The sequence below is a fragment of the Rhinolophus sinicus genome, chromosome 15 (assembly GCF_057876585.1).
Source record: "Rhinolophus sinicus isolate RSI-liver-muscle chromosome 15, RSI-T2T, whole genome shotgun sequence".
NCBI classification, from domain to species: domain Eukaryota; kingdom Metazoa; phylum Chordata; class Mammalia; order Chiroptera; family Rhinolophidae; genus Rhinolophus; species Rhinolophus sinicus.
In genome coordinates, this window is record NC_142515.1 from 134,217,134 (window position 1) to 134,289,222 (window position 72,089).

General features: G+C 42.6%; 1 protein-coding gene and 1 long non-coding RNA gene across 7 annotated transcripts; one reads left to right on the forward strand and one right to left on the reverse strand.

The window, feature by feature from the left end:
* Positions 1 to 17,945: 17,945 nt before the first annotated feature.
* On the reverse strand, positions 17,946 to 45,009 carry FAM241A (family with sequence similarity 241 member A). Of its 2 annotated transcripts, none has more exons than XM_019717186.3 (2): positions 20,807 to 22,385; positions 17,946 to 20,171 (listed from the first exon to the last, which is right to left on the reverse strand). In XM_019717186.3, the coding sequence occupies exons 1-2, from the start codon at positions 20,915 to 20,917 to the stop codon at positions 19,926 to 19,928; spliced, it is 357 nt and encodes a 118-aa protein (XP_019572745.2). In that variant the 5' UTR covers positions 20,918 to 22,385; the 3' UTR covers positions 17,946 to 19,925. The 2 variants fall into 2 exon arrangements, with proteins under 2 accessions (XP_019572745.2, XP_074194752.1); XM_074338651.2 differs by lacking the exon at positions 20,807 to 22,385 and adding an exon at positions 44,728 to 45,009 and having other exon boundaries at positions 18,087 to 20,171.
* A 25-nt stretch (positions 45,010 to 45,034) lies between these two features.
* On the forward strand, positions 45,035 to 47,889 carry LOC141572773 (uncharacterized). Of its 5 annotated transcripts, none has more exons than XR_012498276.2 (3): positions 45,035 to 45,139; positions 46,451 to 46,527; positions 47,522 to 47,889. It is a non-coding gene; the product is annotated as an uncharacterized LOC141572773 (long non-coding RNA). The 5 variants fall into 5 exon arrangements; XR_012498274.2 differs by having other exon boundaries at positions 45,040 to 45,129; XR_012498273.2 differs by having other exon boundaries at positions 45,102 to 45,194.
* Positions 47,890 to 72,089: the final 24,200 nt, after the last annotated feature.

Below are 72,089 nucleotides of genomic sequence, written 5' to 3' on the forward strand. Positions count from 1 at the left end.
CAAAGTAAAAAAGCTTAATTTAAAAAAATAGAACAGTACGCACTAGATGGACATGTGTCTAAAAACATTTATTGAAAGTAAATCTGGTCTCAGTGAAGGATATGAATGATCCTCAGAATCAATACAAATGATTAAAACATTAAAAAATTGATTCCACTAATCAAAACAATGCAAATTAAAACACAATGAGAAGTCATTGTTTACTTGTCAAATAGAAAAAAATTTTAAATTCAAATGTTCAGTCTTTGCAAGAGTACAGTGAAACAGAATTCTGAATATCTGGGGATAATGAAACTCTGAAAAATCTTTTGGAAATATTTATCGAGAATTAGAAACAAACAAAATGCTCAACAATCGAAGAATGGTTAAATTCGCTGGTATGTTCTTACAGTATTATGTAACCTTCAGAAATGCTTTTTTGAAAAAACTTGAATAACATGGCAAAATGCTGCTGAATAATGTGTGAAAAAATCAGAATAGAAAATATGTATTATGTATTCCAAATGATGTTTAAAACAGAACATATACATTGTTACATACACGTATATTCATAGGGGAATATAAAAGCTAGATGGTAAATATCAAAATATTAGCAGTTATCTCAAGATTGTGGATTTGGGGAGGTTTTATAATATATTTCTCTGTTTTCTCAATTTTTCTACAATGATCATTTAATAATTCTATAATCAAAAAAAGGTATTTTTTAATCTGGTGTATCAGCAGAAAGAATTAATTGAGAGCCAATTCAATTAAGTTTGATAACAAATGGAGACATTTAGAAAGTGATGAGAACTTGAATGTGGGTAGATTATAATAGAGTTGAGATACTTAATTTTTTTTCCTAGAAATGTGTTAAATATATTACTGCACGTGTAACACGGCATACTGTTTTACAGAAAATGTGTTACCAAGCTGAGATGAGAGGTTATTGGAACTTACCATGCAGTTTTCACCAAATTTGACATCAAGAATCTTATCTTTTTTGTAATGTAGCTTTAAATGTTTTTAACTATTTAGTTGAGTGATCATCTATTAGTTAAGCAGAATTAGCAGGGAGAAAACCCATAACTGGAAGGGAGGTTTGAACTCCATAATTTTACTGATGAGAAAGAAGACTCCTGTCATGTACTACGTAACAACAGGGATGGGTTCTGAGAAATTTGAGGTTTGGCAGTTTCATCATTGTGTGAACATCATAGTGTAATTACACAGACTTGAATGGTGTAGCCTATTACACACCTAGCTTGTGTCACCTGGCAAAAATAACTCCAGAAAATCCACCAAAAGAGTGGTTTATTCAGGAAAAGAAAAATAAACAAAAACCTCCAACTCAGGGCTGCAGCCAGCTGCCCACCGTGAGATAACCCTGGTTCCAAGATGGCTATTCTATTTATTAGCATCCCTCCCCCAGTACTTACCACAAAGTCCAACAGGAAGTCAGGGCTAGAGAGTTAACAAGGGGCCCAGCTCTGTCCATATCCTCCCAGCTCTATGGTTAAGCATTTTCTAAGATGCCAGTTCACATTTATCACCTATTGCTCCTAGGCTACAAGCCTGTAAAGTTTATTACTATACGGAATACTGTAGGCAATTGTAACACAATGGTATGTATTTGTGTATCTAAACAGAGAAAAAGTACAATAAAAACATGGTATAAAATATAAAAAATGGTACCGCTGTACAGGGTACTGACTGTGAATGGAGATTGTAGGACTGGAGGTTGCTTTGTGTGAGTCAGTGAGTGGTGAGTGGATGTGAAGGCCTAGGAGATGATTAGACACGACTGTAGGCTTTAGACACACTGTCCACTTAGGTAACACTACATTCATAAACAAGATTAAGTCAAGCACAAGAGAAAATGATGCAGTAACAGATGCGGTAAATGAGAGATGCTGCCAGTGTAACATGGCACACTGTTGTACAGCCAACGTTTTGTAGAAATGTAAAAAGTACACCCTAAAGTAATGATAGTATAGTGTCAACGTAAGAAATGTGCAAACCTGTAGAGAATTTTGGTAAGAGTTTATTTAACCCAAACTGATGACATAAGAGTTTATTTGAGCCAAACTGATGACATCAAGATCTCAAATGCTGCAGAGAACAACAGTTTTGCAGTTTCTTTTACGGATTTGAAATTAAGGAGGCGGTGTAATGAAGACTGGAGAAAGCAAGGCAGGAATAGATTACAGGATAGTCAACAAGAATATGTGCTCCCTTCATGGTCAACACCCCCTTCCAAGGGTATTACTCTGGCATTTCAAAGATGTGTTAACCTGGATACACAACAAGAACAACGACAGGGCTGGCTTTCAAACTGTCACAAAAGAATTTGTAGGGCAGGACTAACCACCAAAACCTGCCCAAGTAGGAATTTATGATCTTATCACCCTTTGTGGCCACTTTCCACAGAACCCCTTTTTTCCATCCACATAGTAAATACATCATCCAGTAACGTAGTCTTTTATCATCATCATCAGGCATTCTACACTGTACATAATTGTAGGTGCTGCACTTTTTTTATATGACTGGCAGCTCAGTGTATTTATACCAGCATTGCCACAAACACGTGAGGAATGCGCTAGGACTTTACGACAGCTTCAGTGTCACTAGACAATAGGAAATTTTCGGCTCCATTGTCAGCTTAGGGGATCACTGTCGTATATGCAGTCTGTACTCTTCAGTTGTGCAGCGTGACAACATTGTAGACAGTAATTACAAATAGCAAAAGTAATGTTTTTATTCTTTATTGGTAAAATTACGGAACACTTTCTAATGGCATTTGGGGTAACACTCTACATTGTAAATAGTTCAGAGAGTGATTTTTATTAATCGCTTCCTTACAATTCTGGGGAGTTTATCCTTTATAGGAATTACATTTTCATATGTTCAGCCTATTAACAAGTTCAGTGGGTACTTGTTGTATTTTGTGATGGATAATTTTTCAGCTGCTTTGCCAAAAGTAATGGGTTTTTTTTCTTGAAGCATGGTCAATGACAGATAAGGAATGTGACATCATTCAAAAGATACAATTTTACAGGGTTTGAGGTATTTAGAATTTTTTCATTATTTAGAATGATTTGAAATATGCTGTAATATTTTCTGTGGTAATATTTTAGCACATAATTTCTTGCATGATATAAAATGACAGCTGTTTGAGGGGCAAGTGAGGATAATACAAAAAAGTCCAGAAATTTACGGAAACGTGGCCCTCGACCTGTGGACAAAGGTGAGGCCTACAGACACTTGAATGGAGCGGCAGGGTGAGCAGCAGGTGGGTCCACAAGACAGCTGTGCCGTTGGCAGAGGGCTGTGTGACGTGAGGGTCTAGGTATCCGGCCGTGCCGGGCACGTTCTGGGCACCTTCCCGTGACTGACACCTAAGGAGGGATTGGCAATGGGGGACATTGGGGTTCTGTGAAGAAAAAGAAGCCAGCGAGAGAGGTGTCAGAAATAGGTGCTCTTCATAAGGGCGGGAGGATTTGACAAAATTTCTCATCGCGGGGGTCCTTTCTTCCAGGACCGAGGCTACACAAGTATCTGCGATAGCTGGCAATAAAAAAACCCCAAGCTCCATTTGACAAGAAAATTAACATCTGTGCAATGAGTGAAGTTAATAACATCGGCAAACAAGACAGCTGCATGCAGAGCTCATGGGATGGAAATGCAGTAGGCGCGGCTTGTGGGTTAGTTATTAGGCCAAAGTCCTCAGCACTCGAAAATTCTTCGCTGTCAGAGGGGAAATCCTTCACTAGCAACACAGTTTATCAAATCTCTACATGTTTCAATCTTCAGGGAATTGTTGAAAAACTTTTTATTATGGAAAATTTCAAACATAGACATGCGTAGAAAAAGAAAAAGAATATGCGTCTCCACCTGCCCATCACTGTTAAGACAATTATCCATATCCACACTTTGTCAGTCTTGTTTCATCGGTCTCTCCACACAACCCTCATCACGAAAAAACAAAAACAAACAACAACAAAACACGTTGCTCCCACGCCAGCCGTGAGAAAAGGCCAGGCAATCTACAGAAATCCACCCTCATTGAGCCTGTCAGAGAACCGAGGTGTCAAGGCAAACAGATGGATTCTAAAGGGTGACAAGTCCCTCGGAGGAGAAATGGCACGCGCCATCTGGTTAACCTTCGGATGAGCGCAGGAGGGGAAGGTCGCTGCCATAACAGCAGGAAAAAGAAAACAGCTAAAGCTGTAGCAACCGCGTAATGGCTATTTAGGATCCCGGTCCGCAAGAGTCCTCACTTACTTGTCTGTTCTTTCCCACCGTCCGTCCTCTACCTGCAAGATTGGGTGCAGCGGGGAGGTCTGAGCCCATGCCCCTTTGTGGCACACAGACATGGAAATACGTCTAATTTCTAGACTTTTCTCACTGCAAAGCCAAAGCCATAAACCTCTGGGGGAGGGACAGGAAACCATTCTACTCCGAAAGGGCTTCTGCCTCAGTGGGAGCGTGAGAGGCAGAAACCTCCAGCAGCTGGAGGACGGAGGAAGCCCTGGTGCTGCGGAGGCGCGGGCAGAAGCGAAGGCCTGGAGACTCAGAGAGACGACGCGGGACCCCTGCACGCCGAGCGTCAGGGACAGCAGCGAGCGAGGCGCCGGGGTCGCGCAGAGAGCTGCAGCCCGAGGCTCCTGAGCCGGGACGGGTGGAAACACGCGGAAGCCCACAGGGCGTCCTGGCGTAGGCGGCCTGCCTAAGGCCGAGAGAGCACGAGGAGGAGTGAGAACCCTTTCCTTCCCTCCGGGAGCCGCCCACCAAGTGCAAGCAATGACAGTCTGGTGCTGCGGGAAAAGGAAACGAGTATCAAGGTGTAGACGTAAATTCAGTCATATAAATAAGTACATCACACATAAATGTTTCAATAACCCACTTGATGGTATTTCTAGACTGAGTATAAAAACAGACGCAACTATATTTTGCCTAAAAGAAGCCCACTTTCAATTTGAAGACATAGACCAAGTAAAAGGAAAACAGGGGGCAGCCGTGTGGCCCAGTTGGTTAGAGCCCAGCTCTGGGCAACTGGACTGCTGGTTTGATTCCCACATGGGCCAGCGAGCTGTGCCCTCAACAACTAGAATGAAGTCAATGAGCTGCCACTCAGCTCTGAGGGTGCCAGATGGCTGGGTTGGATGGAGCGCGTCCTCTCAACCACAAGGTTGCAAGTTCCACTCCTGCAATGGATGGTGGGCTGCGCCCCCTGCAACTGGACCTGGAGCTGAGCTGTGCCCTCCACAACTAAGATTGAAAGGAGGACAGCTTGACTTGGAAAAGTCCAGGAAGTACACATACTGTTCCCCAATAAAGTCCTGTTCCCCTTCCTCAATAAAATCTTAGAAAACAAAAACAAAACCACACACATCCCAAAAAGCAGGTGGCACAAAGGTAAACCACACAGTAGCTAATTAATAGTAAATTATCAAAGGAAGTAGACTTTAGAAGAAGAAATTTTACCAGGGATAAAGAGAAACATTGCATAATGATGAAGCAATTGATGCATGAAAAAGATATAAATTTGTACCCAACTAATAACAGAACTTGAAAAATGCTGAAGTAAAAACTGATAGAACTGAAAGAAGTAGACAAATCCACAAACTGAACTGGAACTTCAACATTTCTATCTCAGTAATTGATAGAAACATTAGACCAAAAGTCAGTAAGGATGTACAATTAACTTGACCTAACTGATATTTATAGAGTGCTACAATAAATAACAGCAAAATATGTATTATTTTTAAGTACAGATAGACTATTCACCAAAGTAGACTGTATATATAAATCTTAACAAAGTTAGAATTATTGAAATAATACAATGTATGTTCTTTGACCACAAAAGAATTAAACTAGGAATTAGAAGTGGAAAGGTATCTGAAAAGGTCCTGAAGTATTTGAAAATGACACAGTGCAATTCTAAATACAGCTCTCATGGGTCAAAGGAGAAATCACAAAGTAAAACTGAAAAATACTTTGAGTTGACTAAAGGTAAAAATACAACATATTAAAATTTGTGGGATATCTAAAGTAGCTATTAGAGTGAAATGTATAGCATTAAATGTGTTTGTCGAAAATGAAAATTCTCAAATCAGTGATCTCAGTTTTTACCTTAAGAAACTAGAAAAGAGAAGCTTAATAAGCAGAGGGAAGAACATAATAAGAACAGAATCAGTTAAATAGAAAAGAGAGATATAGAGAAAGTCAGTGAAATAAAAATATGGTTCCTTGAAAAGATTAGTAAAATTGATAAAGAAAAAAAGCAAGACACAAATTACAAATGTATGAAATAAAATAAATACAGGCTATCAGTGCAGATCTCACAGACATTGAAAGGGAAAGAGGCAAATCTGAACAACTGTATGCTAAGAAGTTTGACAGCATAAATGAAATGGAAAAATTTCTTGAAACAATCAAACTACCAAAGTTTACACAAGAAGAGATAGATAAACTGAATCGTCCTGTATCTACTAAAGAAAATGAATTTGTAGTTAAAAGACCAGAATTGCTCTGAATCCAAGATCAGACAAACATATTTCATGAAAATCTAATTTAAATCCAATTACACAAACATAGACCCAAATATCTTCAGCAAAATGATAGCGAATTAAATCCAGTAATATAGAAAAAGGATAACACTTCACAACCAACTTGGACTATCCCAGGAATGTTAGTTTGGCTCATGTTTAATAATTATCATTGCAATTCACCAAGCTAATAGATTAAACAGGAAAATCTATATGATCCTCTCAGTAGATGTAGAAAAAAGTATTTGACAAAACATAACATCCATGCATTATAAAAATTTTCAGCAAAGTAGGACTAGAAGGGAATTCTCTCAACCTGACAAAGGGATTCCATAAAATACCTACAGCTATCATCATACTTAACGATAAAGGAGTAAATCCTTTCTTGCTAAGATCAAGAACCAGGTAAAAGATGCCAGCTCTCAAATTTCTATTTAGCTGGAAGTCCTAGACAGTGAAATGAGGCAAGAAAAAGAAATGATAGGTATGCCGGTTGGAAAAGGCAATACTTGTATTTATTCAAAAGTGGCATAATCATCTACATAGAAAATCCTAATGTATCTCCAAAAAATATACTAATGCCAACAAGTGAATGTAGCAAAATTTCAGGATACAAGGTCAATATACAAAAATCAATCATATTTCTATGTATACTAACAGCAAGCAATTGAAAATGTAAATATGCTATTTGCCAAAAAAACAAAAGCCATATAATAACTTATGGATAAACACAAATCTACTGTATAATTTTCTCTTTTCATCTTCTATCCCCAAACTCATTCCCTCTCTTCCAGAGACTAGATTAGTGCATGTGATTATACCTTTCCAATATACCCTCCTGATACTTACTGAGAGATACGCGTATCACTGAAAAAATACACAGTGGTTTCTGTATATGTTTAACACTTTTAGTATAATTAGTATAGTGCTATGCCACCCACCAATCCTGGCATCCCATGATCCGGCCTAGAGCATACCAGTGAGTCCTGACAATTCAAAACTTGCAAAAAAACAACAAAACAAACCAAAACAAGACACAAACTCAAGAAGTTCAGGAAACAACTGACAATTGCTATGTCGGAGGAAATATACAAATATTTGCTATTTTCTATTATGCCCCTGGAAGGTATTTGTTTTATGTTTTTCTTAGAATTGGAGCTATTTTGAAAAATGCCTACTTTAGTACCATATTGAGAAGTGACTGAAACACAATTTTGGCTCTGTTTTTTTTTTTTTGTAACGGATAGCTTGGGTTCAGTTCTCAGGATTGCCCATGAGCGAACATGCTTTAGAACATTCCTGTTATGTTATATATTAGCAGAGGTGCCACGTGCAGGCAAAAAATAAAATAAATTCAATGGGCCTTTTTCTTTTTGAATGGGATTGAACTCTTTATCAGCACCCGTTTTTCTTCTTTGAACGTGATCTGGCACCTTCTGTCTCCCACTGACCTATTAGTTTTTCCTGCTTTCCCTTTGTTGTCAGTGTTTCTGATTCTCAAATCTTTCTCTCATTCTTTTGAACAACATCATCCTCTCCATCTCCTTTATTCAAACAATCCTTTGTCACAGAAAAAAACGCATGTGACAAGATTTCTGAGAGATAATGGTTGAACCAAGGAACTCTATTTTAGAATATTTATTATGTAAATAGCCTGTTTTTGTCACATGCAAAATATTATTTATCTTAGATGTTAGTCTCCGAAGATTAGGAATATGCTTATGTAACAGATTTTTTTCTTCTATCTTCCATGAATTATTTTTTAAGTATTAGATTCAGCTTTAACTTTTTCACCGAGTTAATTGATTTCAAGTTTGTTCTCCATAATGTGTCAAAAATCTACAGAAAATAGTTATAGTATTTACATTTTTAAGTAAATAGTTACACTGCTACATTTTATTAAAATAAATGATTAAAGTATTAAAATTTCCTATTTTTATTCACTCTTGAAAAACACAAAAATATAGAAAAATGTACATCTGCTTTCCTAAACTTTCTTTGTGGAATACTGAGCTCGTGGGGTAAAGTCGAACACCACAGTCAGTGGCATGGAAATATCATTCGACTATAGACGAACATCGCAGCAAAAACGTTAAATACCAATTTAGAGTGAATTCACACATAACGTCATGGTCTTCTTTTACCTTTTTTCAATGTCTGGGTTTTTCTGAGATTGGATTGCCAACATTAATTCTTCCTCAAAGTTTCTTTGTACCCGAGGCTATTTTTCTTTTGGTCTACAATTAAATCATTGCTAACTGTGATTCAATTTCAGGCTCCACTGACTGGATTTAAATATTCGTGTGTCAGTTGCTTTTATTTATTCTTGAAAGGAAGTTAACTTCCAATATGGATAAAAACATTCATGTAGGATGCAAGAGAATTGTACTTTTAAATATTTAAGTAAAGTGTTAGCAGTATGACTTAGTCCCTCTATGGTATACTATGCTGTATAAAAAAATAATCCCTCCGTTTTGGTGGCTTAGAACAATGAATGATTACTTTTCATCCACAACACAGTCCAGTGATCATTGGGGCATCTTCTACCTGTGGACCTACCAACCAGAACGTGAGGTTCAAGAACGCAAGGCAGGGAAAGACAGAGCTCGAAAAGGGCAATTCAGTGCTTCACCATCCCACCATGAATGTGAAAGCTGTCAGTACCACTTACATTTTATTGGCCAGAACTTGTTATACATCCCCAACCTCACTGTAGGGAAGACTATGAAACATACAGAAGCATGTGGGTATTCAATGAGAATGAGTACTCTCCGTCACATTGCTTTTATTGTTACTCCTTTTGTTACTGAGGGTAGTGATATATCAAATGGAGGAAAAAAGTCCGTACAAAATAATTAGAATCCAGAAAATAAAAACCTCAGGACAGAAAGCAAATGCTAGGTGATGTTACAAACTGCTTCCAGTACAAGTGTCATCCCTGTGCAGATGTGTGGCTAATGTGTGGGTGAGCAATTTTTACTTTGATCTTTGTTTTGAAAAATATTGAGAAATAATAAAAACTTCTACAAATTTGCATTTAATCTTTTTTTTTTTTTTTTGCAGTTTTTTAATAACTTCTGCACAAGTTTCTAGGATAGAAAAGGAGGAAAGCAGGGACAGGAATTGGTGGGTGGATGATGGCTAATCACTTGCCAGATGGGCCAATTCCTCCCTTTAGCTGCTGCACCTCACCCCGGGCTCTCCTCATCACGGCAAAGCTCAGCAGAGCTGTCACAGAAGGAGGAATTAATACTTAAGAAATAAGAATTTTGGATCTGCTGTAAACCTGATTAGTTAATTACAACAGGCATTATTGCCGACTTGAGAGGACCCAAGGGGACTTCAGAAGGGACTTGCACGTTCTTGGTTTGGGTTGTTGTAATGCAGGGACTCAGCTCCCGTCCCCCACACAAGAACGCAGGACATGGTGAAGCCAAAAAGGAACACTCACGGAGCCATAGGTAGGGGAATCATACCACTATATTCTCGCTGGCGGCTGGGTTGTAGACACAGGAAGCCAACATCCACCAGCACTCCGACAAGGGGTCTTCCTGCACCCCAGTGTTGCTGGCAGTTAGGCGAGACACAGAAGTAGAATTCACACAATGCACAATCCACCACTGGCTTTTCTGCCTGCCAACCAACCAACCAACGCAGCCACAGCAGTTATATCAGTGTCCAATTGGCTAACTGGTTACAGCTGATGGCCAACCAGTCACAGCCAATGCCACCACCCCAGCCAGCACCTCTCCACGTGAGGCCCAAAGCCTGGAAAGTGCTCTCTGGGACTCTGTCGCCACATGTTCTCAGGGATTTCAGAATTTAAACTTTCATTAGTGATCCCAGGTATGCAAACCATTGAACAATAAACTGTGTAAAAATCAAGTTCACAGTAGTTGCCAGTGATAAACGTTCTGAATTCAGGCTTCAGCGCTGCGCCTCACCTTTCCTTGCTTTAAGCTCAGTTCCCAGCAGTCAGTGATGACGTCACCTGTGGAGCACTCTGAGCCCCCACAGAGCCGTGTGAAGAATACAGCTCAGCATCTGAGCCTTATCCTCTGTCGTCCATGCATGGCCAAGTTTTCCCATCTGTGTTCAGGCGCCACCACTCATGCAATTTTTATAGCACCAAGTGAAAATAGTTTGGAAATTTCCATCGTGAAGTCCAACACCTCATGGAAAATTTTGCAAAGCGTTTTATTTAGACAGAAACTCAGTTTATTAACATTCTTAGTATGTATTTTTGCAGCACCTGTTCTATGTAATTAACTCGGTTATCTTTAAAAAAACAACATGTTTCTGTCAGGCAGGGAACAGGTAGAAGGTTGAGAAATTTCATGGACTGATGCATAAATTAGCATAAACTAAAAACAATGCCCTTTGACAGTGTCCTCGGCGGACACGGGAGCGTTCTTGCTTCAACAGCGTTTGGACAGCACAGACCCAGGGACGCCCCTTCTTCCAGCCTCCGACTACCCTCGACCTCTTTCCTCCTCTTCCAGTCGCAACCTTTCGAACCGTCTCGGCCCTCCTCGTCCTCTGAGACAGGCCAGCACCGTTTTGGGAGCTTAACTCCTTATTGCCAGCAACCATGAGCTCCCTCGTTCATCAGCATCGCTCCACCGAGGTGGAGGCCCCGTCAGCCGCCTGGTCCCCCCCACACCTGCGGGCCTCTGTCTGGGCTCCTATTTCCACCGACCGTGTGGCCCAGAGCCGGCGAGGAGACGCGCATGAAGATGCAAAACCAGCGTGGCGACCTTACTCTCTTCCGGGCCCTGCAGAGCCGGCGGAGACCAGTGGGGTAAAACTCAGGGCGCCGTGGAAGCCTCCATGGCCCCCGCGAGCAGTCCCTGAACCAGGTCCTCCGGGCTGCGTGCCCTGGGCTCTGCCCGCCAGATCCCGGGCTCTGTGCCCTAACGGACAGCCATGTCCTGGACGACGAGGCCAAACTTATCAAGGAGATGGGCGACCCCTTGTGAGCTCCGTGGGCTGGCCCCCCAGGCGGGGCTGCGCGAGCACCTCCTCCAAAGGCTCCCCCCCAAGCTCCACCAGGAGTCTCGGAGCCAGAGACCTGGGAGGGGTCCCTGTGCGCCCCTGGCGTTGGGCTTCTGCCTGAGTCTCTCCCTGCAGCGCCCAGCCAGCCCTCTAAGCACCCCGCAGCACTGTCCCATGCCATGGGCTAAATGGACACAATAAAGCTTTTTGCAGCAAAAGGGAAAAAAATAACCTTTCATCATTACTGTACATGTACTGCAGAGTAGAAAATAAATTAAGCAAAAGTGATTAAATGAAAATATGCACACCACTCAGATCACCACTCTTAACAGCTTGCCATATATAGCTCCTGGAAAATGTATATAAAATGTATACTAAAATAAATAAGTATAATAAATATTCATAACAAATATATAGATTTAATATATAAATATAACCAAATTAGTTTAGATGTAATATTTAATCGAAGTCAAGATTTTTCTAAACCTTATCTGATCATGTCTTACGTCTTTGAGAGTTAAACTGACATTTACAATCCCGAAAACCAAGGCACAGCCCGATCCCCAGAGGGAAGGAGTCAAGAATAGATTGCAAGCGCAATTCTTTTTTCTCTGTCACCTGTTCAATGTGCGGATATTCTTCATAATTATCACTGGATGGTTGGAGAAGCCAACCTTCAAAAATGTCAGCGAGAATACTGGAGCTGCTTGGGCAGAAATGTTCTCATATTCCCATAAAAGGAGGTCTGTTGATGAGAAGCAGGAGTTGCTGTCAGAGAGGCTAGGAGGCCTCCTAGAGCCTTACTGTCCATAGAGCACCAGGAACCTGTTACAGCCTGAGAGGGCCTCTTGGTGATGGGCAGAGACATGGAGGATACCCCATGGCTAGACGTCAGTGCGAATGGGGCTCACCAGGCTGCAGGACCCACCCTGCACCTTGATGTCAACTCAGGAAGCCGTCCTGGAAAGATTCTGAAAGACATTTTCAGCCTAGGAATTCTCTTATGGGTAGACTGGATCTGAGGTGAAGATTGTTCTTTGGGGATCCATGGGAAGCAGAGGGTGTGGGTGCATCCTGTGCAGACCAGAGTACTCAGCAGTAGAAAGGCATGTCAGGACCCCTGAGCCAGCTCTGCCTGCCCACTACCAGGCAGACCCCACACCCAGCAGGAACCCTGAGAACTGGACAGGTATGTATGAAACCCAGAGACCCGTGAGTGTGAGCTCACTGCTTTGTGTCCGACATTCGGATCCCTGTTCTTGATCCCTCCCCTGGAAAATTATTCAACAGTAATCAAACGCTCACATGGAAAGGTACAGATCAGTAATTTTTCGAAAAAGTGTATTACTGTAAATTTTATATGACTGCCATAAAATAATGTATAAAAACAGGAGGGTTATAAAAGGAGCCATTGGAAACTGAAGCTGTCTGACAACACAAACTACTAAGCAGTCAGGCAGAATTTGTTAGTTTTTAGAAAATAAACTTTTAACTTTGGAATAGTTTTGTATTTATGGGAAAGTTGCAAAGATCGTACAATTCCTGTGTATCTGGCATGCAGTTTCCCTACATCTTATGTTTACATTTGTACTCAGTACATTTGTCAAACTAATGACCGGATACTGCCCCATTTTTATGAAACGTCCATGTTTTAAGCACAATTCCTTCGTTTTCCCTGAGGTCCTTTTCCTGTTCCAGAATCCTTTCTATGACACCACGTTACATTTAATCACGTCTCCTTAGCCTCCACTGGACTGAGACAGTTTCCCAGACTCACCTGGTTTTTGATGACCCTGACGGTTTTGAGGAGGACCAGTTAGCCATTTTGTAGAATGAGCCTCAATTTCGGTTTGTGAGATGTGTTTCCCATGACTAGCTGGAGTTCAGGTTTCTTGAGAGGAAGACCACAGATGTAGAGTAAGCGGGCCATCCCCTATCCGGGCCTGCCGGCCACCTTGCTCAGTGCTGCCGATGTGCAGCTTGTCACGTGGCTGAAACAGTGTTTATCAAGCTTGTGCACCGCAAGGTCGTCCCCTACCCCCACCCACGCAGCACTCTGGAAAGCCAAAGCCACACGCAGACGTGGGAGTCATGCTCCACCCTTCTGAGGGGCCCTCTCTACACAGCTATCTGCAATTCTCTGCCCAGGAGCTTTGTCTGTTCTCCCCCACTAATTTATTTCTGGAACCATCTATTTGTATCACGATGAACTCCAGCAGATGCTGTCCCACAGCGAGTTTTGTGTTTGCATTCTGAGCACATGTGCCAACTCTGCCCAGAGAAACCCGTCCAGTGTCTAAGCGACCCCTGAAGGTGCGGCGGCCTTGACCCCAGGGCTGGAATGGGAAGGGCGGTGGTCGCTGGGGACAGAGGAGCCGCGCAGTGGGCAGCGGAAACACGGATCCGAAGTCTGGGGTACCTGGGGACTCGCTGGGACACTCCTGCCAGTCGCCGGTGATGTGCGTGGCTGCTCGTGAACAGCGAGTGTTGGCAGCAGGTTTGCTCTGATTTTGCAGAGGAAGCAGTGGCAGGTGGCACCTGGAAATGGCATCAGTAAAGCGCCTGTAGCTTAAAACAAGTATTAAAGCATAGATCTTTTTGTGCCGAAATCTTTGCATCGCAAAAATAACGTCTGCTTTGTTAGGCGGAGGCTTCTGCAGGTCCGTTAGCGGGAAAAGTTGTGTGTCAGCGACACGGGTGTCAGCGACACGGCAAGGGAAGGGTAGCACAGAGGTCTGTCTGCATTACAGACGGGGGCAGCTGGGACCATCCTGTCGCCAAGCATGGAGCTCTTTAGAAATGGTTGTTACAACTTGACAAACGGAGAAATGCCGGAGGACAGGTATAGTTAGTTGATATCAGCTCAAAATGAACATCTTATAAAAATATCTGAAAGCAAAACTGACAGTGAAGGAAAATGTGGGAGAACCAGTTTTGAAATGTGCTGGGAGGTGGCACTAAAGATTCTCTGTGGCTTATCATTCAACATTCATATCCGTAAACACCTGAGTTGAGAAACTTTCACTTTTAGGTGGAGAGGAAATATGAAAGCCAAACCTGGCATGGAACAATGTAATTGAATACTTGCCAAAGTAAAGATTAGTTAAGATCATAGTCTGTTTTAGCATGTCCTTGCAGACTAAAAGGGTGTTTATGAAAATATTGATAATCTTCTGTTGAAAACTACATGTCAATCACCTTTACTGGCTAATCCCAACTACCTGTATGCACAGTGTCCCCATGGGAACTGGCACATACCAGCTTTTTCACGTGACAGCGCTAGTGTACGGTTGTATTTATTTGGGGGAAATATTTTTAGTGCATATTGAAACATAACATTACATAACATAAACCAACAGATTAGTCTGAAATTTCACTTTGGAGTAAAAGCCAGACACCGTCGGGGACTCTGTAAACATGACAGAATACTCTTGGCCTATACAATGGAGTAAACCAAAGAGTATTTTCAGAACTGAGCTCATTTTGTAAATTGTTCTAATCCAGAGCAGAATTGTGCAGCACTGGCGAGTGTGTTCCCACGCCTAGTTCTCCAGGACAAAGGAGTAACAGAGGCGCCGGTGTGGAGTTTCCGTGTTTGCTGACAGTGTGCTCCTCACCAGGGCAGCTCACATAGCACATTTCGTCTGCATTCAGCTGTTCAGGTCCTTCATACCTTGCTTTTATGATCATTTTGATTCATGAAGCACTAAGAGTTGAAATTAATAAGAGATTCACAAGGATTTCTATCGTGAGGCACTGGGGTCACAGCGTTATAATAGAATTTCCTGGTATTAGTCTTTCTTTTGGCAACAATAAAACAATCAGACCCTAATGGCTCTCACTGTATGAGCTTCCCACTGATTTACATTTCATAATGGCTGGCGCTTACTGAAAGCCCAGTGTGTAAGGTGCTACCAGAAGACGTGCATTTACATACTCAGTCCTAATGATCACCCCATCTTACAGGTGTGGGTCCTGGAGTTTAGAGGTGTGGGTGTGACTCAGATTGTGCAGGCAGGAAATGTGTCATAAGAGATTGTTTTATCTGCACATCTGTTTGTACACTGTTCTAATATTTTCCTGTGACCACAGGTAGAAATTATGCCCAAACAATGCTGTGGTTTCAGTGCGTGACGGGCTTGGGGTCATTGTTCTGCTTGACCTTACCCACTCCTAAGATTCCAGGGATAAAAACGGCAGTTAAAATTACTCTTAGGGGCCCTGACTATTCTGGGCCAAAGCTGGGCAAAGCTCTTCCCTGCAGAATTACATCATGCTGCCTGAAAGTGTGACGGGGGCCCATTCCCCAATACATAAATCAGGAGCAGTAGTGTGTTGGGGGTAGAGGGTGAGATTTCTTTATACATGAGTTCTGCACTTCCATTTGGATTCTCATTTTAAACATGTTCCAAAAATTTGACGATTCCAAATGCTTTGGGACTTGTGTAAGGTGGCAGAGTGCAGACTTACCTGCCTCTAGGTGTGAACCTGGCCAGCTGCGGAGAAACGCCCCAATGGCGGTTTGTCCCGCTGTCTGTGATGGTCTATCGGACTTGTTTGTTCACGAAGGGCCTTGTAAAACATACGAAGGAGTAAGGACTTTATCACAATGGAACCAGGAAGCCTCTGGAAAAAATTTGGCCAGGAAGGTCAGAGTCATGTTTAGAGACATTATTTTGAGCATGAAGTGGAAAAATGAAGGCCGAGAAACCATTAGGGTTCTGAGCTAACACCTGGGTGAGACGACTGCTGCAGCGGACTATGAAACTTAGGGAACTAGGAGTGCAGAGGGTGGAGAGAGGAGACACATTTTTAGGAAATATGCTGGACAGGACCTGGTGATTGGTTATGTGTGGGTATTGCAGGAGAGGACTGTCATTTGCTGAGACGGGAAACACAGAAGGAAGAGAGAAGGGTGCTGAGCCCTTTCCTTGGCCACACTGAATTGAAGGTACTAGGGATAAACAAGTCCAACTGTCCGCCAAGCAGGTGAAGGGCGGCCCTCGTATTCTGTCTGAGGCTCTGACAGGGCGGTGCAGACTGCAGAGTGGTTAGGAGGAAAGGTAACTGAAGCCACGGGGGTGCTCACACCAGCCAGCACTGCTGTGCAGAGCGATGAGACAACAGGCTTTTGGAAGGAACGCCAAGGAACCCCAACAGTTACAGGCTGGGTAGAGAAATGGGAGTTACAAAGTAGCCCAAGTCCAGCAATAACCCTGAAGCCACATTTGTGCCCTAGCCAATGTTCTGCTTGGCCACCTCGGTTACCAGAAGTACTAACAGGTATCAAAGGCTGACTTTCCCCTCTTTCACCTTGTAAAGCCATGAACTGGCAATGCAAACATTTTAAATAGCTGAAATCAAGCAACATTTGTAAAATAACTTCAAGTATAACTCATAAGCCAAACAAACAGCCCGCGATCGCTTTGACTATGCTGAGCTTTCACTTTACAGTGTCCCTAACTCACGCTGGAATTCGCCCTCTGTCAGTTCTGCCACTGGATCTCCTCCTCATCTAGATAAACAGACTGGTGGCCCAGTGACAGCGCAGAGGATTTTCTCGGATCAAAACACGTGATTAAGTAGAGATGTTGGTCAGAAAACAACCATGTCCGTGATGTCCACATGGAAAAGACGCACGTACAGGAGGGTGGAAGGGACTTGCCTCGGTGTCTTCCGTTCACATCTGTAGGAGCAGCAGTGGGGCTGTGGTCTCCAGGGCTAGCAGGTGGCGTGGTGATACACATCCAACAACTGGCTTGCCAGGGAAAAGGAGCCCTTGTTTGTTGTCTGCCCACTTGTACGGTGTAGATACTCCACCCAGACAATTTCCAGCTACCGAACTGACGTCGCTGGAGGCACAGGAGGGACAGCCTGCGCATGCGCACAGCGGACTGAGAATGCTGGCTGGCGGCCAGGCACGGGAAACCCTGCGGATGTGACAGCTTAAGATCTGAGAGGACTGCATTCTACAAAATGCTGGTTTCACTGTAAGGAAAATTGATTTATTCATCTAGTCAGTTTATTCATTTTGCATGACCTTTTTCCTTTCAATTAGGGCTGGAGGTATGAGTGATGTATACATTAAGTCTAATAACAGTGTTGTAACTTTTACGTTTTTATTCATAAGCAATAAGTTTCTAAAGTTGGCTTGTATCTATGATTGAAATGATTGAGAATCATTTTCAATGTAATTCCTTATAATATAAACCCAAAAAATTACCAGTTTCTTTTCATTTCAGGATATCAGTATAATCTGCATTCTAATATATTTCATGAAAGAAAATATTTCCATCAAATAAGCAAAGTTATTTTTCCTATCAAAGCACACAATGTGATGGTATACTGCTCTAACCAATAATATATAAAGAAACAGCAAATATCGCATTTCTGTAACTTAATATCTACCCTATTAGCTACATATATATGTGTGTGTGTGTGTATGTATGTGTGTATATATATATATATATATATATATATATATATATATATATATATATATATATAAATTAAAACTTACTTTTAAAATATTTTTAACATTAGGCACTGGTGGAACCAGAATTGTTATTATGCACACTATATATTTTGTTTTACATTCTAAAGGAAAATTAAAATTCCCAGTAGCATTAGACAGGAATGTACATTTACATATTTAATACAGATATACAAAATTTCAGGACTTGTATTAAAAAAACTCACAATTCTACTGTGCACAAATGAAGATAGCTTTTCAAAGAACTTGCACTTATGCTGAGTTCATAAAGGTTACTATAAACATACTGCAAACCCAATGTAACACAATGATCTAGTAGCCTTTTTTTTTTTTTTTTTTTTAAGTAAAACTGTAAAAGGTCTGCATTTAAACAAATGCACAATACTTTTTAGTGCCCTCTGGCATTTTGTTCAGGTTTAACTGATTTTAGAAATCTAAGTTGAACATTTAAAAAAAATCAATTTTCTCCTGCCGAATGGAAGACACTGAGAACTTATAGAATAAAATTTTAAAACAGGATTGAGTAAAACCTTGACAAAGTGGAATAGTAAACATTTTTTACTTGCTTTAGTTATTGCCCTGCCAAAGATGAAAATGCCCCATTTGCCTCTGATTTAACCTGAATTTTTAGATAATTATCTTAACTACCTCCCCTTTGTCTATAGAGAAAGTTGCTAAGAGAAAAATGTGAAGATTTTAGTTTCACTAACAATATTCAAAATGTCAGTAGTCCACTTTCCATTTTCAAAGTATACTTAAAGATGTGCTTATTTCCGTATAAAACTCCAAAGTGCTGCATTAAGATACACTAATAAAATGTCCATTATAGACTTGGCTTTGGCCTCACAGGAATGTTATCACAATAGTCTGCTAGGGTCCAAATTTAAGCAGTTGCTTTTCTACATCAATACTGTACTTTCCAGTCAGATATCAAAGAAAATGAGCTCACTTTTATCCTTAAAATAATATTAAAGTATTTCAGCTATAATACAAATTAATTTTGGGGTGAAAAATTATGCCAAGATAAGAAATAGATTTTTTAAATCTTAGAATAATTGCTATAAAAGAACTATAAAATATAAATTTCTGGAAAAAATATATTCTGAAAATGTCTCTCTAGGAAAAAATATGCAACTTGTTAGATACCAAAAAATATAGCACTGCCATGGGGTTCAGCCAACTATGGACCTGGCTTATGAGACTTTAAAAATTCACAAAAAGTAATTAGCACCAAAATTGCCTAAAACTCAAATGATACATTGAAGTGATTCCAGGCCCAAGTGTTATATCATTGAAAAGTTACATTTCATTTGTGAAGTTTCCCCATCAATAATAAATATATTCCTTTTGATCTCTCGAAGATGTACTAGCTGTACTGATTTTCATCCTAATATTTCCGTAGTGTATAGTAATTCTCATTTACGTTGGTTAGGGGTGATAGAAATCCAAACTATTTCCCAAATAATTTGTTGAGGGCAGGGAGCAATTCTCCAGTTAAAACTTCCTTTTAGCTCCCTGTTTCATCCATTTTCTTCTAAAATGTTTTATTGGACCTCTTTACAAGACCTATATTGCCTGATTTGAATTCTATATCCTGCTATCTTCTTTGCTTACTTTTTGGTGGTGTAACTTAAGATTTGGCATGGGAATAGGGGTGTTTAAAAGTGGGCACAGATCACAGTATAAATTAACAAGAGTTTTGAATAAGCTACAAAATGTATATTCAACCCTACTATAATCAAGAGTTGAGTGTAATTTTAAACAACATCCACTTACAAATTTAACTACAAAATAGCACACAATTTGAAACAAGGCAAACTTTTCAACTTTCGTGTAGTGAAATATGTAACTTCACTGATTACATGTATGGCTATCAAACGTCAAACAACAGCTCATTTGGCCACATTTCACTGTTGCACATAAATAATGACAAGGCAAAGAACAGCTACAAGTCCAAGGGCTTGCAGGCCAAGGAACCACAGCATAACCCAAAAGAAAACGACCACCACTGGTTCCACAATTCGTTCTCCAAAATACATCCTTGTAAAGCCCATGTCGATGAGGCTTCTGTTCACTTCACCAAAAAGTGTTCCCATCTTTTTGTAGTCGTCTCCCAGAGGCTCAGCAGTGTGGTTTTGTGATTCTTCAACATCCTTAAATCAAAGAAGCAAACATAAAATGAGAAATCGGTGAAGGTCTCTAAAAATAATGATTGTCTCATAGTTCTTTTTTTGCCCCCTTTTTCCACCTCCCCTCCCCCCCACTCCAGTTCAAGCTGTTGTTTCTCAGTCTAGTTGTGTAGGACACAGCTCCCTGGCCCATGCCGGTGTTATGAGCCTTGTGCTACCCCGGCTGAGGTAATTGGTCAGTCGCCGGTCACTGGTCAGCGGCTCACAGCAAGCAGCTCAGGGCAGCTCTCACAGGCCGCCGGCGGCTCACGATGGCAGCACACGGTAGCCTGAAGTAGCTCACGCCAACCTCCGGCTGCTCACGGCAGCCCAGCTCCAGGGAGAGCTGTTGTTCACAATCTTAGCTGTAGAGGGCGCAGCTCACTGGCCCATGTGGGAATCGAACACGCGATCTCAACAACAGGAGAAGCGTGGGTGACGCTCCAAACACCCTGGCCACAGGGCCGGCCTTATTTCCTCATTTTCATATTTTAATTTCTAAGTTATTTTTTCCTTCGCTGATGTGCTGTGATTGGCTCAATTTTATCTTTCTCAGCTTCCCATGCTTTTGTGTTCCATGATAACATACTACATTAAAAAAGTACAGCAAAAAATCTTACTCTGTGAAGCGTTTTCTTTTGGAGAGACCTGGAAGGGTCTGTGATTGAGTTGGTAAATCTTCCGGTGCTGCACCTTGTCTCCTCTCCAGGATCTAGCATTCTTGGTATCATTTCTGGACTCTCTTCTTGATTTCTTACTAAAGTTTTACTTTCTTTTTTACTCTTTCGAATCTAATCTGTACTCTTTTTTTTAAAATCTATGTGCTCATTATACTTTGGGGTTTTCTGTCATTATCAAAGCTTTTCAAGAATTTTTTCCAGTATTTTTGTGGTTTTAGTACAAAGAAAGTACCCTAATTTGTATGGTTCTCTCTGAAGATGTATTTTAAAATTCTTCTACAAACTGCCTGTGGGCTTTTCAGGGGAAGAAGTAGGTATTGCAACGCTTAGTCAAAAGAGGAAGTTAGTTAACTGCTCAGGGTCAGGTGGGGAAGCGGCAATGGCTCACACCTCATCCTGGGAAGGGCCGGGATACTGAGACTGGAAGTGGAAGACCCAGCAAGGACTGTTCTGTGCAAGCTGTAGCTGCTGCAGCCTGCTGCTTCTTTTTTTACATATGAACTATTTCAAGCACACACAAAATTAGAGAAAACAGAACCCATATATAACTCTCAACCAGATTCAATAATTACTGAAAATTTCCCACCTTACTGCAGTATTTCTTAATCTGGGGAAGCCAAATGAGAGGAAAAAAGTAAGATCACTAGAATAATGCCTAAAAGTGGCATATTTTCACAAATGAGGTTTGTGGAAACATCAAAGACATCCAGCAATGAACTGGATGGGGGTTCACAATCCTAAAGACACGTAAGAAAATATGAAAAAGAAAACAGGCAGCATTCTCATAGCTTACTCTCACCGCAGTGCTGGCTATTTCTAGGACATCCCCAAACACCAAGGTGCAAACAGTGGGTGCTGGTGAATGTGCCAACAACAGGCTTTGTGGGAGTGGGGTGAAGGTGGGGCCCTGATCCGTATCCTTACCCCACTGTGTAGTGTTTCCCAGTGTCTGTCGTGATAGTCCTCCCGCTGTGGCCAATTTCAAGCTCCTTACAAGAACCTTGTAAGGTTGCTGAGAATTTAACAGTTGGCTTGAGGTCTGGTAGGACCTGGCACCAGCACCCCATTGTAAGCACAGCAGTGAGATAAAGACCTGCATGGGCATCACATATGAGTTCAAAGTCTCCCATCAACTACTGCTTTTTGGTGAGGTTATTTTAGTTTACAGAATTGACAAGTTACTGCATTATATCAAAATTAGGAAATTAAAGAAATGTATTATGACTTGAGTTGTGGATGTGGTTCGACAGAATGAAAAACGTAATGCTACAAAACCACCACAAGTAACTGCATTTTGCTTTTTCTAGTCTGTCTCCTGCCGATATCAAAATTGCATCCAATTAAGTAATTTTAGGAGTTCTCATTCAAAATAAAATGTAAAGTGCCTGGATGATCTGTGAGGAAGTGGTACTCTTCCAAAACTCCCTGGCTCCACAACGGCACCACCATGGCACCACCACCAGCGTGGCAGATCTGAAGGCCAGAGACCAAGGCACCAGCAATTCCCCACCTCCCACCCAGCTTGTTGGGACGGTTTTTCCTGCAGGCCCCCCTAAGAGCTCAATCTCCCCCTTATTGGAGCTATCTCCGGCAAGCTCCCCCTAAGAGCTCTGTCCCCCTTCTCCTCCCATACCTTATCAGAGATGACTCCCGCAGGCACCATAGTCAGAGGCCTCCCTGTCAAAACAAAGTTGAGGGATCACAGCTGCTAGGGACGGATCTCCCTGGCACCCCAGACAGATTTCCCCCCCACCAACCCGGAGGCCTAAACATATAAAACAAAGCGCCTGACCCCAGTCAGTGCTCAGTTCTTTGGGAACAATCCCACTGGTCCCGCTAGTGTAATAAAGCTGTGTGCTCCCTGACCTCTGGTGTCGCTTGAGTTTTTCGGTCCTCACTGCTTTTCCGCAACAAGCTCACCACCCATCCTCTTCACTTCACCTTCTAATATTTCCTTAATGTGTAGACACGATTATTCCCTCTACCACTGCAACCCTAGGGCAGTCTACTGACATCTCTTGCCGTGACTATTCCGGTAGATTCCTAACCACTAGTGCACACATTCCTTAGCTTCCCACAAGCTATTTACCGCACTGCCACCAGGGATCCTTTCAAAGGGAAAACCCAATCACCCTATCTCTACCATGCTTTTAGGATCAAGGCCAAAATCTTTCACGTGCTTCGTCTGGCTTGTATCTGGGTCTCTGGCCTCATCCTGCCATCAGCCTCCCTCTGTCTTTCTCAGTTTCAACCACAGAGGTCTGTAGCTTCTGCCTGCCACACGTCTGCACCTGCTGTTTAGTCTGCCCTGTGCACTCTTTCCTCCCTGCTTTGCTTTTTAGCAACTGCTGTTAATAAAGCCTCAATCCAGTCTCCTAGCACCATACAATGCTCATTCAGGGCAAATATGAACGTTGATGAACGTCTCTCACTGCACTGAGCTATGGGCGTGAGCTGATATCTTCTGGCTGGCCTCTGATGTCCTCAGATGTCGGCACACAGCAGGGGCTGTCTTGGGAATAGCTAGCTGCACATAGAGTTTAATAAAGATTTGTCAAATAAATGGAGACAATGTATGATGTGTTTGGCAAGCATTAGACCAATATTTTGATAGCTTTTCTACCTTGCTCACTTCTTGCAAAACAAAAGATGGGTTTTATTCTCCAAAGGATTATTTATTTACAGTAATCTCAAAACATTGTATGGATTTTTATGGGATCAGCAGTATTTCTGTTGTGAATATTATGTTGTGGATATTTGGTTGCAGATGTCCATTCCCTCCTTCCTCTGAGAACCTTAATCCAGACCACTGTCCTTTGGCGAGACACACCACACCCACAGCACCAGAGACGACAGGTCTCAGAGCTGTCCCCTGCCCTGGACCAGAAACTGGCTTGGGAAGGGGCCTGTGATCGACTTAGGAACAATGACTTTTGTGGGTCTTCTGGGAAAACGTCTTCCTAGCTCTTCTGATACAACTTTCACAGTGATCCTCTTCTTCTATTTCTCCACGTCTAGTCTGTAAGGAAAGAGAACTTATCGTGCTTGTATTAGTTTTCTATTGCTGTCATAAGAAATCACTACACACTCAGTGGCTTAAAACCACACAAATTTATCATCTTGTGGTTTTGTAGGTCATGTCAGCAGGACAGCATCTCTCTCCAGCTGGAGGCCCTGGGGGACAATCTGTTTCCCTACGTTTTCCAGCTACGAGAGGCGCCCACATTCCTTGGCTCCTGGCCCCTTCCTCCATCTTCACAGCCAGAGACAGGGCATCCTCGGACCCTTCCTCTGCAGGTAACTTGTCCCTTTGACCACAGCAGAGAAAGGTTCTCTGCTTCTGAGGACCCATGTGATTAGGTCTCACCCACCTGGACACTCCAGGATCGTCTCCCCATCTCAAGGTCCCTAAATATAATCACATCTGCAAAATCCCTTTTGCCAGGTCAGGTGTCATATTCACAGGTTCTGGGATTAAGATGTGAGCATCTCTGTGTGTTCTCCCTCACATAATACTTTATTATAAAATTAATTCTTTATTCATTTCCTGTCTCTAGCTTTGATAGGAAGGGCCACGCTATTAAAGGCAAGAACCACATCTTACAAATTTTAACATTAGTACTTAGTATATTGCAATGTGCCAGGTTCATAATAAATATTTGTTAAATGAACAACAGAAATATTCTACAATAGCAACATAAGGCAAAACCAAAACAAACAAAAACCGCTTCACACAAAGTACAGAAATGCCGACGGTGATTTCCCATTCTAACTTTAATCACTGTTTTTTTGCCACGTTTCCTTATTTGTATGTGAGGTCCCAGTGGAGGAACATCTGTCAAATGCACTTTCCTTCATGATCCTACAATAATACTATGACATGCGTTTTGAAAAATAATCTCACCAAAATAGTGATTTTCTTTGGTCCATGAGTAAAGACATACATAGAAATGAAGGGGTGTTATAATTGATTCAAAATCCTTCTTTGAAAGTACAGAAAATTAATAATGAGAAATTAAAGGTGATCACAGGATGTTTGAGAGAGAAAGATCCTTAAAGATAACTAAGTCAAAGTCTCTTTTTTTTGGAAACAAGGAATGAGGTTAAGCCACAGAGCCTGTTATAAAACACAGGCTTTGGAAGCAAACAGGGTAGATTCCAACCTTGCTATCATGTCTACAAGGCAAATTATCTGACCAGTGACCCTTAGTTTCCTCATAAGGGGCATAATAATACCTAGAGTTATGATAATATAATGAGGGAATTGATAAAAAGCTTTTAGAACACACAATATTCACTCAATATATGGTAACTATTACTATATTTTTGGTAGAATTTATGTCTTGTGATTTCTACTTCTTTTTCTTTTTATTGTATCATACTGCCTATGTTATGTAATACCTTAGTGAGCATCTTTCTTGTGATAGTTGTTTTTTTCTTCCAGTGTTATGACAATTTAATTACCATGTTTCCCTGAAAATAAGACCTAGGTGGACCATCAGCTCTAATGCGTCTTTTGGAGCAAAAATTCATATAAGATCCAGTCTTATTTTACTATAATCTAAGACTGGGTCTTATGTAATATAATATAACATAACATAACATAACATAACATAACATAACATAACATAACATAACATAACATAACATAACATAACATAACATAACACCCGGTCTTATATAATATAATACCAGGTCTTTTTTTTAAATTAAAGTTTAATGGGGTGACAATTGTTAGTAAAATTACATAGATTTCAGGTGTATAATTCTGTATTACATCATCTATAAATCCCATTGTTTGTTTACCACCCAGAGTCAGTTCTCCTTCCATCACCATATATATGAATACCGGGTCTTATATTAAGTTTTGCTCCCAAAGACGCATTAGAGCTGATGGTCCACCTAGGTCTTATTTTCAGGGATACACGGTATATAGAAATTGAGGTGGGATGTTTTTCTACGGAACACCCTACCTCATTAAAGTTGTGCACAGTAGTATGGCGGAACTTCTGTGTCTTCACTTTAGGAAGAGCACAAGCTACATCCTATAAACAGGCTTCCACCAAGTGAGTGACAATGTAAGATGCATTTTCAGCTGTTTTCCCGTGTGTGGTATTACCTATCATGCTACTGCACGGCATTACATGTGCAGCACCAGGAGTCTGCTGCGTTTCCCTGTCTGGTGTTCATTCCGCCATCTGCTAGTAGCAGCTTGATTTAACTTTGGTGAAACCACCCCCACCCACTCTTCTTTAATGTGTTTTGGTTGCGGATGTCCCCATTCCCCAGTTCTAGGCCTGGCCAATCAGAGCATTTCATTTCCTTGGACACTTGATTACTTAAGGAATGAGCATGTAATTCAAGAAAGGCCAATGAAAGCTCTACCTAAGACTTTTGCTGCAACTATTGTAGAAGACACTTTCCCCCACTGCTGTCGGTTAGCTGGGAAGATGCAGAGCATCCCATCCCCACAAGGGGAGAGCTTGCTACGAAGGAAGCCAATATAAAGGAAAGCCAAGAAGTGACGCAGTTTGAGTACTTGAAATCAGCTACTGCATCAACCACTGGTCTTTTTAATAACATGAGCCAATAAATTCCTCTTTTGCAAACTCTAGTAGGAGTTGATTTTTTGTCACTTGGAACCAAGAGTTCTGACTATAGATGATGATAAAAAATGATAATAGCTATCATTAATTGAACGTTGACTATATGCTAGATATTGTGTTAAACACTTTACATTTATCATGACAGTTAACCTTCATTTATTAAAATACGTATTGTAACTTAATTTCAAAGCCTGTGTTCTTAACTATAGTGCTCAATAACTTCCTCATTAATTCGTTTTTATTGTCATTAGCAATAATTTATGTGAAGAATGTATTAATAAAATTTAAACAAGCAATTAATGGGTGTTATCCAAGTAGAAATTTGTAGATACAACTTTCTAGAAGTTTTTAGAAACTACATAAGAATACACAGCTCGATGGTTAATATTCGGACAACCCAAAAGAAGACACAGTAAAAACTGAGAAGCTGATTTTTCCTGGCCACTTTTGGTTGGCCTTCCCTAGCTATCAAGCAGAGCCAGCTACACCAAAGCAAACCCATGGAAATCGTAAGTAGGAAGGCAAAGTTATTAAGTATACACCTCCAGATGCATATAACCAAAAGGGAAATCATTTTTGGATAGCACACAGTAGTCTGTGAATGGAGCTTTACATGAAAGAGCAAATGAACACCCCCTGAGTCTTCCTCCCACTGCTCTGTCTCTGTCTCCTCCAGCTCGGCACCTACCTAAGTCTCAGGGAAAGAGCTTCCTTAACTTGGCTAAGTGAATCAATGAGCTTCTCATGCCCATCTGCCCTGCATTCTCCTTTGTTACAAATAAAGAAATGAGGAAGTGCTCCTCTGTGCCATTTCTTTTACGTATGCTTAGGATCACATCCTTTTCCTCCTTGCATTATCCCTTTTCCGTGTTCACTCTGTCTCACGTACATTTAATCTTTCCCTCTCAATTGGCTCCTTCTCATTAATGTTTATAAATGCTTAGATCTTCTCCCCAGTTCTGCTGTGTCTTTTCTTCTTCATAATTAAACTGCTTGAAACAATTCACCCTGCTTGTTTCTATTTCTTCATCTTTGGCAAGAACAGTGAAGGGACTGACATAGTATCCTCCCTGCAAGTTAACAAGTTAGCCTGTCACAGTTTCATGGGTGCTGGCAGAAGACACAAGACTCCTGGGTCAGAGACAAAGAACTCTATTTCTCAAGCCAAAGGAAACATTTATTAATTTAAAAAGCCCTAATACTGATCAATTATTTATTATGTGCTGGACAGTGTTTTAAGTACTTTGTTATGCAAAACATAAAGGAAACTGAGAAAGAGAGATTACATAATTGAGTCGCAACCACCTAGTAAGTGGTGGAATGAAGACACACGTTCAGTCATTCTGCTGTAACGCTCACGTTCTGAAGCCCTACACTATACACTTCCTTAAAAATCTAAAATCAACCTTGTAATCATTCACGTACTATTTGTTTTAATATATCAAAAAGTTTTTAATAGCAATTCAGGTACGCTTGTCTTGATTCATTTATAGTCATCAGAAATAATAAATCATTTAAAAATAGTTTTGTGGTGTTTACCTTTGCCTCACTGTACAGTACAGCACCTGATCTCAACTGTGATATAATCTGACCATGATTTAAAATGTTTCTTTTTAAAAATATAAAAACCAAACCAATCTTTAATTCTCATCTTTTTTTAATGTTTATTGGGGAACATTGTGTTTTTCCAGGACCCACCAGCTCCAAGTTAAGTCATCGTTTTCAATCGAGCTGTGGAGGGCGCAGCTCAATGGTCCCTGTGAGAATAGAACCGGTGACCTGGGTGTTATGAGCACTGCGCTCCAACCATTGAGACAACCAGCTGACCCCAACCTTTAATTCTCTCTCTTTTTTTTTTTTTTAGTTCCAACCTTTAATTCTTAATCTACCACCTTTCTCCAGAAGTAAAGAAAAGCAACATAAATAGGCTTAAAGAAAAAAACACATGGAACACTTCAGAGGCAGACTTTTTGTGTTTCATTTTTATAATTATATCCAGTTAAGAGAGAAAAATGTATCCTACTTGGACAGAAAATAACTACTTTCCCCCCCCCTGCAATTTCTTGCCTTAGTAGTAAGAACAAGGAACTTCTAACACAGTAGAATGGGCTCCGATGATCATAGACAGGCTCCCTTTATATGTAACAGCATTTGGACTGAATATGATAATTAAGGAGAGACAAACAGGAAAGGGGAAGAACAATGATAAAGAAAAGTTGGGAGTCAGTCCAGAGTGATGTTAGATGCCACCCCACTCAACCTCTCAAAATAAAGACTTTTAAAAAATTTATTTAATTTTGTTTCTTATTGGAGAATGTTGGGGAGCAGTGTGTTTCTCCAGGGTCCGTCAGCTCCAAGTCATTGTCTTCAATCTAGTTGTGGAGGGTGCAGCTCAGCTCCAAGTCCAGTTGCCGTTTCCAATCTTTAGTTGTAGGGGGCACAGCCCACCATCCCATCATGGAAACTGAACCGGCAACCTTGTTGTTGAGAGCTGGCGCTCTAACCAACTGAGCCATCCGGCGGCCCCCTAAGTTGCCTTTAAAATTAACTTTTTATCATTAATTTCTTACTAAGATCTGTAATGGGATTTGGTCTTGGAAAAGGTAACAGTACCTATGAGTCTGACAATTTTTCAAAAAGCTATGCAAATACCACTCATGTGACAACACTTGGGAGTTTTTTAATTGTGTTCCATACAATCACAGCTTCTTGTTGTATACACTGCTCTTTTGCTCAAATCCAGTGACTTGGCTCATGTTTTTCTTTGCAGTTCTGAAATAACCACTGTGGTGCAATTCTTAGTAAATGAAATGCCTAATAAGTTATCAATCTACCATTTTGACTAAAAAAGTAATTGGTTTTCATTAGTTATGACACTAAAGAATCTGCAGGAATTCAGTTTTGCAGATAAAGACAAGTGTATATGGGTTTATGACATTTCTTCTGGAAGAAATTCTTTGAAAACAGTATATGTACATAAAGCTACCTTATTTTATAATACAGCACATTAGCTGTTTTAATATTAGGTGAATGGTGAAATAGTGAAAATGACTACAAGTTTTCTGCCTACTGTAAAAAAGTGTGGAGTTACAGTCTAAAGTTAGGATCCGTTGGGGCAGCCAGTTAGCTCAGTTTGTTAGAGGGCGAGCCCTGAACAGTAGGGTTGCTGGTTTGATTCCCACATGGGCCAGTGGGCTGCACCCTCCACAACTAGATTGAAGACAACGAGCTGCCGAGCTGCCACTGAGCTGACAGAGGGCGGCTGGATGGCTCAGTTGGTTAGAGCCAGAGCTCTCAACGAGGTTGCCGATTCAATTCCCGCATGGGATGGCGCCCCCTGCAACTAAAGATTGAAAACAGCGACTGGACTTGGAGCTCCACAGCTGGATTGAAGGACAATGACTTGGAGCTCATGGGCCATGGAGAAACACACTATTCCCCAATTTTCCCCAGTAAAAAAAAAAAAAACACCAATAAAAATAAAGTTAGGATCTGCCCTTCTCAGCATATTTTGCATTTCATGCAGGATGCGTTCTACCCAGCGCGTGGCAAGCCTGCACAGATCTGACTAGTTTGTTGCTTACTTCCAGGAAACCACACTCTAGTTCTTGGTGTGTGTCACGTCCTCCCAGAGCACCAGTACTGTTTGATCAGTACCCTCGAATTACAGAACAGTCTGGCTTGTAAAAGAAACCCTTCAGTTAATGTAGCTCAAATCAATAAACAATAATTGCATACCTATCACGAGCAAGCTAAGTGCTGTGGGTACACAAAGTAAATGATCCACACTCCCTGACGTTAACATACAAGGAAATATATGTTCTCAAATCACCATATTAAGACAGGGCTGCACTCTCCCTTACTAATTCAAATGACCTGTATCTTTACAAAAAATGCCGTTTTCTTCTTATCTGTCTGAGCATCACTTTTCAGCTCTGGCAACTCTTCAGATTTCTATGCTGCAGACTCAAAATTCCCATATAGGTGTCTCACAGGAACCTGAAACTCACATGGCCTGTACCAAGGTCGTAGTCATCTGCCCTAAGTCAGTCTTCCTCTAGGTCCCCGCCCCAGAGAATGGCACAACCCAGGAGGGCACCCAAGGAGCCTGCAAGGCGTCGTGGTGTATTCACGTCCTCTGTCCTCTGTGGTCCACACCTGCTGGCTCATGGACCTCTGAATTTGTGTTGGAATTGCTCAGGGATGCATCTGTAGGCGTCTCCTCTTACTGTATAGTCTTTCCCGATAAAGATGCCATGTATTCTAATGATTTCATTAATGCTTATATGGTTTCTATGCTGAAGACTCTCACTTTTTAAATCACATCCTATCCAAGAGAAAATTATTAGTGAAATATTTTTATTCTGTTGAGAAACAAAAAAAAAATCCCTGCAATTTTAATTTGATTTTCTCATTTTTAAATGGCATCTCCCCATTTTTATTTGCTTCTTAGCTATTTGTTCAATAACCCCACTAAGCAGACACATTCCAAGCATTTGCTCCTCTGAAAAGTGCCACAAGGTGGGTGTTATTAGACTCTAGAGGTCAAGTGACTTCCCAGAATTAGACTACCAGGCAGAATCTGAATGCAGGAGTTTTCTGACTGTAAACCTCTAAATCCCTTCCTTAGTGCAAAGAAACTGAAACAGGCATTAAAAGAAAGCAGAACAGTTTAACAAATTCATTGTGATTATATGGTACTCTTTAAGATAGAAACATCATGTCATCACACTTTTTTAAAGTTAAAAGTTCCTAACTGAAGTAAGTCTGTAATTAATTTACATCTTCCACTCATCTTTCCACAAAGGATTTGAATTTGCTTACAGTAGGGAGGGACCACTGGAAAAAAAAAGAGAACTGGAAGGGGGGAAGGGTGAGAAAAAATTGAGACTCGAGACTGGGGAAAGACAGGTTACCACAGTCACTAAGAACGAGCCTCAAATGTGGCTGTCCCCTCCTCAGGACTCAAAACCAAGGAGGGGCACACCCTAGACAGTCCTTGTCACTTCCTGTAGGTCTCAGCTCAGACAGCGCCTCAGTGAGCCCTCTACAACAGCTTATGTAAACAACAACCCTACCCCAGACCCACACCCCCTATCCACTCTCCCTGTTTTTGTTTTTTCCCATAGAACTTACAACCCACCCATGTAGAATTCATTTACTCACTGTCTCTCTCTCCCTGCTACAATGCAAGATTAATCAGGGGAGCGATTTGGGCGGCCTGTTTCTGTTTGTTTCTTTGTATTCCAGGTGTCTAGCCAGACAAATAAGGAACAAATAATAAGCACAGAAAACTGTAACGCAATGACTATACTCAGTTTCTAAAGCAACTGATGTTCAATGACACTAACGAAGAAAGTATCTTTAGTGTATGGCCAGGTGGTTACCGCAACTGAAGTCTTAAAATGTAGCCAATACAGAGTTCCCAAAGAATGAGATCCTAGTAATCATTTAAACTCCAAAGGAAACATACTGTCATCCAGAAATGGCAGAGTCATTATACTCTCTCCATTATATTACTGTTAAATGAACTATGTGTACATATTAAATAATGAAGGAAGAAGTTTGGTATTTTTTTCATTTTTTTTCTGGTATATTTATTCTTAAGTGTTTCACACAGGGTATTTTTATTGATCCAAGGATGGTCATGCTAACTGGTTAATTCTCTATGAAGAAATCCTTCAATTCCTTAAATGTAAAAGCTTAAATTAAACGTGATTCTACACGCCCGTGAAACCCTTGAGTAGACAAAGTTGTCTCTGACACCAATAACCACTCAACACATGGAGAAAATACCCAAGGATGACATGAATGAGCAATTAAGATTTGAGTGCTCAATAAAAAGTAGACATAGAAGTGGGAACCCTGGGAGCAGCCACCTTGTTCTCGTCAATATTTGTTTTTCAGCAGTTATCTTAGTAGCAGGTTAACTTTGGTTATATAATAACAAGAAGTTCAAATAGAAACCAACCCTTGCTTTTCACATGCATATAAGTCCTACGCCTGCATGTGAACACTGAATGTGTGGATACAATGTTACCATGGAGATTAGAATGAGTAGTATTTCCTAGCAGCATGAGACATTGTAAAGGGAGAGATCCTCCTCCAATTAATTTACTCTGGTTAGCAACTTGTAGAACTTTTTTGATTACTATAAGGAAATTAAGAATAAGCAAAAAAAACCCACAAAAAACAAATTACAGGGTATCTCCTTGGAAAACAGCATTGTTTAGCCTTCATGGCTTTTGAGGTATTTTACAGGTCTGTAAATTACAGATAACCGATAATAATACAAAATAATTATTAACTATGGATATGCAAACACATTCTGTCCCAGTGGAGGTTCAAGTATTCCTTCCCTTTGACTATGGAAAAAGCCTGTTAGTTTCATGTCCATTTGTAAGTTCATTTCAACAAGTCTTTTCTCCATATACATTTTTGTTCCTTTGATTTGTCCTTTAAATCGCCTATAACACTTGCTGGTTCCCTCATTAATGGGAGTTAGATAAAATCCTTAACACGTCTGCATTTTATATTTAATGAACACTACTGTCTCACCTCTTTTTGAGAAGTATCCTTCAACATTGCCATTATAGAAACGGCAGATCTGAATTGTAACAATGTCAGCTATGGGTTTCACTCCTTGTCTTTCCTCTGCTCAGCCTCAAGAAAAACTAAAAACAAAGTTGCAAATTTAGACCAATTATATAAATTAATCACAGTTAGTATCCCACGATCCTTTTTGTTCATTAGTCTTTCACTTTCTTGATACTGTGGTGGTTTTTAAATACAGCATGTCAAGGAACACAATCCTTGTCTCAATTCTCACAAAAGCCTTACAAGGGGCGCTTCAGCTCAATGCACAGCTCACACCACTAGTTTCTTTGCTGTAGATTCTGAAAATAGAGACTGTCCCTGTAAAGCGCAAAGTTTTCTGTCTTCAAAACTAATATCGTCAAGATATTTTCCCTGGGAAACCACACTGCTTCAGCAAAAGTATCAATTGAGTTTTTACCATCAGTATCGTTTGGATAGACGTTTTTACAGACTCTATATGATCTCAGAGATGCCAGGATAATTGTCTGAAGCATGTGCCACATAATGTGATATCTGCTCTCATGGAGATGATGTGTTAGTGTGAGCCTGTGAGGAGGGGAGTGGGAAGTGGCAAAGAGTAAACATGTTAACAAACAAATAAATAAGGTAATTTCAAAGTGCAAGAGCTATGAGAAAAACAAAACAGAGTAGTGGGAGAGAGGAAGTGGGGTGGGTTGGTGGTTATTTCTGCGCATTAGGTGGAGCTGGAGCTTGGAGAGCTAACAGTGAAGGTGATGATATGAACTCTGCCAAGGCGGGTCCCCGCAGAGGCTGGGAGATAGAACCGAGCTGGCTGGGTGGGTGCAGTGATCTGGACTGTGACCCACAATAAGAAACATTATATTTCTTGGGGTGACTCAGTGGTTGGAGCACAGTGCTCATAACACCAAGATTGCTGGTTCGATTCCCACATGGGCCAGTGAGAGACAAGGTCTTGAGCTTGGAGCTGAGCTGCTGGTGGGCGGGCTCAGTGGTTGGGGTGCAGCGCTCATAACACCCAGGTGGCCAGTTCGAGTCCCACATAGACCAGTGACTTCGCCCTCCACAACTAGATTGAAAAATGACTTGACATTCTGGAAAAAAAACATACTGTTCCCTGATATTCCCCAATCACATTATATATATGTGTGTGTATATATATATATATATATATATAATTTCTTGTCCCAGACATATCAAGTTCCATGAATTGACCCTCATACCATGTGTGATGCATTCTATTTCTACTGTGTCCTATCCCATCCTGATCACACTCCACTAAATTGATTTCATGGCCCAACAACACTAGCTGGATTGTCAAGAGCTCAGACTTCAAGGGTTTGAATCTCAAGCCTGCAATTTACTAACTGTGATACTTACAGTATGTTATTTAAACTCCCTCTGCTGCAGTGTTTATATCCTTAAAGGACGGGCAATAACAGTACCTACTCATGAGGTTTGATACCAGATTTCCCTCCAGAAGGATTTATGCTTCTTATTTCAGTATATTCTTATTTCATACACTGTTTCCTTAAACCCACGCTATTCATATTTTTAATCTTTAACAACTTGACATGTGAAAAATCACCAATAATATGGTTAATTTCAATTTCTTGTATTTGTCGTGAGGCTGGACATGTTTTCCTGCTCAATGGATACTTAATGTACTTGCAGTTTCGTTTCCTATGAAATGGATATAATTAATTTGCTTAATATAAGAATTTACTAACTAGAAAAAGCTTCACTGACTGCATTAGAGATTACAATTTATAGTATGTTTATTATTATATTTATAACTTATGTGTCGTTTATAATTAAATACCAAGTCATACCATCCATTTATACTTTTCTCTACTTAAAAAACATTGAACAAGGCTGGCCCGGTGGCTCAGGCGGTTGGAGCTCCGTGCTCCTAACTCCGAAGGCTGCCGGTTCGATTCCCACATGGGCCAGTGGGCTCTCAACCACAAGGTTGCTGGTTCGATTCCTCGAGTCCCGCAAGGGATGGTGGGCAGCGCCCCCAGCAACTAAGATTGAACACGGCCCCTTGAGCTGAGCTGCTGCTGAGCTGCTGAGCTCCAAGATGGCTCAGTTGGTTGGAGCGCGTCCTCTCAACCACAAGGTTGCCGGTTTGACTTCCACAAGGGATGGTGGGCTGTGCCCCCTGCAACTAGCAACGGCAACTGAACCTGGAGCTGAGCTGCGCCCTCCATAACTAAGACTGAAAGCACAACAACTTGAAGCTGAACGGCACCCTCCACAACTAAGATTGAAAGGACAACAACTTGACTGGGGAAAAAAAGTTCTGGAAGTACACACTGTTCCACAATAAAGTCCTGTTCCCCTTCCCCAATTAGAAAACAAAATTGAACAAATAAAGGAAAAAAGTATTCTTGAGGAGGTCAATAAAAATCAATGAGAATATCAGCTGTTTCTTGAATTAGTCTTTGAAATTATTATAAGCTGAAAAGTACCAAAATTTGTATTCACTTTCATTTTAACCAATAAGATGCAATATTTTAAACCATTGTTGCAAACAGAGACAGATGAAATCAGCAAGTATTCAAAAAGATATACATAATTTCAGCCATATTTATCAAACATATTAAAAGAGTTGCTTATTTTAGTGGAAGAGAATGGTTACATAATGAAAAAATAAATTAATTAAAGTAAATAAGAGAAGGGCTGTGCATGGATTACTGTCAAATAATACTATGTCATGAAGTGAAGTTGTGTTTAAATCAAACTGGAAGTTAAAAACTTCTACGGTTTCCACTTTTCCTAAAATCTACTTTCTTTAAAAAAAAAAAGTGTTTGGTGACATTACTGGATACCTTGTATGTGCATGACAGTATACTACCACAAGATGGAATAGCTTTCGTATTGAAACTAGCCACAATCAAACCTATGCCATTAAAAATGACTTTCTTAATTCTGGACTTGTGGCAGTGACACCTTCTGTTATACGTTATTACCTCTGAAACTGAGGCAATAAGGAATTCTGAATTCAGACTTACGAAATTCCCTGGTCATGAGAAATCAAACTTAAATTCCCTGCCTCTGTAGATGGTCTGCATATGTCCAAGTAAAATTTTGATCAAGAGGATAAAAAATAAAAATCAGTGCTTCCAGAGTAATTGAAAGCGGGAATAAAAAAGAAACCCTCAAACACAGATGCTAGAAAAAATTACGTCAAAGAGAATACAGTAAAAACTACAAATAGAAATTTAACCTTTTAACACTGTGTTTAGATGTTAAATATTACTAATTTTATCTTCTATTTTTCATAAAGTTCAAAACATTTGCACCATGCTTTCTCTTAGAACTCTGATAAACCATAGCTGTTGCCATAAGGAAACACCAATGACAAACAGCCAATCATTTCCTCTTTCTCTGTCAAGATAAGGCACAGCTGCCAATGAGGTTAAATGGGGAAAAGAAAAAACACCGCAAAACACAAGATGGGGGTAAAATTAGATCAGAAGGTATCTTGTCATTTAAGTTAGTTAGAAATTTAATTCAGTTTCTCTACTCAAATAAAACTACTTTTTGTCTTATCAATTCCCTTAAATACACACACGCGCGCGCACACACACACGAATACATAACTCACTTAATGAACCAAAACATGACTAGTGGCGACTTTTAAGGTTTCTGAGGACACGTGGCTGCTACTGCAGGATAAGACTGTAGCTCCAGAGAAGACAGAAAGTGAAGATGGTATGGCTAAGGCTTAAAGAAGGTATGAAGAAGATACAGAGTTGCTACTTAGGCAAAGTTAGGTTTTCCCTTTAACTTTGCTTCACCGCTTCTCTTGACTAGGAAATTGAGAATAATTTGTACAGAGAGGGTGGCCACTCTTTTTTTCAATCAAGGATCAGTGTCCCAAAACAACAACAAAACATCAGCTGAGGATCTACACAATAAGCAACGTAACTTCAGTCTGTGGGTTAATGCTTTTTAAGAGAAATACGTTTAGGAAATCTTAACACTTTATTGAGTAAATAATATTCATTTACTAGAAATCTGAAAATTACATGTACTAAAAAGAAAGTTCTATGTCGTGGTTAGTTAATAGGAAAAAGAAGCAAACCAGAGAAAAAGATGAGAGGGAAGGTGAAGGTAAAACAGGGTGCTAATATTCACTGAGGGCCTACTATGCGATAGGCATTTTGTATACAAAATGTCACTGAATCCTAATAAGAACTTAAAGTGGGTAGCATTATGCCCATTGCAGTGAATAAACTGAGTCCACTAGGGATTAAATAATTAAGATGACAAGGCTAAGAAAGTAGTAAAGCCAGGATTGGAACTTAGAACTGTCATATTCCAAAACCTTTTTCAGCGTTCCTTAATGCTCAGCTTCTGCAAAGAGAAGGAATTGGGAAGAGAAGATAGATGTAGAAAATGAGAAAGTGGCTGAGACGGGTAGAGAAGAATGAAAGACAATGGGAGAAGAAGACACTCAATAGGAAGAGAGAGAAAGGAGATGGTTACTAGGAGAGAAGGGCAGAAACAGAGTGAGAGAATGTGAGAGCCAAATAGAGGAAGTCGCATATGAAGAGCTGCAGGAAGAAGAGACACAAGATCAGTTGAGAGACTGTCTACCTGTTTGGAATGTAGGCTTCAATGAACAATTTTTACCTGTCCACTGGAATATTTATCAGCAGGGTAATTATTCTTGACAACTCAAAGCACTGTCACCCTATTATATTTTGAACAGGGTTTCTCAACTTTGGCACTATCAACTATTTGGGACAGACAATGCTTTGTGGCAGGGGACTGTTCTGTGCATTACAGGGGGCTTAGCTGTATCCCCGGACTCTCCCTAGTAGATGCCAGTGGCACACCCCCACTCCCCAGTCTTAACAATCAAAATGTCAGACTTCGCCAAATGCCCTCTGTGACTAAAACTGCCCCCCCCCCCCACTCAAGAACCACTGATTTAGATCTTCTACTCAGAATGAGTTAAAAAAGAACAAAAGATGCCTATCACATGCAAAACTCTTCAGTTACTCCAGTGACTGGATGTCCTTGGTAATAAAAAGAGATTACTTTTAGGCATAAATTCATCCAAACTCATAGCACTTCTTACAGTTTTGCTTGTAAATTGTTTTTGAAAGACGTGAATGGAAGTGGATATAAACAAGTGTCTAGTTTTGAACTACATAACCTAAGGGAGGGCAGCAGATTTGTCAGTCTGCTCTCCCATCACATGGACTCAATCTTTGTAAATATGAAAAAACAATGGCTTTGGAGTTAGGACACCTGGGTTCTGATCTCCTCTCTCGTACTAGTTAGTTAGTTGTAGGACCTCATGCAAATCGCTTGGCCTGAAGAACAACTGTTGGCTTTTCACATCTTACCAAGGGCTGAAATATGCCCTCTAGGGAAACAGCTAAATAACTTCCTTATATACTAATAGATCCTGACTCATAGATACTATGGCTTATTTATCCAGTGGTCCTTTGCACTCAAATGGTGTGGCATGGTCACAGCATCGGCGCCACCCAGAAGCTTATTGGAGACACGAAATCTTAGGCCCGATCCCAGACCATTTGACAAGACACCACTAACTCATCTGTGCACTGAAGCTGAGGAACCCTTTTCTATTCCACTTTCCTCCAAGGGTGGCTTTCTAACTACCAAAGTCTGGAAAGCCTAAAAATGACATTTCTCAGGTTTCTTTTCAGTTAGGGTTCTGGTTGGAAATTAGGTCCCAAAGCTAAGATGCACAGGTTACTGCTCTAAGTACTTTACATATTTTAGTAACTCATGCACTCTTCCCAACGATCCTATGAAGCCAATACAACCTCTATTCCCTTTATACAGATGAAGAAACTGAAGCCTGAGAGGTTACGTAACTTGCCTAAAGTTATAGTTAGTAAGTTGCAGTTAGGATTCAAACCCACGTATTCCAGAGCTTGAATCTGTACTGTTAATCGGAGTTCTAATGCCAGCCCAAAGAGGAAGCATAAGGTCTTCCTCCATTGCCATTTTTTAAAATAGATGATCTCGCGGGACACAATTTAGTAAACGATGTTTACAGAGGTTCCTCCACTTATTTACTTAAATATCTATGAGACAGGATTGATCTGAAAGTTCCAGGCACTACAAAAGGCAAGAAATAGAAATGAAGCATTATCATTTGGAAGGAAGCAAAAATCAACCTACTCTGTTTTCCTGAAAAGACGACCTAGCCGGACCATCAGCCTTAATGCGTCTTTTAGAACAAAAATTAATATAAGACCCAGTCTTATTTTAATATAATATAAGACCGGGTCTTATTTTACTATAATATAAGAACGGGTCTTATATCATATAATATGATATAAGACCCGGCTTTATATAAGACTCAGTCTTATATTAGTTTTTGGTCCAAAAGATGCATTAGAGCTGATGGTCTGGCTAGGTCTTATTTTCTGGGAAACAGGGTTATATATAGACTGGAGGATTATATGCCTAGAAGATGCAAAAGAATCAAATCTAAAAGATACTGGTATTTATTAGTATTAAAATAAAAAAAGGCAAAAAGCTAGCTAGTTAGAAACTAAGTGTATAAGAACCAATAGGTAGAAAACACAATGTGGAAAAAAAATCTCACATACTCACAACCATGTATTAACTTAATAAAGACTTTATTATCTATAACTACTACAAAGGATGTAAAGCCAGGGAGAAAGTGGATTATTCAACGATTGGGGCGGAGGGGTGGGGGAGAGCGGGAGAGAATAGCTCCATACCTCACATAATACATAAAGTCATTCTTAAGAGATTAAATATACAGGGTAAAAAAAAAATAAAGCCATAAAAAGACACACAAAAGAAAATATTGGTGATTAGTTAACTGATTATAGGAATAGAAGGAATGTTCTAAACAAATATATAGATATTTTGGGCCAGCCCGGCGGCTCAGGTGGTTGGAGCACGGAGCTCCTAACACCAAGGTCACTGGTTTGATTCCCACATGTGCCAGTGAGCTGCACCTTCTACAGCTAAGATTGTGAACAACAGCTCTCCCTGGAGCTGGGCTGCCATGAGCAGCCAGAGGTCTGCGTGGGCTGCCGTGGGCTGCCGCAGGCTACTGTATGCCACCATGAGCAGCCGGTGGCCAGTGCGAGCGGCCGACCGACAACTGGCGACTGACAGCCTCAGCCAGGGGAGCGCAAGGCTCATCACACCAGCATGGGCCAGGGAGCTGTGTCCTACCTACACAACTAGACTGAGAAACAAAGGCTTGAATCAGAGTGTGGGGGAGGGCAGGCGGAAGAAATGGGGGAAAAAGATATAGATATTTATATGCATGTGTATGTGTATGAGAGAGAGAGAGACAGAGAGAGAGAGACAGAGAGAGAGACGGAGAGAATATGTGATGTGTGTGTGAAATTACCAAGAAAATTCCTTTGGCTAATAAAAATATCAAAAACATCATAAACAAAATTATAAAGTAAATAGAAAGCAGAGAAAATATCTAAAATCACTGTGAAATAGGGATAAAAATCTTCTAATAATGTCAGAAAAAATGGTCAAAGAACACGATTTTTAAAAAAAATTACAAATGTTCAATGTGTATACGAATGATTTTGTAAACCTCTCCAGAAAAAATCTTACAAGAAAATTTTTGCCTACTAAATTGGCAAAGACGAATTTATGAAATCTACTGTTCACTGCTGGCATGGATAGTTTCCAGTCGGCACTCTTACATACCATTGCTGGAAGTATACATTGGTACATCCTTTTTTGAATGCAGTTCTTGAAGATGTTTCAAGATATTTCAAAGAGTCTGACACCTTGACTTAGTTTTTCTATTTCTAGGAATCTATTCCAACGTAGAACTGAGTATTGACAAGCAAAGATTTTCATTACAGCATTATTTATACAAGAAAGTTTAAAGCAACTTAAATGTGCTATATTGGGGGAATGGACTATTAGGCAGCCCTAAAAATAATTTTTACAAAGAAATTTTGATAACTTGGGCAAATGATACTACATGCTAAGTAGAGAAAACAAGATACCGAATTTAAATATTACATTAATGCAAGTTAAAAAAATATATCTGTGTATAGATGCATATATACACATATATAGAGATATGTAAATGTAGTAATACCAAATGTTTGATATTTTATAACAAAATATTACTTGACGTCAGATTCCAAATGCTTCTGTTTTTCTGTGCAGATCTTTCTATATTTCTACATTTTCCAAAGTACATATTACTGTTATAAATAAAGACAGACCTTAAAGCTAAAGCTAAGGATTCTGAAGTCAATGTAAGGATAATGGGACATCTCCATGCTCTAGGTAAGCAGGGCCATCTTTGGTTAGTCAGGCTAAGAACTGCTGCCACTCACACGACAGACAGGTAACAGGACTGGAGGTGTTGAGCCTTCCAGTTACGCAGCAGGCCAGAGAGTCTCCCCTCAAGCCAGCTAGACGTGACTGGAGCATCTCTCACACACAATCACCAACACACATGTAGGACAGAGCGGGCATGCCCCTCTGTTTCTTGGGCTTTTGCCATCTCTGCTGCTTATCTCTGAGAGGCCCAACTCCTTCAAACTTGACACCGTTCCTTCATCCAGAGGACTTGTTCTATTGTTCCAGTCCTCCTCTGCTAGGAGACTTGACTGTAACCAGGACTCCTCTGTCAATCACATTGCCTGGAAAGATTTGCCAAAAGCACAGAGGAACCTTAGTTTTTTCTCCAATGGAGTAGCATCTATGGACAAACTGTAAAATTCGATGCTTCCACAAAGGGAGAAAACCTACTGCTGACAATATCTCTATTATTAAGAAAACAACTGTATTAATACCAGTATTTCAGTATTACATGAAATAAATACCATAATACAGATACATTTTGACCTGGTATCATGACAACCCCGAGCCAAAGATAGTTTCTGTAGAGTCAAAGCTGATGTAAGAGGCTTCCCCGGTTGAGGGAGGGCGTGAGCCTTTCAGACAGGAGAGGAGAGAAAAATGAGTGAAGGAAAGCAAGTATGTGGAGGAGCCCTGAGCCTGGGGAAGAAACCACTTCATCAAATTATCAGGCAATGGCGAAACTCTGGGAAGGAGTGGAACTAGAGAGGGACTTAATGCAGAATAGTAGTGACTGACAAAAACCACCAGAGGAGCAAGGCAGGTGCCTTCCACAGCTGTTGCACTCAAAGGCGCCTCTTCCTTTCTTGGCCTCCATGTCTCTCTCAGTGTCTGAGGCTCTGCAAGCCAAGCCAGCAAGTGTGCTAAGCAGAAAGCAAAGCAGGAACATGGCCTCTGCCTCACTTCCAGCTACGTGATTAGTTTTGGTTCTGTTGTTTATATCATTGTTTCTATTGAAAAGTTCACTTTAAGTTTTAAATAACTAGTTAACAAACCAATTTTCAAAAACAGCCCATTTGTAATTTGGACTTTATGTGTCTTAAAACAACAAAATGTTTATGTGCCTTAAAACAGCAAAATAAACACACACCATCCCCCTAAAGAAAAACTAAATAAAACAACTCCTTAGGATATGTTGTATAGTTGTGATTTATTTCTCCCTCATTTACTTCCCCCTTTTATCGCAGTTATCTCTAGCATCACTGGAGGGAGTGCATAAGAAATTTACATTACATTTGCAGGAATTTAAAAAAAAAGCTAGAAAACAAGCCTTTGTGATATTACTAAGAAATGACTTATCTCAAAAGCTTGCTTCTTGGGCTGCATGGTGGCTCAGGCGGTTAGAGCAACATGCTCCTAACTCCGAAGGCTGCCGGTTCGATTCCCACATGGGCCAGTGGGCTCTCAACCACAAGGTTGCCGGTTCAACTCCTGGACTCCCGCAAGGGATGGTGGGCTGTGCCCCCTGCAACTAGAAAACTGCAACTTGACCTGGAGCTGAGCTGCGCCCTCCACAACTAAGACTGAAAGGACAACAACTTGAAGCTGAATAGCACCCTCCACAACTAAGATTGAAAGGACAACTTGACATGGAGAAAAGGCCTGGAAGTACACACTGTTCCCCAATAAAGTCCTGTTCCCCTTCCCCAATAAAATCTTAAAAAAAAAAAAAAAAGTAGACTGACTTATTACCATCTTAAAAAAAAAAAGCTTGCTTCTTACACCAATGGGTTGGGTTGCACCAATGTTATTTGGGGCCTCTTGATAAGAAGTTCTTTAGTTCTGATATAGGAAGAAATACAAAGCTCAGGTGTAATTTTCAATTATTGTATATGTAAATAAATGTGTTAAAAATAAAATGATAATATTTTCGTAGGAGTACAGGAAAACGAATGTTCATGACATGTAATGAATGAAGTAGATATGCAAAGTGATATCTGTTTTCTGGGATATACGTTTCATTTTTTTTTGTTTGTTTCATCCTGTTTCTTTGAACCACAAGCAATTTTGATAAGACCAGAGCTACCCATGATGCCAAATCCACAGAGGTGCACGTGAAGGATTTTACATGCTCCCCTACAGCCACCTGAAAATATACCTTGAGAACCTCAAACGCAACCCCCACACCCCATCACCAAGTCAGTTCGTGCTGTCTGTTTTCTTCACTTTTCCAGTTGAACAAGTAAAGTAAGAGGAAACTAAGCCCTTTAGCTACTGAGTCATGGTACAGTTAACTGGAAAAAAAACATCAAGAAGGCAATCAGGAAGACCTCTTACCTATCAATGATTTCCTTCAGTCACTAGGTCTTATATTGTCATAAGGATGAAGAATTTCACTTCACATGGCGAGCAAACCTAATGCAAAGGCATCGTTCTGCGTGCCACACTGTTAATTCTGTTTCCTAAATAAAACGTTGATCACTAGAAGTTATAGTTTAGCTATCAATGCCTTTCGTGATATTGGAGTTTGTGGAATATGACAGGAAGGACAGATGGAAGAGGATGAGAGGGGAGAGGGGTCAGCTGACTGCCCCAGCAGTGTAAGCTGTAGTGAAGGGAACTCATCTGTGAGACGCCTGCTCCCAGGCGGGATTCTGAAGCTTGGCTAATCTGGGGAATGTTCTAACCACTGTATTTGCTGCTGAAAATTCACCTCACCGATACATTTCTTTTATTGAATTTCTTGCCTAATCTTGAAGATATCTGATGTTATAATGCCTAGTGTCACCCATTTAGTGAGAGAAAATTCGGAGTTTCAAAAATGACCTAACTTCTCTGTTCCCTTATTACTGCCGGCGTCTCCCACTTCTGCACCTGTGGTACAGAGCGAAAGCGATTACCTTGCGTTTTTCACCTTTTAAATGTAACTTAGATCTGTTTCGCATTCGTGTGAAGAACGTGCTCTGGGATAGTCCCTGTCGCGACATGTATCGCAATACTCGCCCCTCCACATGCCTTCCGACACGGTGCCCCCCTAGAAAAGGGACACACGCCGTACAGAGGTGCCAGGAGGCGGCGGGAGGCGCAGCTGTCCCCTAGGGCGCAGCTCGGGGGCGGCCTCGGAGATGGAAACACAGCGCTCGCGCGGCGGACAGACCAGTGACGGCGGCGGGCACTTGGCAGAACCCGCTGCCCGACGCGGGGGAAGGGCCGGCCGAGCCCCGCGGGCCCGCTGGGCGCAGCGACCCGGCAGGAGCCCGGCAGGCGCGCAGCCACCGCCGCGGGCCGACTCCCGGCCCCCGCAGCCCGCCCGCGCCCGCGGGGCTGCCACCCGCCGCCGCGCACTTCCGCGCTCACCTGCTCACGCTCCTCCTGCGGCCGCGGGCTGGTCTCGGGCTCCCGCTCGGACCCCGCTGCAGCCCGCTCCGCCGGCGCGTCCCCGTCCCCGTCGCGCGCCCCGCCGCCGCCGCCGCCGCCGAGCAGCTCTCTAGCCGAGCACATGTCGCCGCCCCGACAGCCGCCCGAGGGCCAGGCCACGACCCGCGAGGCAGCAGGGCCCGCGGGCCGCCCAGCACCGGGCCTCGCGCCGCTGACCGTGGCTCCCCAGTGCGCGGCCGGGACTCCGGGAGCGCCAGCCCCGCCCGCCCCTCCTGTCACCCACAGGCCCCGCCCCCGCCGCGGGGAGGAGCCACAGGGGGCGTGGCCGGCGGGGCGCGCGAGTGCGAGCGTGTGAGAGACTGCGCGGCAGCCCGTGAGACCGTGAGACCACGTGTGTGAGACGGATGCGCGTGTGCGCGCGCGCGGGCCTGCGGGCCTGTGTGTGTGTGAGTGTGTGAGACTGAGGGCTTGTGTGTCAGTGTCTGTGTCTGTGAAACTGAGGGCCTGTGTGTGTGTGTGTGTGTGTGTGTGTGTGTGAGACTGAGGGCTTGTGTGTCACAGTGTCTGTGTCTGTGAAACTGAGGGCCTGTGTGTGTGTGTGTGTGTGAGTGTGTGAGTGTGTGTGAGACTGAGGGCTTGTGTGTCACAGTGTCTGTGTCTGTGAAACTGAGGGCCTGTGTGTGTGTGTGTGTGTGTGTGTGAGTGTGAGTGTGTGTGAGACTGAGGGCTTGTGTGTCACAGTGTCTGTGTCTGTGAAACTGAGGGCCTGTGTGTGTGTGTGTGTGTGTGTGTGAGTGTGTGAGACTGAGGGCTTGTGTGTCACAGTGTCTGTGTCTGTGAAACTGAGGGCCTGTGTGTGTGTGTGTGTGTGAGTGTGAGTGTGTGTGAGACTGAGGGCTTGTGTGTCACAGTGTCTGTGTCTGTGAAACTGAGGGCCTGTGTGTGTGTGTGTGTGTGTGAGTGTGTGTGAGACTGAGGGCTTGTGTGTCAGTGTCTGTGTCTGTGAAACTGAGGGCCTGTGTGTGTGTGTGTGTGTGTGTGTGTGTGTGAGACTGAGGGCTTGTGTGTCACAGTGTCTGTGTCTGTGAAACTGAGGGCCTGTGTGTGTGTGTGTGTGTGTGTGTGTGAGTGTGTGTGAGACTGAGGGCTTGTGTGTCACAGTGTCTGTGTCTGTGAAACTGAGGGCCTGTGTGTGTGTGTGTGTGTGTGAGTGTGAGTGTGTGTGAGACTGAGGGCTTGTGTGTCACAGTGTCTGTGTCTGTGAAACTGAGGGCCTGTGTGTGTGTGTGTGTGTGTGTGTGTGAGTGTGTGTGAGACTGAGGGCTTGTGTGTCACAGTGTCTGTGTCTGTGAAACTGAGGGCCTGTGTGTGTGTGTGTGTGAGTGTGTGTGAGTGTGTGTGAGACTGAGGGCTTGTGTGTCACAGTGTCTGTGTCTGTGAAACTGAGGGCCTGTGTGTGTGTGAGTGTGTGTGAGACTGAGGGCTTGTGTGTCAGTGTCTGTGAAACTGCGGGCCTGTGTGAGTGTGAGAGTGTGTGTGTGTGTGTGTGTGTGTGTGACAGAGGGAATGAAGCGCACAGTTACTCTCCTTTGTTGTCCCTCTGTGTGTGGCACTGGTCTGTGTCTCAGTGTCCATAATAGTCAAACTCTGGCAAGTAATCCATATTTCTTTGTCTCTTTTGTTCCTTTTGTGTCCTCTCTAGAGTCTCTCTATGTTGGTTGAACAAGCCTTGGGAGCATTTCGTGGTGTATCTGCCTTTGTGTCTATGTCTATAAATGGGTAAGAATATATATATAGTTTTCTAGGTGTCTTTGATAAGTTGAATCTGTGAAGTTTTGATATCTATATTAAATGACGGATATCCACTGAATGTCTAGATAATTTTTATATGAGAAAATAATTACTGAAGATAGATTTATCAACTTTTACTTCTTGTTATAGAGGAATTAGTTTATTAGCTGTAACAGTTTTCTGTTAATCCTTTTGGAAGTTCTATATATAAGACGATGTGACGTGTCATCTGTGAATAGGCAGTTTCACTTTTTCCTTTCACAAGGATGCCTCTCATTCCTTTCCTAATGGCTCTGGATTAAGCTTCCCGGATGGACATTATCGAATGACTGTGGTGAAAGCCAGCATCCTGGCCTTGTTCCTGATTTCAGGAATAAATCTGTCATCTTAAAAAAAGAGCCATGCTACTTGCTATTAGTATTGCCTAATGTTCTTTTTTTTTTGGGGGGGGGGGGCTATTTTCTTTCTTTCTTTTTTTGTTTTTAAGACTTTATTGGGGAAGGGGTACAGGACTTTATTGGGGAACAGTGTGTACTTCCAGGACTTTTTTTCAAGACTTTTTTCCAAGTTAAGTTGTTGTCCTTTCAATCTTAGTTGTGGAGGGTGCTGTTCAGCTTCAAGTTGTTGTCCTTTCAGTCTTAGTTGTGGAGGGCGCAGCTCAGCTCCAGGTCCAGTTGCCGTTGCTAGTTGCAGGGGGCGCTGCCCACCATCCCTTGCAGGACTCGAGGAGTTGAACTGGCAAACCTTGTGGAAATCGAACAGGCAGCCTTCGGAGTTAGGAGCACGGAGCTCTAACCACTTGAGCCACCAGGCCGGCCCAGTATTGCCTAATGTTCTTAATCATATTGAAGAAACTTCCTTTTAGTCCTACATTCTTGAGTGTTTACATCATGAAATAGGGCTGGGATTTGTGAAAAGCTTTTTGTGCCTCACTGATGTGATCACATGTTTTTCCTTCATACTGTTGTTTGTTGCCTTACAGCTGCCAATCAGTCTGTTCCCCTGCACTCTTCCCAGGATTTCACAAGGGAGTGCCTCAGCAAACAGGCCCGATGGAGAGATATCAGAAAAGCTTCTTTGAGGGGAACTCTCAGCAAACTGAGAACAGATGGAATTATATCGGTCCCTCTCCTTCAATGGATTCCCTGGAGATGTGTGTGTGTGAAGGCAAAGTACAAGCTGGAACACAAGGGGAACTTTCAGAAAGACAGCCAGCAGGCTACTAACACACAGATCTTGAGATTCACCATCTTTTACCTCTTTAGAAGTTTACCAATAAAAACTACGCATTGGCTCGATTCGGGGCTCAGTCCTTGAGAGTTGAGACCCTTGGTCCCGCTCGTATTATAATCATGGTTACTGTCTTTTCCTAACCTTGTGCTGCCCTTCTCCCTCCCCACAACCCACGTCATGCTGGACACGACAGTTGTTGTTGGGTGTTCCATGCCTTGGTTTCAGTACGTTGAACAACCTTCGAATTTCTGATGTAAACACAGTTGCTTATGGTGCATAATTATTTTAATGTGTAGTTGGTTTCATATTCCTATTTTATGGAGCATTGTTACGTCTTTATAAGGGATACTGGCCTATATATTCTGTTTTGTGATGTATTTGTGATTATGATTATGGTTCACAGTTTATTGTTTATGGTTTATAGTTATAATTTAGTAGCGTTTAGGTTTTGGTTTATAGTTTTGGTTCTGGTTTCTGGTTATAAGGTTTTACAGTTTAGGTTAAGATTTAGGCTTATGGTTAAGGGTTCAGTGTTTAGAATTTAAGGGTTTTTTACGTTTGGGGTTTCAGGTTAGGGTTAGGGGGTTAGGGATCGGGTTTAGTGATATGGAATCTGTTGCTGTCCCTGACCCAGCTTCTGTTTTTGGGCCCAAGTCCGGCACCTCAGCTTCCAGGAAACTTATCTCACCTGCTTCCAGTTCAAACAGTTCCAGAGGGCTGACCCCACATCTAGTCCATTGTCTGTTCCATCCTCTGAGTGCTCTGATGGGTTCAAGCATGAGAATGTGACCCTGGCCAGGCGAAAAGCATTGAAAGCCATGACATTTCATGGGACCCAATGGGAAAGAGTGGCTGGAGAGCCTGGATGCAGGGAGAGACTGTGCGTGTGAATGGGGCCACCGAAAGGCACTTAGCAGGACGGAGTGTTGGAGAGGGGTCAGCTCACACAGTGTGACTGCGAGAACTTGAACAACTCAAGTTGCCTCTTGCAAGTATTAATGTACTGCTGCCATTAAAACAACTATTAATTAATTGTACTTCAGTAAGTGTGTCCAGTTCTTCCCAGTCAAAAAAGTCCTGGTTGACTGATTAGAATCTATAATCCCTGAGACTCCCTTTGCACGGTGTCCTCACTGGGGGGGGGGGGCGGGCACAAGTGGGGGACATAAGGACAGTGGGTGGGGTAAGACCTTAGGGAAGCTGCTGACCAGCTCTGTTCTTGTCCCTTCTCTGTCTCGGGAGAGGGAACCCCAGAACAATGAGAGGAGAACCAGCAGGGGAGGAGGTCCTGGATGGCTAACTGATCTGTTTGTGTTTTCCTTATTTTAGGGTCTGTTTTGTTAATGTGTGTTTCTACTAGGAAATTACCTATTTTGATGCAATAGGTTTATCTTATTTTACTTTTAATTTCTCTTTCCAGAATTGTTACAATTAATGAACAAATGTTGATGCATTATTATTCTCTAAAGTCTGTATTCAGGTTTCCACATTCAGGCTCAGTCTCAGTGCTGGTGCCTCTATCTGTTAAAGCCTTGTCATCCAACCATACAGATTAATGCTGACAGCTGTGGTACCTGGTGAGTGAATTGGGGTGTTATGATAGCAAATGAGACCAGGAGTAAAACATGAGGCCTGATAAAGATAATGGACATTGTGCCCATGATAGACTTTGTTCCCTACCCTAGATGGAAAATGTTGGTAGTTCTACGCACAGGAAGTGACTGGCTTAGATCCCTACCTTAGAAAGATCAACCTGGTTATGGCGTGGAGGTTGTACTGGATGAGAGAGGGACAGGAAACAGGGAGACCAGTGAGAAGCCTGGTGAGAGGCGCTCTAGCCTGAGCTGAAGCTGGGACCATGAGTTTGGAGAGGAGCAGGGGTGAGAAGACCAGGGAGGGGCTGTGGTGAGCGCCGCCCTGAGGATGAAGCTGGCACAGATGCCAGAGTCAGCACTCAGCGGGCTGTGGCTGTGTGGACACCAACAGGAGAGCTCATTCTGCCAACAGGAGGCTGTTTGCTAAACGCTTGATCCTTACAGCCCATAGAGGTAGAGAAAGGACTGGGAAGGGAAGAGGGAGGGGGAGTGAGGGCCCATCACGTGTTGGGCAGGAGCCGACCTGCCTCACCTCACTGACCTCACAGCCATCCCAAGAGGGAGCGTTTATCCCCAACTGACAGGCGAGGAGACTGACTTTCTATGAAAGTCTTTGCCTGAAGTCACACAGCTAGTACTTGGAGGGGGCAATCGTTAGCTCTTTGCCTGTCTGAGGCTCAGCTCCCCATCCCCCATAAGGAAGGTGCCACCCCAGACTCCCTTCTGAGCAGCCAGGAAGCCCTTGTCAGTTGTGACCTTAGAGGAAGGAAGCATGGGTAGAGCAGAGCCATGCTGTGGACTGAGGAAGAAGAGATTTTAAAAGGCCCAAGCACAGGCAGGGGCTGCTTGTCCTCCTGTGAAGGGCTAGGCCACCTGCTCCCTCCCCACCTGTCCCCATCCCCAGCTGCCTGCCTGGTCCCACCCCAAACCTGCCTGGGTGAGTGCATGGCAAGCTGGACCATTAGGTTATCTGCAGATTTCCTTCAAATAGAATGACTGAGATTCTACCCAACGTGCAAGGACTGTTTGTCAGGATCCCGTGTGTTCAAGCTCTACTGACCCATGCTGACCCATTTCCGACTCATTTCCAGACTCAGAACTGTTAGAATCAGTCTTCATTTCAAGTACCTGTGAACTGGAGTTAATTACTGTCTGTGCCTCATCTGGAAAATGGGAGCAGTGGGTGAGTAAGCCTGTGAAGGGCCTAAAACAGGGTTTATCTCACAGTGAGCTCAGTCCCAGGGGTCTAGATGCTCATTTTAATAAGGAGCAAGGAAACGCTCTCTTCTGCCATCTAGTGTGAGTTTCAGGAATAACACCTGTTTGTATGTAACCTGGGAAAGTTAGTCTCTGCTGCCATCTCGTGTGCATATTGGGAATAACACCTGAGTGGAGGTCAGGAAATTCTCTAAAGGTTTCTGAGCCAATGAAGCACGTGTCAGACCCAGGGCTGTGCCCCAGGTGCAGTCATCTGTGCCCTGGGAGCTGCCCGCTGGAATGTGGAGTCCTCGAGGTGAAATCCGGCACAGGGCTTGGCACACCTGAATTAACTGCCTCTCGCCTGGTTCTCACCTATGCTGCCTTATGCCACCCTCCCCGCCTGGCTCCCGACCTTCCCTAGGGCCGTTTTTTGAACTCCCAGTGTGCTTAGAGAGCCTCTGTCAGTCACCACATCTGGGGGAGTGGGGTGCAAACCAAAGATGGATTTTGCATGTACGAGAGGCAGCCCAGGAGGACCACTGCAAAGGAATTCAGTTCTGAGAGCTGAAAGCCTGGGTATGGAAAGACCATGGGGGGCCTGCAGGAGCCAGACTGCAGCCCCCAGGGCGCGCTGGGGAGGCAGGCTGTGGTGGGATCCCAGGCTCTGGCCTGGGTGCTGTGGCTGAAGGGGCCTTGGGGCCTCCACTCCAGGTGCAGCATTGGCAGGGGGAGGTGAACACCAGGCTCCTGGGGCAGCTTTGCTGGAACAGGCTCCCCCCTGCCCAGCTGTGATAGCTGGACCTGTCCAATGGATTGGGGGAGAGTCCCTCAGCTTTGCCCTGGCATAAGGTGTCTCGTCCAAGGCTGGGGCCACTCTCAGGTCCAGAGGGCTGGCCTGGTGTGGGAACTCCAGTCCTGGAGGGCCTAAAGACATATATGGAAGACCTGGGAACACAGTGCAGAGTCAGCCAAGGACACCCCAAGAGACCCCAAATCCACAGGCCACGCACACAGTCAGCAACCGTGGGCTGGCAGCCCCTTAGCACCCCACACCCCACATTCTCCGTCTACTTCTGTCCCTGTCTGACCTTCTCCTTCGGTCTCTGTCAACATGTGTCTTTTTATGACTAGGTTCACGATACTCATGAAACATCTGCTCTTGTCATCACCCTGCAGCGACCCTCTGAAGCCCCCAAGGGACCTTACTTCATCCCTTGCTCAGGATGCCTTATCTACCCATGTTTCCTATCTCCCTACCTCCCCTGCATGTGGGGTCTCTGACTCTCTCCTGTGTGCGGGGTTACCATATGTATGTCTTAAATCTGCTTATTTTTGTCTTGCTAATCTGTGTCACATCTATTTGATTATTAAAGCAGCAAAGAGAACCTTGACGGTAGAGGAAAGTTTCTTCCTCGCCCATCTAAGCAAGTAATCAGATATTTAATAAAAGGTGAAGTTTGGGATTGTATCTACATCACTGCATCATGCAATAAGATTCAACAATTTAAATAAACTTATTCTCAGGACTGAGTGATTAGATCAATGAAATATGGGACAATCTACCAATTTAACTCGTGGATGTGAAACTTTTACTAGTTTCAAAGGCGAGAATGAAGAGGACCAAAAGTTTTGCCTTTGGGCACATTGACTGAAAGCTGGTTGTTAGGGAACAACAGACTCATAAGGAAGTTTGACCCTCCCTCTTTCCTGCCTACGAGCTGCAGATGGAAAGACCTGGTTTTGGGAGGGAACCTTGGAATAAACTCCTTAGCGTAAGGCGGGAAGACGCCCAGCGGAGCCCGCTGACCACCCTTCCCCCACGTCCCATTATTTTCTGGATTGTCTAACAACAAATTACCTTCCGTGAGTGTTCCGGTCTTCCTAAATCTTACCTCACTGTCAGGAATTTTTATGTGTATGTGAATTCCCCATGCGCATATGTTAAAATTCGATTTTATCTTAGTCTGATTCTGTTAACTTTATGATCAGCTCAGCCAGAAGAAGTTGTTATTATAGGCAGAGAGCACAGGGCCCAGGGGAGAGGGGGGAGGAAAGGAAGGAAGATGTGAGGGGAAACAAAGAAAAGAGGAGATGAGATCATTTCTAAGGAAAGGTGCAGCCACAGCTAATTGTAATGGGCTATAGCACTATTAGCATTGCAAACAGAGAAAAATCTACACCCCTTGTGTCACACGGTAGTTCCTACAAGGCAATCCCTCCTCCAATGGGAAGGAGTTGGATTCAAAGACACACCCTGGGAACGCCCTGGAAACGCCCTGGATCACCTGTGACTCCACCCCTGAATGTTTCCCACCCTGTTTCAAATATAATCCTAAATTTTCTCTATTCCAGCGCAGTCGCTCATACTCCTGTGCTAGTCCACTCTTGCGTTTGGTGGACATTTTTTCTTTCTTTTAATACTTCCTCGGCCTGCTTGCCTTTGTGTATGAGGCGTTGTTCCTACATCCTGGAATGCCTTCCTGTGATGACTCTGACCTGCTCTCCGATAACACACTTACAGGTTAGAGCAAAAGAAATAATTTTTAAAGCCCCCACAGTATTGGGGAGTCTGCGAGGAGAATTACTGCCCGGGGCACTGCTAGCTCTTGGAAACAGCTGCAGGTGAGAGCTCGGGGACGTCTGCTGGCAGAGGTAAGCGGTGTTTTTGTTCACCCTGTCAGCCTTTCTGGTCTATTTCTGTGGGGTTTGGGAGAATTTAGAAGCACTGCGTGTCCTTTTCCCCTCTTCTACATGTAGACTGGCAGGAAAAAATGTTTCTGAGGCTAGCTTCTCGGGAGTAGCGATTCACAGGTTTTCTTTTTTGAATCTTCCCTCCCAGAGATGGTCATTTTTTGTGTCTATGTCTCTTGTGTCATTTTTCACAAGGTAATACCACAGGACAGAAAGCCTTTGGCTTCCTTGGTTAAGCTGTGAAAAGGCTTATCGTTTTGAGTAGCTATTAAAATCTATCATCAGTGGCCAGACTATGTATTCTTTGAATTGGAAAAACTTCTAAATTGGAAAATGTGTCAGAGAACTCTCATGACAAACAGCTGTTTGATTGGACCCTAGAGAAATCCCCATTTTCAATATAAATGAATACAAGGAAATTCAACTATTCTTAATCTTTCCAATAAGTATTTAGCTTCTTGGGTCATATCAGATGCTAATATCAATATTAGGTTTAAAAAAGGCAGAAGAGAAAATCAAGAGATGTGCAAATGTTAAAAACCTTTCTGGAGATTTAAGAGTTAGAGAACTGTTATGTTGAAACAGGTTTTAAAGGATTTAACAACCAATCAGAAACTTGACAACAAATGGAAGCTGATTTCTCAGTCTGATAGAAATGAGAAAGTCTCAGCATCTGCCCCTGGTCCTCTGCTGAGTAGATTGAAATGTAAACACAGCCCACAACTGCCCCAGGCCTGCTGAGCTAAATAAAATAAAAAATTCAAAAGGGGCACTTTTAACAACACAAGCCTCCCTCAGCAGCCTGGCTCCCCTTTTCCTGCCCCCCCCCCCCCCCCCCCCCCCCCCCCCCGGCAAAGACTGTAAAGCACAAATAAAACCCTGAGCACAATCCCCTTAGCAGTAGACAGGAAGGTTCCATGCAGGAGCCTCACAAAATTTACCTGCCACGTGTGTTCAGCTTTTCCTGAGTTTCCTGTAAACCTCACATTTTTACATCTAAAATCTAAAAGTCCACTTCCACCCTTGTCTAAAATGTCATATTTACCTGATTTCTCCTCACTGTCTTTGGAAATTTCATGGTTATGTGAATTCTAAGTGCGTATGTATTAAAATTCCTGGTCTCTGTCTGTGAGGTTGGGTAGAAGTTAGAACCGGTGCGAGGCCTTTGTCTCCTTTCTGAATTTAGATTGGCAGAAAAAAGTATTTGTCAGCTAAATTCTTGCACCTAGAGACTCTAGAGTTTTATATATTCTTTTCTCCCAGACATGCTCCTTTTTTCCTGTGTGTGTGTCTTGCATGTTGTTTGTCCTAAGAAGGAACTACCACGGGGACAGAACAGGCACAGGCTCTCGTAAGCCTGGCGTTGGAGCCGGCCCCACAGGCTGGGGAGTTAAGTGGTTTTCTCGAGACTGGCATCTGCGGAGACAAACTTTGCCTTGGGTCACTTCTGAAAACCGTTTGAGGTTTTTCTTTCCTTCTCCTTCTGTGTCCCGGGAGCTTGGCTTTGTGACCGAGGAAGCTAATCCTCTCTGGTCCCCACCCTCGGCCAGGTGCACTTACTCCATTGGGCCTGGTGGCCAGGGGGAGAAGCTGGGGTTCCCAGTGCGCCTCTGCCTGGCTGTGCCAGCTCCCAGGGGAGTGTGCCCTGAGGGGCCTCTGCCCATGAGGGGCATCTGTCCTCCCAGCCTTCCTCACCCGTTAGTGCTGGTCAGATCCCGGTCCAGTAGCACCTGCTGGGGCCACAGATTAGTGAGTTTGGGGCTGGAGGTGCCTCCCATTTTGTGGGAGACTTGAGACACCCTGTCCACCCCACCATCCCTACTGCCTGGGTGACGAAGTTCTGTGCTTTCTCTGACAGTTTTGGGGGTGACCCTTTGGCTGTGGGAGGGCTGCTTCCTCTGTACTCTGTGTGGAGGGGCCTCTGGCTTCCTGGCCTGAGCTGTAAAGAGGCTGGTTGGTGTCTCACTATTTAGACCTCACTGTCCATGTACAGACGATGGGTCCTTGGAATGGGAAAAACTTATAAATTTACATTGTGTTATAGAGCTCTTGTGACAACCAGCTGTTTTCTTGGTAAAACATCTTATTGTGTTCTCTATAGTTATTACTAATTCTGTTAATTTGTGATCTCTGTGTGAAACCAATTTGTTTTTTGTGGGGTAAGATGTTTTGTATCTGTGGAGGGTGTTACCAGTTTGTGATATTTGATTGGTTTGAACAAATTAAATGCTTACATAAATTAAGAAATAAAATACAAACTAACCCAAATGCTTTTCAGGATCAGATGATGTGAAATATTTGATATTAAAGCTGGTTTTAGTTTGGGTTTATCACATAGTCATATCTGTTAAAGTTATTAACATAAAATATATATCTTTTAATTGGTTTTCTAAAAATAAGTTTGTTGTCTGTGTAAAAAAAATTGTCAAGAAAATAGCTCCGGTAATAATTGATTTTGACATCTCAAATTTTTAACTAATATGTAAGATAGATACAATGAAAATAAAAGATATTTATGTAAACTTTTTAGGAATAATTATATTGTACATAAGCATTGAAAAGGTTTTTTACTATTGTTTGGTCATTTGAAACTTTACAGTTTTGTTATCTAAATTAATGATGGGTATGTATTTAATGTCTAGACTATTTCCTAATAGGATAAAGTAATGAAACACTGATTACTGAAGATTGATTTATCAACTTTTTGGTATTTATTGTAGAGGAACTAAATATATTGATGTATTAGTAAACATATCTTCTGTTACATTAAAATTTTTATGTGTGCTATGGGGATATATGTTTCTAGAAATTATCAATATGTTCATAATTGCATCAATCTAAAGAATCCTGGTGTAACTGCAGAATTGCTTACTTAGTTTTTACTACAGGTTAAGATGGACACTTGAATTGTTTATGTGTCTTTGCTGTTGTGAACAGCCCTGCTGCAGATTCAGGTATTAGCTTTTCACCCATTTTCTTCCCCCCCTGTTTCTTCTGCGCTCCCCCCACCCCCCCACTCCGGTTCAAGCCGTTGTTTCTCAGTCTAGTTGTGTAGGACACAGCTCCCTGGCCCATGCTGGTATTATGAGCCTTGCGCTCCCCCCCACTGAGGCAGTCAGTCGCCAGTCTCTGGCCGGCCGCTCACAGCAGTTCACCCGTTTTAAATCTTGGAGGGCATATATTTCTAAAAGTGGATTTATTGAACCACATGGTATTTTTTTTTGGCGCGGTGGAAATTTCAAAGTATTGTGTGCAGAGGCCACACCATTTTAATTTTTTTCAAGCAATGCTTTAGGGTTCTAATCTTTCTACATTGTTGCTGCGCCTTGTTAGTTTTAGTTTTCTGGATTGATAGCGGTGTAGTGTGTGTGAGGGGGGATCACACTGTGGTTTTCATTTCATTTGCATCAGGACTGAGGATGGGGAACATCTTACTGTGCTTGTTGACCACTTGTATGTCTCATCTGGAGAAGCTCTAGTGAAGTCTATTTTACAATTTTAGTCGCTTGTCTTTTTATTCATGAGTTGTACAAGTTCTTTATCTACTGTGGATAGCAGACTCTTGTCATATATATAATGTGTACCTATTTTCTTCCATTTTTATGGGCTAATTTTTCACTTTCTGGGTAGTGCCTTTCGATGCACGTATGTTTTTAATTTTAAGGACAGCCAATTGGTCTATGTTTTTGTTGCTGCTTGTATGTTGTGTGAATTCTAAACCATTGCTAATCCAAGGCCATAAAAATGTATCTCCATGTTTTGTTCCATAGTTTATACTTTTACCTCCTATATTGAAGCCCTTCATCTATTTTTAATTCATTTTTGTATGTGGTGAGAGGCTAGGGTCCAATTTCATTTCTCTTAATGTGCATGGCCAGTTGCCCAGCACCATTTGTTGGAAAGATCCTTGTTTACCCAATGTCATGTTGTCTGTCATGTATCAGAAATCAATGGACTTAGATGGTGGGGAGCTGCTGTGAGCCCTGCGTCCGCCCTCCGTGAATGGGCGCGCCCCGTCTGGCCCTGGCCCTACAGCTCTCCTGGGAGTGAGGCACCACCCTGCCCAGGAGCGGCAAAATTGTCATCAAGTTCCTATTTGATACCAGCTACCGACAGGTGACTACGAGGGACCCAATCTGCTGAGCCCTGTAAGGCGCTAGATCATTTCTATCTTTGACCCTATGAGGAACGTAGTATTCTGCCCCCTGTAGTTAAGGGAACTAGAGTTTGGAATTATTAAGTAATTTGCCCAATTTCACATAACTATTAATGGTGGAACTTCAATGATAAAATAACTAGCACGTGTGTCGCTGATCTCAATACCATAATGCCTGACACATGGCAGACGTCTTATAAAATTAGCTATTCTAAAAAGTAAATATGTCCAACCATTGGTTTTCTCTCCAGAGACAAAATCACTCTGACCTCCTTTGAATATTGTCTGTTTCCCTCTGTCATTGTGTTGATGACACAACAACTTAAAATGACACAGCTACTAAATAGAAATTAGAATTTCAAGGGAAGAAAGTAATTATGTTAAAAAAAGTCATGTGGCATGCAAATTACATGCACCATCTCATTTAAATTTCACAGTAAATCTGTTCATATGTATTAATTTCCTTTCCCTTCATGAACTCAAAGTGACATGGGCCAGGTTGCACAATAAGAAATGGAGGAGCCCGGGTTCAAACCCAGATCACTTTGGCTCCAGAATCCAGAGGCTGCACTATTTTCTGCAACTGCTTGCTTCCTCCACATCTGGCTGAGGATCTTGGCAGTTTCGTAAGAGGATGGGAAAGCCCTGAGGAGTTAAAGACCCCAGCATCACAGTCTCCAAAGCTAGAGGCACACGGGAAGTCAAAGTATCTTCTTAACATTCATCTATTCATTAAGCACACACTGATTTAGTTAACTTTATTCTTAGCTAAGTTGTAAACTATGTTGCTAGTGTCTCAGCAGCTGTACAGGAATCAGGTAAAAACAAAGTAATGGTGTGTATAAGTAGCTACGGGTTGCTGTTGGTAACTTACTCCCAGAATGAGATGAATTTAAGAGATGGATGGCAAGGGAATACAGATTCCACAGATTTGGGGCTTCAATTGGTTTGAAAAACCAACTGCTCTGGCTTCATCCATTAGGAATTACATTTTAGATATTTTTAGTGAGAAAGTTCCCTCATCACACAGCCCTATGGAAAAGGATTAGATTTAGGATGTTAGACCTTACAAAGAAATTAATTCTATCCTGACTGCCTGTTATGCATTGAATTGTGTCCTCCCAACTCTTGCTTTGAAGTTATATCCCCCAGGACCAGAACGTGGAGTTTTTTGGAAAAATGGTCTTTACAGAGGTCATGAAGTTAAAGTGAAGTCATTAGGTCACCAATCCAATATTGCTGTTGTCATTTTTTCTAAAAAGGGGAAATCTTGACACAGACACACATAAAGATGATGTGAAGACACAGATAGAAGGTAGATCTACAAATGAAGGAGACAGGCCTATAACACATTCTTCACTCACAGCCCTCAGAGGGAAACGATGCTACCAACACCTTGATTTTGGGCGTGTAGCTTCCAGAACTGTGAGACGATAAATTTGTTTTTTAAGCTCACACTCTGGTAGTTGTTACAGCTGGCTTAGGAAACTAAGACACTGCTCTATTTAAAACTGCAGGTACCCCACTGACATTGCCAATCCTCTTTACCTTGTTATTTTAATTTTTTTCCATAGTTCTTGTCACCTTTAAAAAAATCTAGCCATATCATTTACTATGTGCTCCCCTGTCTCAATGAATTCGTCACAAGGAATCTTAGTTACCGATGTATCCTCTGTGCCAAATAATCGTGGCTGGATCATACTTGGCATTCAATAAATGTTTCTCAAGTGTTGAATGAATCGATGAAGAAATCAACATTCATCCAGTAAATCTGGAATGGGGAGGTGTCATAAGTTTATCACCAGAGCCAATATGTAAACACATAGTCATCTTTTAGCAAAGAGGAAGGGGAGAGGGTAGTTATGGATAATGAAGACCCAGTGTTTGGCACATGGAGATACATCCTAACAGCTAAATCACAATATATATAAAGGGTGGTATATGTGGAAGTGGGTAATCAGAGTGTAAATGTGCATGAAATACCAAAGGAATGAAAATAACCAGTACTATTTTGAAAAACAATATAAAGGGCTTTGACCTACTTCTTCTCAAGGCTCACAGTAATGCTGTAAGAACAAGACAGTGATGTATTGGCCTAGTGTAATTTGCTAGGAGTTGGAAAACAATAGATCATAGTCCACATCTGGCCTGCTGTCCACTATATATATATATGTATATATATATATTTTTAAAGATTTTATTGGGGAAGGAGAACAGGACTTTATTGGGGAACAGTGTGTATTTCCAGGCCTTTTTTCCAAGTCAAGCTGTTGTCCTTTCAATCTTAGTTGTGAAGGGTGCCGTTCAGCTTTAAGTTGTTGTCCTTTCAGTCTTAGTTGTGGAGGGTGCAGCTCAGCTCCAGGTCCAGTTGCCGTTTCTAGTTGCAGGGGGCGCAGCCCACCATCCCTTGCGGGAGTCAAACTGGCAACCTTGTGGTTGAGAGGATGCCCTCCAACCAACTGAGCCATCCGGTAGCTCAGCGGCAGCTCAGCTCAAGGTGCCTTGTTCAATCTTAGTTGCAGGGGGTGGAGCCCACCATCCCTTGCGGGACTCAAGGAGCTGAACCGGCAACCTTGTGGTTGAGAGCCCACTGGCCCATGTGGGAATCGAACCAGCAGCCTTCGGAGTTAGGAGCATGGAGCTCTAACCGCCTGAGCCACCGGCCCGGCCCCCTGTCCACTATATTTACCCTGAACATTTTATTATGAAAAAGTTCACATGTATATAAAATTTGAATTTTAGTTATAACTATAATCCTAAATTGAAGACATTATTTGTTGGACTTGCACCGATGGTACAAAAGCAATAGTAAAACTATTGGCATTCCTTATGCATCAATGAAATGGTACCAGAGGTTATTAATTAGGAGCTAAGTTATTCTTGATCACCACATTCACAGTTTAAAAAAAACCCTTAACTTGTGGATGTCCTTAATGGAACATTAAAAATTAATTTTATTAAACCTCAATTTTTGATTACCTGTCTTATAAAATCTGTGTAACAAATATTCTGTGATTTATATTGAAATTCTATTGTCTCAAGAAAGAGTACTTGTGTGTTCATTAGATTTGGAAGCTCAACTTTGCATAAAGAAAATTCATGCAAAACAAATGACAGCATTTCTTGGAAATGTAAAATGGGACTGCAAATGAAAAACAGAATTTTGGAGAACTTGTATCTGCCACTGTGAATGTCACAGCTTCCAAGTACTTAAGACTGATGATAGTGATGAATATGATTTGATGTAAAATGAAATGTGTTCACATTCATGAGATCTGCATAGGTCACTGAACCCATAGTTTTTTGAAATAACCAGTGCATGATGTTACAAAATCATGCACGAAACAACGATTTAAAGTGCACGTTAGACCAATGGATTGTAATAGAATACAGCAAAAAAAGTTTGCCTGTAAAAAGAATAAAGACCTTCGCACAAGACTGAATGGGGAGGGCCTGTAGGGGGCGCTCTCACTGCTACACGGATGGCAAAGCCCTACAGGAAGAGCCCCTTGGTTATCACAGCTCTCCAAACTCCTAGAAAAGAATCTCCCCTTTTCTACTGGGGACTGGCAGCACGGCTGTCCACGGCTGCATGTGCTGGGTGGGAATTCTCTCTTTCCTCGCAAATAAATCTTTTTCTTGGTTGTTGGAGGAATAGCTAGTTGACTCTTTTTTTAACGTAAATACCGGTATGATCTCAGATTGCACACTGCAACTAAATTACCCCTGTTTAGCTTGTACTGTCTGAGAGCAATATCCGCAATTATCTGATAAGCATATTAAACTACCTGTCCTTTTTCTACTACATACTTGGGTGTGTCCAGGTTTCCCTTATGCATTTCCACAAAGACAACACGTCGATTGAATGCAGAAGCAAATAATGAGAATCCAGCTGGTTTATATTAAGCCTGGCATTCAAAAGATTGTCTTCCAGGGCAATGGAAATATTGTTAATCTGTATAAGATGACTGTTGAAAAACTATCAAATTACTCAAAACCATTGAGGTTAAAAAATTGCTCTTTTTAAAGGAGACTTGTTGAGGTATAATCTCTATATTCCATAAAATTCATCATTTTAATGTGTATCACTCAGTCATTTTTCAGCATAATCATTCCCCTTTAATTATGGTGACACATTCCAACACGCCCAATGGGTGCCTGAAACCTCAGATAGTACTGAACCATACCTATATATTCACTTAAAGGAAGAACTTTATGGCTGTTCTTTGGTGTATCAGAATTGCCAGCATCACTATTCTTGTACTTTGGAGCCATAATTAAGTAAAACGAGGGTCACTGGAACAAAAGCACTACAGTACTGCTGCAGTCCACCTGATAACCCAGGTCACTAATAGGCAGGGAATATATATAGTGTGTGTACATTGGAGAAAGACGTGATTTACGTCCTGGGTGGAAAAGAACATAATGGCACAAGATTTCATTATGCTTCTCTGAATGTTGTGCAATTTGAACCTTATGATTTATTTTGTGGAATTTTCCATGTAATATTTTTCAACGGAAGTTACCGCAAACAGTGAGAAAACATGGATCAAGGGTACCCCAGTATTCACACAGTTGTGCAAATATCACCACTGTGAGATTCCAGAATATTGTCATCACTGCAAAGTGAAACCCTGTCGCCATTCACAGTAACTCCTGTCCTCCCCCTATCCCCTGGCTGCCATTACTATACTTTGTGTTTTTATGACTGTACCTAATATGGATGCTTCTATATAAAGAGAATCATACCATAGGTGGCCTTTTCTATCTGGCTGTCATTTAGCATGTTTTCAAGGTTGCTTTGCATTGGTCTGAGCTTGTCTGTCATGATGCTATTGCCTGTGGAAGCCTGGGGTCCTTGTCTGGACTGCACTACTTGTGACGAGCCCCTGTAGACATTTCCCTGACCAGAACCAATGTGGCTGGACCTGCCCTTGTAATTACTACGATCGCAAGAAAGACCTCAGCAACTACTACCAGGGAACTTTGAGGGGAAAAAAACAAGGTTTATTATTCACAGGTCGTGGATGGTCCATGCCTGTCCCGGGCCACATGGTAATGTCCTGGGTAGAGAGGGAGTGCATTTGCAGACCTGAGGTTATTCCTTTATAGGGGTAGACATTGGGAGTACCTTGGGTTTCACAGCCTCAATGTTTATTGGGTCACCGAAGCAGGCAGTTATGTTAACCTGTGCTTTTTTAAAAGGGGAAGTTCATGGGTGAGGCAGCCTGGCTCTCTCTGTGACTGTGTAGCTGGCCAAATACGTTTCAGATGGATGTCTTTAAAGTTGATGCCTCAGCAATCAAGAGCTTAATGCCAAACAGCTACATTACAGTAAAACAAAACAAAACTAATTTTCAGGCTCTTATACCACAAAAGTTCATCTTTGTAGTTAGAGTATTTATCAGTTCTTTACGTTTTTATAGTTGAAAATGACTTGAACACACCCTTCTCCAGAGAAAACACAAATGTTCAAAAGGCACTCACTCCAACAGATGTTAAACATTAGTCATTGTCATGCCTGGTGTCATGCGGGGTCCCTATCCCGCTCTCCACATAAGAATGCAGAACATGGTGAGGCCAAAAAGGAACACCCACAGAGCCATAGATAGGGGAGTCACACCACTATATTCTCACTGGCGGCTGGGTTGGAGACACAGGAAGCAGGAGCCACATGATCTGCAACCCCGCCATTCGCTTCTCTGCCAACCAACCTCATTTGCTAACTGCAATCTGCGCTTGCAAGCTCAGACCCCATCCACTGATAGCGTAGCCACTGCAGTAATATTAGTGGCCAAAGGCTCATTGGTTACAGCTGACAGCCAACTAGTCACAGCTGATGGCCATCCGATTACAGTTGATGGTCATTTACTACCCAAGCCAGCACCTTTCCACATGAGGCCGAGAGCTTGGAAACTGCTCTCCTGACTGTCCCCATAGTCATGTAAATGCAAATTAAAACCACAAGACGATACATCTTTCACACACATTATAATGGCTATGCTTTTGAAATTACTGGAAAGTAAGTTATAATTCTAAACATCCATGTGTATACCACACCAGAATAGCCGAGAAGACATCCCAGTTTGTTATAGAGCGCCAGCCCCCTGCAGAACCAGTTTTACCAAAGAGGTGAAGCTAACCACCCTTAGAGCATCTGCATGTTAGGAAAAGGCACTGAAGCGAGTTAGCCACTGTGTCTTGGGTGACGTGGATCACCTGGGATGTCTTAGACTTAGCAAGGTTTCTAATTGCTGTTTTCCAGATCACTCAACCTCAAAAAACTACATAAGCAAAACAGGAGGGTGGCACAGGCATAAAACCAAGTCCACAGATCAGTGGAGCAGGATCCTGCCCAAATGTGAATCTGCAGAAACGACTCTGGGAACAATGGAGAGCTGTATGCAAAACAACAGCACTGAACAGTATCTTACGCCACAAAGAAAAACCAACAATTTTCTCCACTATGTCCTTCCTCTACTGGGTCCTCTGGCGGCCAACATCCCTCCTGCAACCACTCAGCAGAATTCGCATATAGGAAGCGTCTCCTTACCTGTGGCTGTCGTTCATGCCTCCTGGGGAGGTAGAGAGGTAAAGCAGGTACAGAAGGACTTCCCCTGTTGTCTCCCAACAGCAGACCCTCCAGGGCAGATACGGTGAAAAAACCAAGTTCCCTCACAAAAGAGGCCACTGCAGGATGTGAAAGGCATCATGGCGTCTCTTGGGGAAGGGTCTGCTCTCCTAATACTCTGGCAGGTATGGCTTCACACCACCCTCTGCCTCGCGAATATCAAGGCAGCCATATCCCTCGAGCAAACCTCTGATCTCACGAGATCCTGGCAGCTATGGTTATCACATGAACCTCTGCACTCGTGAGATTCCGGCGACCCTGTTCTCGCGCGAAACTGTGTTCTTTGGTGACGAACGCGGCCATGTCTCTGAGGCAAACCTATGCTCTTGAGAGATTGTGGCTGTCACAGCTCTCGCGCCACCCTCTGTTCTCGAGAGACCCTGGCAATGTCTCTTATAGTCTTATAGACTTATAGCTGGTATGGTGGGTGTGACTTAATTTCTCACCCAGGAGCTGGGTGGGACTTATTTTGCACGTTGGTGGTGGGTGACAGTTATTTCACAGCGGTGTGGTGGGTAGGACTAACCTGAGGATGAAGCTGGCACAGGTGCCAGAGTCAGCACTCGGGACTGTGGCTGTGTGCACAACAACAGGAGAGCTCATTCTGCCACAAGGAGACTATCTGCTAAATTCCTGATCCTTCCAGCCAATGGAGGTAGAGAAAGGACTGGGAAGGGAAGACTGAGGGGGAGTAAGGGCCCATCACGTGTCGGGCAGGAGCTGACCTGCATCACTTCACTGACCCCTCACAGCCACCCTGAAAGGGAGCAGTTTTCCCCACCTGATAGATGAGGAGATTGACCTGCCATGTCTTTGCCTGAAGTCGCACAGCTAGTACTTGGAGGGGACAGTTGTCATCTCTACACCTGTTTGGGGCTCAGGCATTTCTCCCCTCCCCCAAGGAAGGTGTCACCCCAGACTGCATTCTGAGCAACCTTGAAGCTCCTGTCAGTTGTGACCTCAGAGGAAGGGAACATGGTGAGAAGCATAGCCATGCTCTGTGCTGAGGAACAACAGATTTTAAAAGGCCCGAGCTCAGGCATCTCATAGTTGTGGGGGAGCCATTCTTACAGGGATCTGGTGCTGCTTGTGTTCCTGTGAAGGGCCAGGCCACCACCTCCCTCCCCACCTGTCTGCCCTGGTCCCACCCCAAAACCTGCCTGGGTGAGTGGATGGCAAGGTGGACAGTTAGTTATCAGCAGATTTTCCTTAATAGAATGACCAAGATTCCACCCAACGCTGCAAGGACTATTTGGATCACTCTTTGTCCATGATCCCTTATGTGCAAGCTCTACTGGCCCATGTGGGCCCATTTTGGTCCCGGTTTTGGACTCAGAACTGTTAGAATCACTCTGCCGTTTAATTACCTGTGCATGGAGATATTAACTGTTTCTGCCTTTTCTGGAAAATGGGCTCAGTAGGTGAGCTGAGGCCTGTGAAGGGCCTGTAACAGGATTTATCTCAAAGAGAATGTAGTCCCGGGGCCTGGATTCTCGTTTTAAGGCTGGTGGGCAGGGAAATGCTCTCGGCTGCCATCTCGTGTACATATAGAGAATAACACCTGGTTGCAGGTCACCAGGAAAAGTTATTCTCTGCTGCCATCTCGTGTACGTCTTGGGAATAACATCTGAGTGGAGGTCAGGATAAACTTGCTTTCCAAAGGCTTCTGAGCCAATGTGTCAGACCCATGGCTGTGCCCCAGGTGCAGTCACTGTGCCCTCGAAGCCGCCCGCTGGAATGTGGAGTCCTGGAGGTGAAACCCGGCATAGGGCTTGGCACACCTGAATTAACTACCTTGTGTGAATGAAATCTGCTTATTTTCTCTTGTAAATCTGTCTCATGTCTATTTGATTATTAGAGCAGCCAGAAGAACCTTGAGGAGAGAGGAAAATTTGTTCCTCCCCCACCTAAGCAAGTAATGAAATAGTTAATAGTTAACGAGAGGCGAAATTTGGGAGTGTATCTAAAATGACCATGACTCCACCCAACGCTGCAAGGACTATTTGGATCACTTTTTGTTTGTCCAGGATCCCATGTATGCAAGCTCTACTGGCCCATGTGGGCCCATTTCAGTTCAGGTTTTGGACTCATTTCTGTGTTAGAATCACTCTCCTGTTTAATTACCTGTGCATGGAGAAAAAAATCTCGTGTGCATATGGGGAATAACACCTGGTTGCAGGTGACCATGAAAAGTTATTCTCTGCTGCCATCTCGTGTGCATTTTGGGAGTAACACCTGAGTGGAGGTCAAGATAAGCTCTTTCCAAAGGCTTCTGAGCCAATGTGTCACACCCAGGGCTGTGCCCTGGAAGCTGCCCGCTGGACTGTGGGGTCGTGGAGGTGAAACCCGGCGCACGGCTTGGCACACCTGAATTAACTACCTTCTCACCTGGCTCTTACCTACGCTGCCTTATGTCACTCTCCCCTCTTGCCTCCCGACCTTCCCGAAAGCCATTTTAAAATTAAAACAGTGTTTAGAGAGCCTCTGTAAGACACCACATCTGGGGGAAGTGCGGTGCAAACTAAACATTTATTTTGCACGTAAAAGAGGCACCCCAGGAGGACCAGACCAAAATGTCTGAGAGCTGAAAGCCTGGGCATAGAAACACCACGGTGAGGCCTGCAGGGGCCAGACTGCAGCCCCAGGGAGAGCTGGGTAGGCAGGTTGTGGTGGGATCCCAGGCTCTGGCCTGGGCGCTGGGGCTGAAGGGGCCTTGGGGCCTCCACTCCTGGTGCAGCATTTGCAGGGGGAGCTGAACACCAAGCTCTTGGGGCAGCTTTGCTGGAACAGCCACTGCCCTGCACAGCTGTGGTGGATGGACCTGTCGGTGGATTGGGGTAGTCACTCAGCTTTTCCCTGCCATAAGGTGTCTTCTCCAAGGGTGGGTCCACCCTGAGGTCCAGACTGCTGGCCTGGTGTGGATACTCCAGTCCTTGGGGATCTACGGGCTTATATGGAAGACCTGGGAAAACAGTGCAGAGCCAGCCAAGGACACCCCGAGGTATCCCAAATACAGCCCACACCCAGTCAGTAACCATGGGCTGGCAGCAGCTCAGCACCCCACACCCCACATTCTTTGTCTATTTCTGCCCCTGTCTGACCTCCTTTAGTCTCTGTCGACATCTGTCTGTCTGACCAGCTTCAAGATATTCATGAAACATCTGCTCTTGTCATCATCCTGCAGTGACCCTTTCAAGTACCCAAGAGACCTTACTTCACCCCTAGCTTGGCATGTCTTAGCTACACACGTTCCCTTTCTATCTCCCTATCTCTCCTGTATGTGGGGTCTCTGACTCTCTCCCATGTGCGGGGTTCCCATGTGTATGTATTAAATCGGCTTATTTTCTCTTGGCTAATCTGTCTCATTCTGTTTGATTATTAGAGCAGCCAGAAGAAACCTTGAGGGTAGAAGACAGTTTGTTCCTTCCCTCCACCTAGGGAAGTCCCCTAAGCAGGGTAGTTACTAAAAGGTGAAATTTGGGATTGTATCTACATCACTGCATCATGAAATAAGATCCAACAATTTAACTAAACTAACTTATTCTCCGGATTGAATGATTAGATCAATGAAATACGGAACAATCTACCAATTTAACTTCTGGACGTGAAAGTTGTACTAAAGTTACAAAGGTGGGAATGAAGACGACCAAAAGTTTTGTCTTTGTGCACATTGACTTTAAGCTCCTTGTTAGGGAACAAAAGACTCTGAAACAGCCTTTGACCCTCCCCCCTTCCTGTCTAAGAGATTCAGATGGAAAGACCTGGTTTAGGGAGGGACCCTTGGCATAAACTCCTTAGCATAAGGCGGGAAGACGCCCAGTGGAGCCTGCTGACCACCCTTCCCCCATTCCCATTATTTTCTGGGTTGCCTACCAACAATTTACCTCCTGAGAGTGTGCCACTCTCCCTCAATTACCTGCCAAGCACCCAATCTGACCTCGCTGCCTTTGGAATTTTTAGACGTATGTGAATTCCCCATGCGCATATGTTAAAATTCTATTTTACGTTAATCTGATTCTATTAATTTTATGATTAGCTCAGCTAGAAAAAATTACCATAGGCAGAGAGCACAGGGCCACGGGAGATGGGGGAGGAAAGGAAGGAAGATGTGAGAGGAAACAAAGAAAACAGAAATGCAATGCAATCATTCCTAAGAGAAAGTGCAGCTACAGCTAATTGTGATGGATTATAACACTATCAGAATTCCAGGCAGGGAAAAATTCCTAAGAAATGCTGCAGCTACAGCTAATTGTAATTGGCTATAACAGTATTAGCATTACAGGCGGGAAAATTCTCCACCTCTTTCACAGTTCCTATAAGGGAATCCCTCCTCCGGGTGGGAAGGAGGCATCAACAAAGACAGGCCCTGGGAACGCCCTGGAAACGCCCACAGATCACCTGTGACCCCACCCTTGAATATTTCCCACCCTCATTCAGATTAATCCTAACTTTTCTTTGTTCGCAGTCACTCTCCTCGTGGTCTTGTGCACTCCTGCATATTGGGAATATATTTTGTTTCTTTTATTAAACCCTTGGCCTGCTTGCCTTTGCTCATGATGCATTGTTCCTACGTCCTGGATGCCTGCCTGTGGTGATAGATACAAGGACCTGATCTCCTCTAACACACAAGATGAGAGCAAAAGAATTTTGTTAAAGCCCCACAGTATTGGGGAGCCTGGGAGGAGAATTACTGGCTGGATTACAGCACCTGGAAACTCTGCAGCTGGGAGCTCATGGACATCTCATCTGCAGGCAGAGGTAAGCGGTGTTTTTGTTCACCCTGTCATTTTTCCTGGTCTATTTCTGTGGGGTTGGGGAGAATTTAGAAGTGCTGCGTGTCCGTTTTCTCTTTTCTACATGTAGATTGGCAAGAAAAAATGTTTGTGAAGCTGGCTTCTCGGGAGTAGCGACTCAGGTTTTCTTTATTGATCCTTTCCTCTCAGAAGTGGTCATTTTTTTCTGTGTCTGTGTCTTGTGCCGTTTGTAATCGAAAGAAAATACCAAGGGGAGAGGGGGGTGGTAGATGAGGATAAAGGGGATCAACTATATGGTGATGGAAGGAGAACTGACTCTGGGTGGTGAACACACAATGTGATTTATAAATGATGTAATACAGAATTGTACACCTGAAACCTATGTAACTGTACTGAAAATTGTCACTCCTATAAACTCTAATAAAAAAAAAAAAGAAAGAAAATACCAAGGGACAGAAAGCCTTTGGCTTCCTTGGTTAAGCTAGCAAAAGGGCTTTTTGGTTTGAGGAGCTATTAAAATCCTATCATCAATGGTCATACCACAGTTGCTTTGAATTGGAAAAACTTCAAATTTTGAAACTGCGTTGGAGAATTTTCATGGCAAACAGCTGTTTTATTGGAACCCAGAGGAAGACCACATGTTTAATACAAACGAATTCAAGGAGATTTAACTTTTGAATTAGTTCTTCAGCTTGTTGGGTCTTAAAAATGCTAATGTCAACATTAGGTTTAAAAAAAGCAGAAGGGAAAATCAAGAGATGTGCAAATTTTTAAAAACTGTATTTCGATCTAGTATTACGATAATTGGTATGTTGGAACAAGTTTTAAGGAATGTAATAACTGATCAGGAACTTGACCAAAATTGAGGCGGCCTTTTCAGTCTGATACAAATTAGAGTCTCAGCATCTCCCCCAGGTCCTCTGCCGAGCAGATCAGAAATGTAAACACAGCCCACAACTGTCTGAGGCCAGAGAGCCGAGCCGAGGAAAATAAATTGCAAAAGGGGCATTTTTAACAATACAAGCCTCCCTCTTCCAGCCTGACTCCCCTTTTCCTGCCTCCTTAAAGACTGTGAAGCACAAATAAAACCCTGAGCACAATCCCCTTAGCAGTAGACAGGAAGAGTCCATGCAGGAGCCTCACCAAATGTACCTGCCACGTGTGTTCAGCCTTTCCTGAATTACCTTTAAATCTCCCATTTTTACATCTAAAATCTAAGAGTCCACTCCCACCCTTGTCTAAATGTCATGTTTACCTGATTTCTCCTCGCTGTATTTGGAAATTTCATGGTGATGTGAATTCTAGGTGCGCATGTATCATAATTCCTGGTCTCTGTCTTTGGGGTTGGGTAGAAGTTAGAAGGGGTGCGAGGCTTTTGTCTCTTTTCTGAATTTAGATCGTCAGAAAAAAATATTTCTGCAGCTAACTTCTTGCACCTAGAGACTCTATATTCTTTCCTCCCAGAGGTGTTCGTTTTTTCTTGTATCTGTGTCTTGCATGTCGTTTGTCCTAAGAAGTCACTACCACGGGGACGGAACACAGGCACAGGCTCCCGTAAGCTGTCGTTGGAGCCGGCCCCACAGGCTGGGGAGTTAAGCGGTTCTGTCCAGACCGGCGTCCCCACCATTGGCCAGGTGCACTTACTCCATTGTGCCTAGTAGCCAGTGGGATAAGGTGGGGTTCCATATGCGCCTCTGCCTGGCGGTGCCAGCTCCCAGGGGACTGTGTCCTGAGGGGCATCTGTCCCCCCTGCCTTCCTCACCCGTTAGAGCTGGACAGATCCTAGTCTAGTAGTACCTCCCGGAAACCACGATTTAGTGGGTTGGGGCTGGAGGTGCCTCCCATTTTGTGGGAGACTGGAGACACCCTGTCCACTCCACCATCCTGACCTCCTGGGTGACGAAGGTCTGTACTTTCTCTGACTGTCTTTGGGGGTGACCCTTTGGCTCTGAGAGGGCTGCTTCCTCTGCACTCTGTGTGGAGGGGCCTCTGGCTTCCTGGCCGGAGCTGTAAGGAGGCTGGTTGGTTGTCTCACTATTTAGTCCTCACTGTCCTTTTACAGACGTTGGATCCCAGAATGGGAAAATCTTCTACATTTAAATTGTGTTACAGAGTTCTTGTGACTACCAGCTGTTTTCTTGTAAACCGTCTTGTACGTTCTCTAAAGTTATTACTAATTCTGTTAATTTGTGATCCCTGTGTGAAACCAGTTTGTGTGTGGTAAGATGTTTTGTATCTGTGGATGGTGTTACTAGTGTAATATTTGATCGGTTTGAAGAAATTAAATGCTTAGATATTTATGTAAACTTTTCAGCTATAATTATATTGTACATAAGCTTTGAAAAGGTTTTCTACGTGTATTTGGTAATTTGAAACTTAACAGTTTTGTTATCTAAATTAATGATGGATATGTATTTAATGTCTAGATTACTTCCATAATAGGAGAAAATAATGAAACACTGATTACTGAAGATAGATTTATCAACTTTTTGGTATTTATTGTAGAGGAACTAAATACATTGGTGTATTAGTAAACATGCCATGTGGTACATTAAAAGTCTTTGTGTGTGCTATGGGGATATATGTTTCTAGAAATTATTAATATGTTCATAATTATATTAATCTAAAGAATCCTGGAGTAGCTGCACAATTATTTACTTAGTTTTCACTGCTGATTAAGATGGACATTGGATTGTTTAGGCCTCTGCTGTTGTGAACAGTGCTGCTGTGGATTCATGTATCAGTGTTTGTTTGAACATGTTTTTAATTTTGGGGGGTCTACTTCTAGAAGTGGACTTGTTGTACCACATGGGAATTTTTTTATGGGTTAGAAATTCCCACCTATAGGGCACTCAGGCCACCATTTTACATTTTCAGAAGGAACATTTAAGGGTTCTAATTTCTCCACATTGTTGCTGCCATTTGTTTTATTTTTCTCAATTATAGCCATTCTGTTTCACGTGGAGGGGTTTCACATTGTGGTTTTAATTTGTATTTCCATCATGGCTAATGATCTTTAACATTTCAGTGCCTGTTGACCGTTTGTGTGTCTAATATGGAGAAGATTCTATTCGGGTCATTTAAAAATTAAATTCCTATTTCCCCAAGTTGCTCACACACTGAAGTGCCGCAAACTTAGAAGAGCATGAACCGGCACAGGAGCCCCTGTGACATTGGGAAGGTGACTCCTCAGCATCTTCACCATTCCCTTCTCTACCAATCAGATGTTGAAAAGACTTATTTAGTCATTCAAACATTAAGTAATGTGGGTAAACCTATAGACACAATTC

Coding starts and splice junctions, on each gene's coding strand:
- FAM241A (XM_074338651.2), bottom strand. CDS start 44,871: ATGTGCTCGGCTAGAGAGCTGCTCGGCGGCGGCGGCGGCGGCGGGGCG. Junction 20,172..44,727: donor CGCAGGAGGAGCGTGAGCAG/GTGAGCGCGGAA, acceptor CTTTGATTTAAG/GATGTTGAAGAATCACAAAA.